Source organism: Apium graveolens, chromosome 3 (genome assembly GCF_009905375.1).
Source record: "Apium graveolens cultivar Ventura chromosome 3, ASM990537v1, whole genome shotgun sequence".
NCBI lineage: Eukaryota > Viridiplantae > Streptophyta > Magnoliopsida > Apiales > Apiaceae > Apium > Apium graveolens.
Window position 1 is genome coordinate 297,065,517 of NC_133649.1, and position 72,089 is coordinate 297,137,605.

Genomic DNA, 72,089 nt, shown 5'->3' on the forward strand with positions numbered 1-72,089 from the left:
TTTTGCTGAGGTGTTCTTGGAGCTGAGAACTCATGCATGATTCCATTTTCTTCACAGAACAGCCTCATTGATAAATTCTTGAACTCAGTTCCATTGTCACTCCTGATATTCCTAACCTTCAGGTCAGGATGATTATTGACTTGCCTGATGTGATTGATAATGATTTCACTTGCTTCATTCTTTGATCCAAGAAAATAGACCCATGAAAACTTTGAGAAATCATCTACAATCACTAAGCAATATCTTTTTCTTGCAATTGACAATACATTGACTGGTCCAAACAAATCCATATGTAGCAGCTGTAATGGTTCATCAATTGTTGTTTCAAGCTTCTTTTTGAATGATGCTTTCCTTTGTTTGCCTTTCTGACAAGCATCACACAAACCATCCCTTGAGAATTCAACAAGAGGAATTCCTCTTACTAGGTCCTTTTTGACTAGATCATTCATTGTCTTGAAATTCAAATGGGATAGCTTCTTGTGCCATAGCCAACTCTCAACTGAACTTGCTTTGCTGAAGAGACAAGTAATAGATTCTGCATTTGCAGAGTTGAAGTCAGCTAAGTACACATTTCCTTTTCTAACTCCAGTTAGAACCACTTTGTTGTCTTTCTTACTAGTGACAACACAGGCTTCAGAATTGAAGGAAACTGTATTCCCTTTATCACATAGTTGACTGATGCTCAGTAAGTTATGTTTGAGACCATCAACTAATGCAACTTCATCAATGATGACATTCCTTGTTGAAATCAAGCCATATCCCATAGTAAACCCTTTGCTGTCATCTCCAAAGGTTATGCTAGGGCCAGCTCTTTCCTTAAACTCTGTGAGCAGGGAGAAATCTCCTGTCATGTGTCTTGAACAGCCACTGTCCAAGTACCATAGATTTCTTCTATTTCCCTGCACACCATAAAATCAATCAATTTGATTTTGGTACCCAAGTTTCCTTGGGTCCATTCTTGTTAGCCTTTCTCCTAGACTTCATTCCTCCTGCATCTCTAGACTTAGGTAACTTTGAGTCAACCTTGGTCTTAGGATGTAGTTGGTTGAGGTGTAGGGTTAGTCACAGAATCATTTAGCACATTTGGAATATGATAAGGCATGGATTGTGCATACATGTTATTCCACATAGGCATATTGTATGGCATTTGAGGCATACTAAATGCAGCAAGATAAGGATTGTTAAAATATGGCATGTTTGCAAAATGTGCATAAGGATTCTGTTGAGACATAGTAGGCATAGCATGTAGAGATGATGCAGACATGTTAGGCATGGAAGAGGGTACAGTTATGGGGGTTTTCTTAATAGATTTGCAATTAGCAGATAGATGATTAACACTACTACAATGCACACAGCTTTTTCTAGGAGCATACCTATCAGGTGTGTAATTGTTATGTTTGTTAACACCTACCTTCCCATTTCTGTTAGATTTTCTTTTAGTTTCCTTTTTATCCTCAACCATCTTGAGCCTATTATTTAACTGTTCTAAGGTCATGTGCCCTATATTCACCTTACTGACATCTTTGGATGTGCTTGCTTCTTCTTTAACAAAGTTCTTGGAAGTTGAACCAAACTTTTTGTTGAGTTTCTTTAGATTTTCACTAATAGAAACATCTGCCTGTTTTAATTGAGGAACCTTCAACTGGATGCTCATTTTCTTCCTTCAACGGATAACCTTCATCATCCGTTGATTCCACATCCGTTGACAGCCCATCAATTAATTCCAGTTTCTTTTTGTTTTTATCCCAGGCAGTTTCACAGAATGATTCAATTCCTTGGACCTTGGCAATTTGAGCACTAACATCCCTAGATGTTTTCCAGGCTTTAATCACCTCTTGCTCTCTCTTTAATTGATTAGAAAGTATTTCTACTTTCTTAATAGATTCAGCTAGTTCATTCTCAACAGATATACAATGCAGCTTGGTTTTCTCTAGGTCAATCAACTTATCTTCTAACATAGCATTTCTATTACTTAAAAACAGATTGTTCTCTTTAATCCTACTATTTTCTTTAGCAAGAGATTTAAGAGACACACGCAAATGATACAATTCAGTAGACATGTCATTAAAAGCATCATTGCACTCTTCTTTAGTAAGTTGTGTTACATCAGTAGTGATTACCTGAGTTGTTACCTGATTGCTTGATGAACTAACTTCATTTTCCTCAGAATCAGCCATGAGAGCTAAGTTGACATACTCCACATCTTCATTCTCTTCCTCTCCATCAGCTGCCCAATCTTTTTCTTGAGTAATGAAAGCCCTTTCCTTTTGCTTGAGCAGATCAAAATATTTCTTCTTGTAATCTACTTGGTCAAATTTCTTCTTTTCAGAGGTTGGCTTTCTGCACTCACTTGCAAAGTGTCCACTTATACCACAATTGAAACACTTGAACTTTGATTTGTCCACCATGTTCTTATGAGGTTTAGTGGCTCTAGTGTTTTTCTTAAACTTCATCTTTGCAAATCTCCTGGACAGAAATGCAAGATGCTCATCAACACTATCAGAGTCATCTTGACTGGAGTTGTCTTCATTCTCAGCAACTTGCTCTTTTCCTTTGCTTGATTCCTGATATCTTGTACCATCTTTGGAGTTTGATGTAGATCTCACAGTTTCTTGTCTGCATTCCCTCTCATTTTCAGCTACCAATGCAACTGAACTTCCTTTCTTTCTCCCCTTCTCCAATACCTCATCCTGTTCCAACTCTAGTTCATAAGTCTTCAAGATTCCATATAATCTTTCAAGAGTGAAGTCCTTATAATCCTGAGAGTTTCTTAAGGAGACAGTCATGGGTTTCCATTCCTTTGGCAAGGATCTTAAGAATTTAAGATTTGAATCCTTCACCTGGTACACTCTACCATACAGCTTCAATCCATTCAACAGCTTTTGGAATCTGTTAAATGTGTCATTTAAAGATTCATTTTCTTCAAAATGAAAATACTCATACTGTTGAATGAGAAGCTGCATCTTGTTCTCTTTTACTTGTTCTGTACCTTCACACAGCAGCTGAACTGTGTCCCAAACCTCTTTGGCAGTTGAGCAATTTATCACATTATCAAACATATCCTTGTCAAGACCATTAAACAAAATGTTCATAGCCTTCTTATCCTTGTGGACTTCTTCTGTGTCTTCCATTGTCCATTCTGCTCTAGGTTTTGGAATGGATTGACCAACAGCAATTGTGGCCGTAGCAACTGTGGCTACTTTGTGGGGAATGTGAGGACCATTCTCAATACAGTTTACATAACCTTCATCTTGGGAGAGTAGATGAAGGTGCATTTTCACCTTCCAGTGGTGATAACTGTCTCTGTCAAGAACTGGGATTTTTACTCCAATATCCTTCTTACTCATCTTTGTTAGATTCCAAGATCTTTAAACTCTTTGTTTGTCAAGAGCCTGCTCTGATACCAATTGTTATTTCTAGAGAACTAACAATGAGATTTACAGAAGGGGGGTTGAATGTAAATCTCAAAACTTTTTCAAGTTTTGAGCAGTTTATAAAGACTGTGTGTTCAAGATGAACAAGTGTGTGAATTGCTTTAAGCTGATACAGACAGATATATATTCAAACACAAATGTAAAGAACACAATAAACCTTTAAAAACTTTTCTGGTGGATTTGTTGTTCCACCAGAGATGGTATTTCAGAAATTCTGTGATCTAAGAATTTGATCACAGCTGCATCCTAGTACAAACTAGATAATTTTTCTCTCAAGATTTTTCTAAACAGCTCTGGAAAAATTCTTATCTAATTACTAGCTACTACTTGGTTTATATATTACCAAGTTTACAAGTGAAGACAAGGATATAATAAAATAATAAAGTAAGATCTCCACTTGTTTCTTCTCCAGTTCACTCCAGTACTTTGTTGACTTAATGTCTCTTTATACTAGAGTAGAACGGCTGCTTTTTCTGATGTTCCTGAAATTAGGCTGCCACATTTCAGTTATCTCTGTTCACCCACGTGCCTCTGTTTGTAGGTACAACTACCACTTATCAACGGTTAATCAACAGAACATCCGTTGAAGCTTTCATCCGTTGATGCACTCATCCGTTGAAGGATGTTATCCGTTGAAGCTTTAGAGACATCCGTTGAAGCTTAGCTTCTCATCCGTTGAAGGTCTTTAAGTCATCCGTTGATACCACTTCATTTATACAAAATTACAAGGCATGAAATATTTACAATTGGCCTTCCTATCTGCATATCTTCTAGTAGTCAACATGACTCATAGTTTCTCTCAACTTCTAAGAATTACATCTTAAATACAGAGACTGAAATATGCTACAACACTAGACTTATTTCTAAGTAAAGCTACACCATCAACGGATAGCCAAAGTGGTCTTATCCGTTGAGGCTACAGACACTGAATTTCTACTTAAGTGTTTTGTTAAACATATCATCAAACTAATGCACATATATTCCTAACAGTTTTGTGTCTTGTGATTTTGCATATCTGCTTTTGTGAGTTAATAAAATTAACGAAATACATCACTTTCTAAATTTTTCGGATATAATTGATTTAATTCGAATTATTAAATTAACTTAATTAATTCGAATTTTCTTAATATTACTCTTAAAATTCTGAAAGTGTGTGTTTTATTACATTTTTTTTAGATGGCTCTCGATTTCCAAATTGTAGCACATAATCTTGTTGGTTATTTTAATCCAGATAAATGTGATGTGGAAAAATTTAAGTCATGGATTAGATTTTTAAATGACCATTCGATTGTTAGCTCTGCTATTAAATCAAATGTGATTTTGAATGTTGATCTGCTCAGACTGATTTGCACAACATCTACTGTGTCCGATGATTTTAAATCTTTTTCATTCACCGTGGCAAACACACAGTATGTTGTTGATGAAACAGTCGTCAATCGAGCGTTAAATTTTCCATTGGACAATTTCAGTAATTTGCCCTCTGAAAATGATATTTCAAACTTTTTCCATGCTATTCACTATCAGGGGGTGATTAATTTAACCAAGTTATCTAAATCCAATTTGGTTTCTGAATGGGATATTTTCTTCGATACACTTTCTAAAGTGTTTTCCAACTGCACTAAATCCAACTTTCACAACATCACTTCCACTCTGCAGTATATTGGTCTTGCGGTTGTTTTCAATCAAAGGATCAATTTTGGCAAACTACTTTTACCCATTCTTCTGAGACGTCTCACTATTGCTTTACGTGATCATTCTACAAATCGTAGGGTCTCGTGCTACTACGCTCGTTTTCTCATGCTCATAGCAGAACTTCTTCTGTCACCTGAGCATAAAGCTCTTTTTGCTAACTCTTCAGTAACCGAACCCCCTCCAGTAAGCAAAAAGATTTACACTCGCTAAGACACAACTTTCAAATTCATGCAAGTTCCCGTACTTGTATCTGCTTTAATGGCCACTTATATTCCTTTACCTATCTTCAATCTTCCCGGTCATGAACAGCAAGATCAACCTCCAGTGGTTCAAACCACCCAGGCTCAAACATCAGATGATCTTCCTCTACAGGTAATAATTCCTCAAACTCAAACTATTCCTCCTTCTGTTGAAAGACCCCCAGTGGTTGATAGGACTGACCATGAAGTTGTAGAACCACAGCTTCAATCCCAGGTCATAGAGCCAAACACAGAGTTACAACCTATCTCAACCTCTCCCCCACTGTCTAAAATGTTGCCTAGAAGGTTAGTAGGAAATAGTATGTTGTTGGATGTGAATGAACCCTCAGCTCTGCCTCCTCCCAAGAAAAGAAGAATATTTACCGAGGTATCTGAAAGCCCATCCTTGTCCTCCCAACAGGACATGGACTTTGAAATGACCACTGAACAGTTACTAGAAATATTCTCTCAACATGATGAATCTATTGAAATTCGCCATAGGGCCATGGCATCCTGTACTGAGTCAAGCACAATTCCATTACTCACAATGGAAGCATACAGGCCAGTAGATGATACTCAGGACACGGAGCGAGGAGTGCACATTGAGTCGGTTACAGTGTCTGCCATAGTTACGGCAGAAGAGCAGTCACATGCTTCTGAGGGAAAATCTGACTCTCAGCCACCTTTAATAGAGTCATTTTCTCCCCTCCCAGATCCAACACCTCTGGCTCCCTCATGGGATTCTCCACTCGCAGATTTATTTGGAGAAAGTGGAGGGCAATTCGGTCAATCTATCCCTGAAGCAATTCAGACATCTATTTCACATGAAAAGATAGGTTTGACTGAGGATCGGGACTCGCGAATTCCCATTGCACCACCACTGGCCTCTCTTGAAGAGGCTAGGGTGATTTTAAATGCAGGTACAGAAGATCAGCATCAGGAAGACTCCTCACGAGCAATTATATTGAGAGATACACAAGCACGTGAGTTGAGTGAATTAAACAGGAGAGATATTCATGTGAGCGCACACACAGACACAAACACTGAAAATCTGTTAGCTCAAATTGCTGATCTCAAGGAACAACTTGCAAAAAGTCAGGCTGAAGCTAAATCATTCAAAGCACAAGTGGTTGAACGGTCTTCTTCTTCCACCTCTGTCAATAATCAGCTGGCTCTCATCAGGACTGAAATATCAGATTTGAAGACATCTGTTGTACCAAAGCTTAACTCAATCCAGGCATCTCCAACGTTATCAGCTGACGACATTTCAAACTTCTGCTCTCTACATACAAGAATGACTTCTCTTGAAGACTTGGTTGAAATGAATCATTCACTAGATTCTTCCAGATTTCTGAAGATAGAGACGGGTATGGAACATCTGAATGAAGGGATGAAGCACTTGTACTTCATGATAAAAAATTCTCACCGCCCTAATGAAGAACAAAGGACTTTCTTTGAAGGGCCGTCTGGTGGAGGCTCATGCTCTGGAGGTGATGGAGGTCATGGAGGATCTAAGGGAAAGTTTGTAGAGGATTCCTCAACTAAGGGGGAGAAGAAAGGGAGAAGTGAAAAGGGAAAAAAAAAGATTCATCTGCTGGAGGCACAGGAAAGCCTGATGATATCTACTATAGTGGAGAACAGGATGACTTTGATATTTGTGACGTTCCCACTGAACCAGTCTTGGGAGATAAAGATGGTTTCTTTGAAGCTGAGGAGGAAAGTGATTTTGGAGAATGGGAAGAGGAAGCTCCAGTGGATCCTCTGTTTGAGAAAGAGTTTCAGCAGCAGCAGTCAGAGTTGAAAAGAAAAGAAGCTGAACTCAAAAAGGTATCCCAGATCATTGACATGAGGAAAGACATACAAAGAACAGAAACTCTTCAAAAGCAACGTCTTCATGACATTAAAACTCAAGAAAGGAGAAGAGATGTCAGACTGAAGATTGGTGAAAAATGGGATGAAGCTAGGAGAGTACTTGATATGCCTCAGCTGAGCACAAACAATGATAGGCAGTTTCTACATCTTCTGGACAAGCTGGAGATCTCTAATCCAAACAATGACATGTACATGAATGCTATAAAGACTGAAGTCTCAAGGATCACAGCTGCCTTTGACAGATCTCTAAATGAAATGAGCATATTTGTATATTGTCAGAGCGAAGGATCTTTCAAGGTATCACTTCATCTGTTTGAGAATCGTTCTTTGTCAGAGATTTGGGTTCTTCTCAACAAAGTCAAAAGAAGCTCAGAATTGAATGAAGTTCTTCGAGAAAGGCTCAAAGAGTTTGCCAGCAGGGCTAGTCCTCAAGTGGTCTACAATCCTCATCAGGTAAGATTTTTTAAGTCTGACTGTCTTCAAATCTGCCAGCTCGATTCACAATCTCTTAAAGACTACTCAGCTAAGCATCTTGTCTGGATGGAACATCACTTAAGAACTGCTGGATATTCATCCATGTTGAAAACTCAAGCAGCTGATCTGATTCAAGCTTATTGTGAAAAGAATATTAAAAGGTACAATCAACTCAAGAATAAGCTAAAGACAGTTGGAGTTCAACCAGTCATGCCAGACAGCTTCACTTCAGAAAAGGATCGTGCCTTTGACAAGGAGTTGCTTCAAGATTTGGAAGAAGGTGAAGATTTGGAAGAAGGTGAATTCGGAAGGGAAGACAACTGAATTCAATTAGCTCAAAACTCAATGTAATATGATTAGAGCTTTATGAACCAAGATAGACTAATGTAGTTATATGTTCAGACTAGAGGAACATCTATCTTGTATTCACTTGTAAATTTCTTTTGGAATCTGGAAAATGTTAAATATAATCCAGAACTTTTCTGCTATTTACTTTGCATTACTGTTTATATCTTTTTCTTATTTGTTAGTTGAGTTATCCTCTAGGTATTTGTTGTTATTGTCTAACAAACAAATAGGGGGAGATTGAAAGGCATATGTCATAGCCTATTTGTTTATTCGAGGATTTAACAAGTAAATAGTGGTCCTATCGTTAGAGAGATCTCCCAGAGTAACATATGTCAAAGAATTAAGTAACATTGTTCTTCTACAGACTTGATGACTTAATTCACTGGAAGAAGCTCAAGAAATTGATCAAGCCTCAGTGATATAAATCAAGATTGTGGATTTAATCAAGTGACAGAGATCTCGTCAGGGTATCAATTAATTACAAAGATTTAGTCTGAAGAAAATCAAGAGTATCAAGGTCAAGGCATGAAGAAACGTCACGGAAGTTAGTCACTCATGAACCAGACAGTACATCGAGTGTCAGCATTAAAGTGGTGGAATTGATCCATAATTGACAGTGACTTTCAGAGGATTTTCAGAAGAAGGGTTGTTGTTCAAGAGTAGTATTAATTCGCTATTAATTAATTAAGTCGTATAATTTAATTAAGAAAATAAATTAAATCTGCAAAGATAAATTTATTGATTAATTGAATTAATTGATTAATTGATTAATTAATTCTGAATTAATATTATGTATTTTCAGAATTGATTTTGAATTAATATTCTATATTAATTCAACAAGTCTATCTTTTGTATTAGCAAGACAATCGGTATGACTATTGTCATACCGAAAGTCATGCCAGTTCATTTGATTGTCTTGCCAGTTCAAATAAATTGTCTTGCCAGTTCAAATGGATTGTCTTGCCGAAAGTCTTTCCAGTTCACATGAATTGTCTTGCCGAAAGTCTTTCTGGATCAATTGGAGTGTTTTGTTTACTTAACAACAACAGTTGATTTTACAAGAAAGCATTGAATATAGCCAACTACTCAAGAACACAGAAAGAAAAATAGAAGGCAGTGAACTTATTATTCTCAACTGCAATATCTCAGGACATTCATTTCTAGTATTTATTGTTAAATCTTAACCACTAGAAATCCTTTTCTTGTTCTTGTGTAACTATCTAGCGGATCGAAATCCCTAGAACTTAATCTCAAATCGCTTTTAGCATTTGATCTTTTTATTGCAAAAATAGAAAAAGTTCATGTCGAATTTATTCTAAATTTGTGATAATTGATTTGAGATTAATCACTTGTAAACGATACCGTTGTTGTAACACCTTTCAAGTTTAATAATAATTTTATTTAACTTAAATTTTGTTTCACTTTTTTATTCCGCATTTTATTCAATTAAACGGTATTGTTTGTATTCAACCCCCCTTCTACAAACATATTGAGACCTAACAGATCTTGTTAATCATATAATATAATTTATAATTAATAAACAAACCTAATACAAATAGATATAATACATGCTATATAAAATAGTAATATCTATGTTAAAAAAATATTTGAATCAAATACATTTCTATTACTCGCGTTTTGTTTTAAATAACCAAAACTAATGCAAAACCCCTTGACTTATATTTAAAAAATAGTGCTAACTGTGAATAAACTTTTTTGCCATAAAATAAAAAACAAAACAAATGATTACTTTGGTTGGAAATATAACTTTTTAAAAAATTAAACATACATGAATGTATAAGATACACAACACAATAACAATTATACCTTAGATTAATAATAAGTAAGATTCAGTTTTCGAGAACCTGATTTTTTTTATAATTAATCAGTTAAATACGTTTAATCACCACTTAATCGAAAAATATAAAATCATTAGGAATTTATTTATTTTTTGGTAAAAAAATACTTAATTGTAAAAAATAATTGATCAATTAATGCGAAATAATATTTCACTTTGAATTTAAATATTTTATTACGGGAATATATAAGATACAGAACTCAATAAAATTTAATATTTTAACTTTTACTATTGTTTCGCTTCAAAGTCTAAGAAAGAAGATTGAATGATAAATATAATTGTGATTCTTTTGGGAACTAATTTATTTTCTTCAAAGAATGAATAGTCATAACCATTCAATACAAACTGAGAAAAAGTAAAAAAATTATGGGTACGAGCGGCATACAAATATTATAGTCTTTCGTGCAAAAGAAACCATTAAATAATAAAAATGAGCAAATTATTTTTTATTATAAGCAGAAACAAATTATTCCTTAAAAATGACAAAATCATCGAGCAACAATCATCAAGGCACCTCCAAATATCCATTCTGAATCAAACTACATATGGAAGATTAAACAGAAGATTAAAGTTATATTCAGATATAGAACAACCATAACTATTAAAAATCACTAATTCACTTAAACAAAGATTATTTGTTTTAAAGAAATTCTGTATTATACCTTTGCCTGAAGAAGTACACATCGGGATGAGCAATATTAACAAAAATCTGGGTCGAGGGCAGGCTACTAATTTGAACGTTATCTGATATTGAAGACGAAGATATGAATATTAACACAATCTTGTGATGAACCTTATTACAATAAAAGATGTGTTTATTATAAAAAACAATAGTGCCTCTGAAAATTTTAACATTGGTCGATGCTAAAATAACAACTTTTGAATGGAGCTCTGCATACAATGTCTGGATATTCTCCGGAAAAGGTAGCTAGACACGATGACGGCTACCACTGCATCGGAATTTTTAAAAAAGTTTAAATTTTAGTAAATGCTAATATAAATCATTAAACCACCAATCTTGTCAAAATGCAACACTCAGCAAAATTGTATGCAAAGTTTACAAGCTATCGATATATAAATTTAAGTAAAAGAAACTAATTATCTCCCATCTGTCACATTGGAAACATATAACCTCTTTTTCATCATATTTAGTCAATATTTTAGACGGCTCCTTCAAATCCTCCACTACTCCAATTAAGGCTGAGCAAAACCGAACCGCAACCGAAAAATCGAACCGAACCGTGCTAATTCGGTTCGGTTCGGTCCTAAATTTTTCAGAAATCCGGTCTATTCGGTCCGGACCAAATAGACCGAATTAAAATTCGGTTCGGTTCGGTTCTTTTCACAAATATTTCGGTCCGGACCGAATAGACCAAATCATAAATACTATAATTTTGTATTATGTATATTTTACATATATCTTAAAAATTATAATCAAAATTTTTAATTTGTAATTATATTTATGGAGTATTAGAACTCTACATATCACATTACTTTAATTATATTTTAAAATTTATAATTTGTGATTTAATTTATAATGCAATTTTATTTTTGAAAAAAATTTCGGTCTATTCGGTCCAGAACCGGATCGAACCGAATTATTTCGGTTCGGTCCGGTCCATAATATAAATTCGGTCCGGTTCTGTCCAAAAAAAAATTACTATTCGGTTTTTCGGTCTATTCGGTTCGGTCCGGTTTTGGACCGAACCGACCGAATGCTCAGCCCTAACTCCAATACAAAGTTTCCAATAAATATATTTCACATTTGGTATTTAGTTTATAATGTATATTATATATTTTAAAAAATTAAATGATTTATTAATTCCGTGTACTTTCATTCCATTTCGTTATGTGTTGTGTACCTATACTGGAAAGCCAAACCTGACACTAATTATATTCGTATTTTTCATGTTCATGTACCAAATTTTTTAATCCAAATATTAATTATTGGTGTCGTTTCGTACCGTGTTCACGTGTCGTATACCAGTACGTGCTCAAGTTTGTAAATATCATTCATCTCTAGAGTATTTCCACCCACAATCCAACTTATAAAGGTCCGCAACAAAATATGGACATCATTGTATATTCGTAAATTGGTAATTTAAAACCGATCCTTAAAAGTCGAATATTAGATCATTAAAATATAAGATGAATATTTAAGTGCTCAGCTCTTAATTATATTTTTTATATATAATAAGCGCGACAAGTCATAATACAATTCTAAATAAAATATACTTAGAAATTGAAATTCTTAATTTTTTTTTTATTATATGCTATTATTGAAAAATATGATACAATGATCTCGTCTAAAATATCTACTCCATGTCTCGGTCAAGCGACGTCGGGTCGGGCTGAGGAGAAAATAGGGAGACGAGAATTAGGTATTTAATTCCTAATAATTGTTACATCTAGGAGCCGGAAGGGGAAGAGCAAAGCTACATCTTTCCCGATTCTTCTTTCTCTTTGATGGTTAGTCTCTCTCTCTCCCCCCCTCTCTCTAGTTAGTACATCTTGTATGTTTCACCTGTTGTAGGAATTTTTTGTTTGTTTATATATGATGCATCTAGTCTGCAGATTAAGTTAATCTATTGTGAATTGTGATAGCTAAAGTGTAGCCATGTTAATCTGTACATGTGTATTTGATATATCTTTTATTATTGGTTTATTATTATCTTAGTTTTGGGATTGTAGACACTCTTTTACCATGAATGAGACGTATATTACCAGAATGAGTAAGTATAATCAAAGTGAGTTTGATTTAGAAGTATTAATAATGAGCTGTTTATTATTGGTCCTTTTTATTAAATTGATTTTTACTTTTAGTTAGGTGTAAGTTTTGTTTCTTTTTATTTGCCGTGAGATATGTCTAAATGGTTAATTAATGGAAAGTGACAAATATATTTTCAGGCACCTAAAGGGATTTACCATGAATGAGACACATATTACCAGAATGAGTATTGGTCCTTTTTATTAAATTTATTTTCACTTTTAGTTAGGTATAAGTACTGTTTCTTTTTATGTGCTGTTAGATATGTCTAAAATGATTAATTAATGGGAAGTGACAAATATATTTTCAGGCGCCTAAAGGGATTCCTCTGATGGAGGTGTTCAACATGGTATATTTAGGTGCTAAAAACGTACAAGCTATGGACCAACATGGATTTATCACATTGATTTCTGATAAAGGTTCTCAATTTCTTTATAGCATACGTGAAGAACATGTTGATGCAACTCAGCCTGCAATTCGCTTTAAGGATGACATTTGTGTCACAGTTAATGGACCAACCTGTTATTTCAAAAATCTTCGAATGGAGTTCGATCTCTTTTCTCATGCCTACAAAGACACTCTTAACATACGTTGGATGCCCGAAGATTATGAAGATTGTTGTGATACTGAAGCTCTTTTAGAACATCTTCCTGAGGTGGATCTACTAGAAAAACGTGTACAATCCCGTGATGGCACCAGAGAGATCTCGATTTTGATGGGGTTGTTTCTTAATGCTACGGTAGCCAATGTGAAGGTTAAGTTGTTAGGCAACTTTGTTGGTTTGGATGTTTATGGAGTAGTAGCTGCTAGTAACAGCAAAGTGGACGATTGCAAGGGTACAAGTGTGCTTTTTGCTAGGAAGGCTAACAGAGAGATTAGTTTAGGAGCTGATGGTCTCATTCCGTTGTCCCAATCCCGTGTTGCTGTGCCATTGAATTCTGTGCTCTCCGTTGAAATTTCTCTACATGTTAATGGGGAGTGTTACAGAGCCAGTGTTCCCGTAAGGGCTAAATACTCCGGGACTTCTCATGAGAAAGATTCTGAATCCGTTTTCGAAGTAAGTGTGGAGTGGGATGCTAACAGAGAATCGGTATATTCCGAATATGACCATGCATATGCCGGTTTCTAATTATTATTAGTTTGTTATGTATTAAATAAAGATTGTGTGTTTGGCCTTCTAATTTAAACTTTGTTTAACCTATTAATGCAACTGTTTGCATTAGATATTTTTGTTTTATCTTGAAATTTTGTCACTGTTAAGATGTTTTCTATATTATCTTATACTCCCTCCGTCCCTCCGTTTACATTTGGGTTGGGCACGGAGTTTAAGAAAAATGATAAAATAGTGGATGAAAGTTAAAAAAGTGAGTAAAGTAGTGGGATCGATTAATATTATATGTATAAAGTAGGTATAGTAGAGAGAATTAGTGGATGTAGTTACTTTTTATATTATAAAAACTTTACTATCTTTGGAAAATTTTGAAATGTAAACAATTGAAAAGGACATCCCAAAAAGGAAAGTGTAAACAAATGGGAGGGACAGAGGGAGTATGTTTTTCCGAGGGTTATTCTGTTCCGGCTAATGTGTACCATACAAACCTTAAGCCAAAAAAAAATATATTTTTGGAAATGCAAATTGTAAGCTCAAAATATTTGATTCCGGACTAGCAAGAGTTGCTTTCAATGTTTGTATTCTGGACGATATGCAAATTTTACATATCGTAATTTTGTTATATTTCTGAAGCTTGATGTTCTCTGAAATGAAGTTTATTTCTTAATTGCATCATTTCTCTCGAAGGTTGGTAGCTTTTATTATTTACCTAACATGCTTGGAGAGTGGAGCATGGTTTTATGGATATGTAACGTTATCTTGTCTTGGTTAAGACAAACAACTGTGATCTATGTTCTTAGGCCAACACATATCAGTTTGTTTTGTTTAATTTGATAAAATTATTACAGTCCACTAAAAATCAAGGCGTTTTTTGTGGTGTATCACTGCATATCTACGGAGGCTAATGTGTGTAATAAACTTAACATAAACTGTTTTTAGCATCCAATGAACAAACGAAATTTCATAGAAATATGTTGGCTATAATTTTTTTTCCTATTTTAACCCCCAAGTCTGTAAATATCAATAATTTCCGGGCTCTGCCACTAGTGGGGAGGATAAAAATATACTACATGTATAGTTCTTACATTGATCTGACATGCAATAATTGGTGGCAATCTGGATAATGCAAGTTGCTGAAACATAAGAAAAAAGAATTGCCTTCACAGAAGAATCTCTAACACAAGTTTTCCACCATACCATGTTGAAATTTTTTTCTGCAAACCCAAAACATGGATGTTCTTCAGCCATGTCTGTGTATGAAATTTTAAAACCCTGGTGTACACGCTTGTAGTCCAGACATGGCAGTCCTACAGATTTGGCTGCTATGCAGTGATAGTCACCAAGTTCCTCTTTGTGAGCTATTGATGTGCCAGTAACATCCAGTGATAAACTGTAACTTTGTCGGTATAGACATTTTGAGAATGATATTGCAGCCTTTCGAATCCTGGTCCTGGAATCACGTTGTACGGAAAGATTAGTGCATCAACAGTTCAATATTGTTACATGAGAACCAACTCCCTATATGACCAGCACCCTTCTCTATTTCAAAATATCAAAGATATTGTTAAGACATGCTATGTCATAGTTGTTGGAAAATATGGGTATAAGTCCCATATTGGTAAGTCATATTTTTTAGCATTATGACTAAAAGATGTGTGAGATATGATGATATTCTCTTAATAATGGAAATTATTATTTTCCATTAGAATTTGGCTCAAATATTATGGCATAAATTAATTTGATTTTGTTTCAGATTAATTGATATGGTGTATGTCTTGATATATTCAATCTGATTCTGTTTCAGATTATTTATGGAATAAAGTAGCTTGCAAGTATTACACCGATTCCATAATTAATGATATTTAATTATGGAAAAGAGTAGCGCACAAGTCTATCTACACCTATATAAACACCTCTAAGGCGTTAGGGTTAGACACACCAAAAACATATTCGTCTCTAAACACAAATCTCTCTCTCTCGGTGATAGTTTCGTGCCCGTTCAAGCTCGCTGAAGGTGCTCGTTATCCGTAACGCCGCCGCTACCTCGTTTTATCCTGGGAGGCTATCGACTCGCACATACGGTGAGAGGCGAAATAGCTTTAAGGAGACAGTTTCAACTGGACTCGAGGATCTCTCTTCTGTTTATATCTTTTCTTCCTCCGTTTGATTTCGTTTACTCACACACACACTTGTTTGATTATTTGTATTAATCGCAGATTGTTTTCACAATCTTAAAGCTATTTATTTTATATACATCTGTGACTGATACATCTGTATCTGCTTGTTTTGTTGAGTAACAGATCGATGGAGAACCAAACTGTGAACGATTCGATGAACATGACGGCTGATCCCAACGCACAGATCACTGGATCTGATGGGGTTCACCAGCAGCCGATTAACCCTAACGCACGGATCGTACGATCTGATGGGGGTCAAACGCCTGTTGGACATGTGCCTTCGGGACATGTGCCTTCGGGACATGTGCCTGTGGGACACACTGTCATTGGACAGTTTAGTGTTCCTCTTGGACAGATATCGGCAGGATTCACTCCTCCGATCATACCTGCGGTGCCTACTGGTGTGCATACACCTGTAGTACAGACGCACGTACCATCTGTTCCACTCGTGGTGCCTGCTGCACCTGTTATGCCAACTGTGCCTGCTGCACATGCTGAAAAACCTGAGAAGTTCAACGGAACGAACTTCAAACGTTGGCAACAAAAGATGCACTTTTATCTGACCACGTTGCATATGGATCGCTTCCTTAAGGAAGAACCACCGTTGCTCACTGCTGAGAGTAACATGCAGACTGTGTATGCTGCTGATGCTTGGAAGCACTCCGACTACATCTGTCGGAACTATGTGTTAAATTGTTTGTCTGACTCGTTGTATAACGTATACAGCGCAAAGCCAACATCTAAGGTCTTATGGGAGTCACTTGACCATAAGTATAAAACCGAGGACGCTGGGGCAAAGAAGTGGATTGTTGGCCGCTTTCTTGATTATAAGATGGCAGACTCTAAGACTGTGGTCAGTCAGGTGCAGGAACTGCAGGTGATCATTCATGACATTCATGCTGAGGGAATGGTCATAAGTGAGTCTTTCCAAGTTGCTGCTGTTATTGAAAAGCTTCCACCTGGATGGAAAGATTTCAAGAACTACCTTAAGCACAAGCGAAAGGAGATGTCTATGGAGGATCTTATTGTTAGACTTCGTATTGAAGAAGACAACAGGGGTCCGAGAAGAAAGTTAACGTTGCCACTGAGAAGGCAAACATGGTGGAGCATGCTCAAAGCTCCAAGCCCAAGAAGGCTAATTCTGGTAAAGGGGCAAAGCTGGCACCCAAGAGAGGGATTTCGAAGTCGAAATTTCAAGGGAAGTGCTACAACTGTGATAAAGTTGGTCATAGGTCTTCTGACTGCAAGAAGCCCAAGAAGCCCAACAAGAAGAAAGAAGCAAACATGGTAGAGAATATCTCCAAGGAGATGGGTGACATAGACCTCTGTGCTACGGTCTCTGAAGTGAACCTGGTCGGTTCTAATCCACGTGAATGGTGGATTGATACTGGTGCTACTAGGCATGTTTGCTCAGACAAGGCGGTTTTCTCTAGCCTCAAAGCTTCCGATGCTGGTGAGAAACTCTACATGGGGAATTCAGCAACTTCTACCATTGAGGGTGAAGGCACGGTGATCCTGAAGATGACCTCTGGGAAGAATCTGACTTTGAAGAATGTACTTTATGTGCCTGATATTCGCAAGAACCTTGTGTCTGGTTCTCTGTTGAATAAGCATGGCTTTCGCATTGTAATAGAGTCAGATAAAGTTATTTTGTCTAAGAGTGGTATGTTTGTAGGCAAGGGTTATTTAACTGATGGGCTTTTTAAGCTCAATGTAATGTCCGTTAAGGACGATAATGAAATGAAGAATTCTTCTGCTTACTTGCTTGAGTCTCCTAATTTATGGCATGCTAGATTAGGACATGTAAATTATGAAACTTTACGACGTTTAAGTGCAAAAGAATACATACCTAAACTTACTATCGATCCAAAACATAAGTGTGAGACTTGTGTTGAGGCAAAATTAACGAGATCATCATTTAAACGTGTGGAAAGGAACACCAAAGTGCTAGACCTAATACATAGCGACATATGTGATTTAAAATTCGCTCCAACAAGAGGAGGAAACAAGTATTTTATTACATTCATTGATGATTGTACAAAATACTGCTATGTATATTTGTTGAAAAGCAAAGACGAAGCTATAGATAAATTTAAAATCTATAAGGAAGAAGTTGAGACACAACAAACTGAGAAAATCAAAACGATACGAAGTGATCGTGGAGGTGAATATGTTGAACCGTTTGGGGAATTCTGTTCACAACATGGTATAATCCATGAGGTCACTGCACCATACTCCCCTCAGTCAAATGGTGTGGCTGAAAGGAAGAATCGCACTCTGAAAGAGATGATGAATGCGATGTTGTTAAGCTCTGGGCTCCCACAATCGATGTGGGGAGAAGCCATCTTAAGCGCAAATAATATTTTAAATATTACGATGCGCAAGAATAAGGATGTAAGTCCTTATGAAATGTGGAAGAAAAAGAAACCAAGTTACCAACACCTGAAAGTGTGGGGGTGCCTTGCAAAGGTACTGATCCCTACACCGAAGAAGGTGAAGATAGGTCCTAAGACTGTGAATTGTGTCTTCATCGGATATCCTCCACACAGCACTGCATATCGGTTTCTTGTTCATGAATCCAAGATTCCTGATATTCAAAAGAATACCATTATGGAATCAAGAAATGCCTCATTTTTTGAGACGATGTTTCCCTGTAATCCAGGAAACCAACAACCTACGACGTCTAAACGATCTCATGAGTCTGTAGATGACGATAATGAGAGTGACGAAAGTGAAGACAAAAATGTGGGGGTAGTGAGAAGGAGCAAAAGACAACGAACGGAGAAATCCTATGGGTCTGATTTTATGACCTATTTGCTCGAATAAGGTGACCCAAAAACTTATAAGGAGGCGGTTACCTCACCTGATGGACCTATGTGGAAAGAGGCCATCAAGAATGAAGTTGATTCAATTATGCAAAATCATACTTGGGAATTAGTGGACTTGCCAACTGGTTGCAAACCATTAGGTAGCAAGTGGGTTTTCAAGAAGAAGTTGAAAACTGATGGCACTATTGATAAGTATAAGGCCAGACTTGTAATTAAAGGATACAAGCAACAAAAAGGCCTTGATTACTTTGATACATATTCTCCTGTAACGAGAATAACGTCCATAAGGATGATGTTTGCTATTGCTGCAATGCGTAATCTAACTGTACATCAAATGGATGTGAAAACAGCTTTCCTAAATGGAGACATAGATGAAGAAATCTATATGGAACAACCTGAAGGGTTTGTTGTCCCAGGACAAGAAAGGAAAGTGTGTAGATTGGTGAAATCATTGTATGGTTTGAAACAAGCGCCTATGAAATGGCATGAAAAATTTGATGAGGTCGTGCTGGCCAATGGTTTCAAAATCAATGAATGTGATAGCTGTGCCTATTACAAGGATAACGAGAACAGCTATGTCAAGGAGAATGACAATGGCTATGTCATGATGACACTATATGTAGATGATCTACTTATTGCTGGAAGCAATGATAAAGTTATCAAATCTACAAAGGACATGTTGAAATCAAGGTTCGACATGAAAGATATGGGACTAGCAAATGTAATTCTGGGAATTCAAATTTCTAGAACATCAGAGGGTCTCGCATTAAGTCAACCACATTATGTTGACAAGATCCTTGAGAAGTTTCTTAAGGATGACTTTGAGAAAGCTAGGACACCTGTAGATATGACTTTGCACCTATCCAAGAACAAAGGTGTAGCTGTTTCCCAATTGGAATACTCGAGGATAATTGGTAGTCTGATGTACCTCATGAGTTGTACAAGACCAGACATTGCATACTCAATTAGCAAGTTGAGTAGGTTTACGAGTAATCCGGGAGCTGATCACTGGAAAGCGATTATAAGGGTACTAAGGTACTTGAGGGGAACTCGAGACTATGGACTGCACTATGGCAGATACCCAGCAGTATTAGAAGGATATACTGACGCAAATTGGATATCTAGCAAGAAAGCACTTAAGTCTACGAGTGGCTATGTGTTTACATTAGCTGGAGCGGCAATATCATGGAAATCCTCAAAACAAACGGTGATAACTCATTCCACGATGTAAGCTGAGTTTGTGGCACTAGATAAATGCGCCGAAGAGGCTGAATATCTACGTCAGTTTCTGGAGGATATTCCAAGATGGCCAAAGCCTGTAACTGCAATAGGGATTCACTGTGATAGTCAATCCGCTATTGGCAGAGCACAGAGCACGATGTATAATGGAAAGTCTCGTCATATACGACGACGACACAGTTCCATTAGACAATTGATCTCAACCGGAATTATCACTATTGACTATATACCGTCAAAGGATAATATCGCGGATCCACTAACCAAAGGGTTATCAAGAGAAGTGGTTGAGAAATCATCGAGAGGGATGGGCCTTAAGCCTATTGCTTAACGGCATCATGGTGGACACCCAACCATTGTTGACTGGAGATCCCAAGAACTTGGTTCAATGGGACAACTAAATCATGATGACCAAATCACTGTGGGGGTAACCCCTGGCCTGTTCCTATGATGAGGAAACAGTGAGACCCGTAAGGTACGAGGTTAAGCTTTGAGCCTTTAATGATCTTTGATGAATACGTGGAGCTCAGGAGTGAACGCATGGAATTCAGTTGAGTAAACGCGGGTTACTCTATAAGATAAAGATCACCTATGTGGGAGAGAAGTGGGGCCGCTTCAAAGGAGAATTGCGAGGCACAATTCTTTAGAAACTTCTCCAGAACCAGGACGATGTTCCATGGCCAAAATGGACATACTCATGAGAGCTGAACGAGTCAGAAACGATATAGTGATAAGTATATCATCGTTTACATAAACGGTCGAACAGTTCAAGGACAAGCACGTCTACTGTCTACCAGTAAAGTCGGTATGCTTACTCGAGCGAAGGTTCAAGGAGCATTCTCTACCTATCGTATGCTATATCTGATCGAAGAAACTATCACCAAGTCAAACTCCGTGTCTGTCTTTCTGTCTGTCTGGTGTGTGCTACTAAGATTACCAATCTCACCCATGTGGGGGATTGTTGGAAAATATGGGTATAAGTCCCATATTGGTAAGTCATATTTTTTAGCATTATGACTAAAAGATGTGTGAGATATGATGATATTCTCTTAATAATGGAAATTATTATTTTCCATTAGAATTTGGCTCAAATATTATGGCATAAATTAATTTGATTTTGTTTCAGATTAATTGATATGGTGTATGTCTTGATATATTCAATCTGATTCTGTTTCAGATTATTTATGGAATAAAGTAGCTTGCAAGTATTACACCGATTCCATAATTAATGATATTTAATTATGGAAAAGAGTAGCGCACAAGTCTATCTACACCTATATAAACACCTCTAAGGCGTTAGGGTTAGACACACCAAAAACATATTCGTCTCTAAACACAAATCTCTCTCTCTCGGTGATAGTTTCGTGCCCGTTCAAGCTCGCTGAAGGTGCTCGTTATCCGTAACGCCGCCGCTACCTCGTTTTATCCTGGGAGGCTATCGACTCGCACATACGGTGAGAGGCGAAATAGCTTTAAGGAGACAGTTTCAACTGGACTCGAGGATCTCTCTTCTGTTTATATCTTTTCTTCCTCCGTTTGATTTCGTTTACTCACACACACACTTGTTTGATTATTTGTATTAATCGCAGATTGTTTTCACAATAGTCACATAGCATTAGCGAGCATCACCAGCTAAATTAAAATTGAGCTAAATAATAATCATACACAGCACTGAGACATTTGAACAATAAAAAATGATATAACTATCTCATCTTGAATAAATGGAAAGATGTCTCCACACTTATCTTAGAACTTAGATCCCCTCTCAGGATTTAGAATAGGTATATTTTACATATCATAAATCAGCAAAATATATAAGAATAAGATGAGGATTCCCTTCATTATAATCTAAGGCGTAATAATGACTGGTGAGATGCCATCATTTTTTTAAGGATTCTTATGCTCATAAAACTCAAATATCTGCTCTGATAGAAGTTATTTTGCAACCAATGCTCAATATTCAAGACATATTGACACATGAGAAGTGGAAACTTCGTTCCCTTATCTAACATCCTGACCGGAAATTACAGTCCAGGATCAAATACTAACTGTCAAAAATTCTTTTGCAATCCAAAAATAACTAGCACAATAACAATTTTTTTAGCACAGTACACAAAGAGGAGGTTGAACATGTATCGGGGCTCCAACACTTTCAACCCATTCACCATTTCATAAACAATCTAGACTCAAATACATTGTAATAGTGTGCCGCCTTCATACGCAATCAGGATTAGTTTTGGTAGTTTACGTAATAAAATTTTAAATTACAAGGTCCTCTTTTCGTACCGTTTGTTACTATAAAATTCATATGATTTATAGTGCAGGTGGAATTAGAAAAAGAAAAAAAAGGAGCAGTCAAAGGTGTTGAGAATAATTCAAAATTATTTGAATTGTTTTCTTGAATATTTGTTGATTAGTTTGTTAGGTGTTTTTCAAATAATTAGTTTGTTAGGTGTTTTAGGAGTTTTAGTTTTTTTAGTATATAAAACCACACGTTGGTTATCAGAAATTAGATAGAAGTATGTATCTCATTTTATTCACTACTTCTCTATATTTTTCTCTCTTTTTTTTATTAGTCTAAATACCAACAGTGGTATCATGAGCCTTATTGATCTTAAGGGTCTGTGATATAACATAGCCATGTCTTCAAATCAAACACCAAATCTTTCTACTCCATTTTTTAGTGGTGAAAATTATCAAGTATGGGCTATTAAAATGAAAACTCAATTGAAAGGTTTGGGTTTATGGACATGGGTGGAAAGTGAGAGGGAGATACAACCTCTTACAGACAATCCTATTCTAAATCAAATCAAACTTCACGAAAATGAGTCAAGTAAGGGTCCAAGGGCTTTATCAATTATCCATACGGCCGTGTCAAAATCGATTTTCACAAGAATTATGACTTGTGAAACAGGAAAAGAGGCTTGGGATAAGCTAAAAGAATTGTATGAGCGCAACGCAAGAATAAAGAGGATGCAAGTTTTAAATCTCAAAAGGGATTTTGAGACTTTAGCCATGAAAGAAAAAGACACTATACAAGATTATTATGATAATTTGATGGGTGTTGTTAACAAAATGCGGCTGATGAGAGAAGATGTACCTGATAGCAAAATTGTAGAGAAGCTGTTTGTGAGTTTGCCTGAAAGGTTTGAGTCAAAACTTTCATCTCTTGAAGTTTCAAAAGATATAAGTGAACTATCTTTATCCGAGCTAATTAATTCTCTGCAAGCTCAAGAACAAAGAAGAGCGATGAGAAACAAGGAAACTGAAAATGCGGTTTAAGGAGCTTTTTTGAAAAAAACTCAAAAGCAAAAAATAAAATTTACTCAATGTGGTCATTGTAAGAAGAATGGACATGAAGAAAAAGATTGTTGGAACAAGGAAAGACCTAAATGCTTTAAATGCAAGAGGTTTGGACATGTGCAAAAGTATTGTAGAGTCAAGACGGAAGAAAGTGTCAATAAGACACAAGTATTTGATGAAGAACTATTTTGATATTGGAGAGAAGTGCTCCAATGTGTACGTTGGTGAGAGTGCATCAACATGAAACTGTGGAGAGAAGGGCTCCCAAATGAAACTGTAGAGAAAAGTGCTCCAACAGCAATGGTGATGGTGGGAAGTACAACATCATCGAATTAATTTTTAGAATTTTGAATTATGAGGGAGTGTTGAGAATAATTCAAAATTATTTGAATTGTTTTCTTGAATATTTGTTGATTAGTTTGTTAGGTGTTTTTCAAATAATTAGTAGATAAGATAAGTTCTAGTTTTTATGAGTTTTATTTTTTTTAGTGTATAAAACCACACGTTGGTTATCAGAAATTAGATAGAAGTATGTATCTCATTTTATTCACTACTTCTCTATATTTTTCTCTCTTTCTTTTATTAGTCTAAACACCGACAAAAGGCAAGTGCAAGTGGGAGATGTTACACACGAAGTTTGCAGATTTCACTTACATTTTCTGAAGCACCTACATTGGCCTCTGTATCAATATCATACAAAGAGATAGACAATTACGGATGCTCTAGTTTATTTATAAAGGAGTAGAAAAAACCAATAATATAGGTTCCAAGTGCAATTATAATAACTATTTGTTTTCCCTGGTGCTTCCTACCTCTTTTAGATCTCTATATCATCCTTGTAATATGATTCACGGTTTCGGGTCTAGTGGGTAAGTCAGATTCACCATCTCCTGGTGTACAAAAAGGTACCAATATGAGCACTAAAGTGTAGTACTATAATAAACATCCATACTCATTATCAACGTTTTAGAGCATACATATTTGATCATCATCACTCGAATTATCAGCGTCAGCATTGGAGTTTTTTCTTTTGTCAATTACAACTAGAGCTGGCCAAATGGGCGGGTTTGAACCGCTCATTCGGGACCGGCTCGTACGGAAACCGTAAAATATTCGGCCCGATTCGGGCCGGTTCAAACCCGCACAACCCGCCAAAAGAAGTGAACCGAATACGAATTTAGTTCTAAAAAACCGGGACCGACACTAACCCGCACGAGCCCGCACAGGAGCCGCACGCACTATGCAGACCGCACAGGCCCGCGGGTTAGTGCCTATAAGCTGGAAAATCAGGTACTACAAAAACATGTGCAAACATGATTCATGCAATATAAAATGCCAAGTAAAAAATGGAAGACCATACACAAACTGGATGCAAAATTACCCAAATGTAATTTTATTTAAAGTTTTAATATTATTTGATTTGTAATTTTTTAATGTTTGATGTGGTTTATTCCGTTTTTTTAGAGAGGAGTCCTCTCATATCATTTGTAATTTTTTTAAATTAATAAAATTTATAAAAGGTACCGTCCTCTTTTTAACCAAAAAGTTAAAATAATAAAATTAACTGATTACAATTATAATATTTCGAATAAATTATGTGACATAATAGAAAATAATGTTACATTTTATTAATTATTTTTTAATAAACATTAAATTTCGAATTTTATATAGTAAAAAATATTTATTATACAATTTCAATACATGAATTTAAATTAGAATACAATTCGAATATTAGCATTGAAAATTAAAATACAATAGCACCATTTTAAACAAACAGAGTCTGACACAACATGACACAACTCCACTCAAATTATGCAACACTGAACCGCGTGCCAGCCCGTGCCAGCCCGCGTGCCAGCCCGTGAACCGCCTGACACGCACACAAACTCAGTGCCAAATCCGGGTTACCTTCTGACAGCTCAAACCAGCCCGGCCCGATTCGTTCGCCTTCTAGTGCCGGTTCAGTGTTGATATTTCTCGGTCCCAGCCCGCTACAAACCCGGCCCGGCACGCACGACCCGCACGGATGGCCACCTCTAATTACAACATACGGCCTACTCCCCATAAAAATAAAAATAAGAGTGAATTTTTGTTCTACGTCTCCGAGCTATATTTCCCCGTCTAATTCTGTTCATTGAATAAATGAAACTTTGACTAATAACTAATAGATTTCCTATTTTCCAAGTCGATCCGATCCATTCGTTCGTAGGCCCTGTCTTACGTCCAAGTCTAATATTAGATCATTTTTATTTCATATACTAAGTCAATGACGTATCAATTTGTTTAGATAAAATCTATAAAATAAAAAATGGCAAACTACGATAAATGAAGGTGGCATTACCCAAAATAAAGATTTAACAAAATGAAATTCGTATGAAAAAGACCTATTACTTTTTCACAAAAAAACAAAAGTATTTTAAAATATATCCATTACCAAACCAAAAAGATAATTTTCCAAAATACTATATATATAATCTTTTATCATATAAATCTATTAGTTCTGAAATTAATAAGCCTTCATATATTATTTATGGATCACCATCAGAATTAAAAAACAACCAAAAATTTACTTTTAATTACAACAATTATAAACAAAATTTATTTGAAAGCCTGGAGGAAAAGAACAGGTTAATAATGAAATAAAAAATTCATATAATTTTAACTATTATGAACCTGCTTTTCTCTCTCTTGAGTTTGACCTAGCCAGTTCAATATGCAGAAAATGTCCAGTTTCAGGGTCAAATTTCACACCCTGCAAAGATAAACATAATCTAAAATTTAATATCATTAAAATCTCTTTACCTAAAGAGAACCAATGCATTGGAGCTCAAATATTTATGAAACAATCATATAATGAGAATCAAGGTAAAGGGATGAAAAGGCTAGCCCTTACAAACTGGATTTTCCTTGCTGCAATTATTTCTCTCGACATGAGAACATAAAAAAATCCACTAAAATATCTTTATTACATTGCACCTCAGTCCTCCGCCGTCCCTGGTACACATTGATCGTCCTACTTGGGTTAAGGTTAACACATGAGAGCGAGCATTAAGTATGACTGGTGCCGACTAAGTCTGTCCTTGGTAGTATCTACCTATGTTCCTACTCTTTTTGTTCTATTTTTAAATTCACCTTTCCGATTCATCCTATGCTCCAAATATGTCTTCATCGACTTGATCAATTCTTTCTAATTCACTCTAAGTGTATACAAATACCCTAGATCCGCATTGCAGCCTCGCAACTTTTTGCACGTCCTATCTCTCATTATCATATGTTTCTAAAGAGAAAGATTTTCCGTACACCATACATATATTTCAACTGACCCACATTTGAATAAGAGGAATGGCCAAATATCCCTAGCTGTGGATGAAGTAGATGAAGTTCCACTGAAGGAATTTTACTCTATCAGATACAATTTATATTATGAATGGGTTGAGCTCAGCACATGAATCAGATTACAGCTTAGCAACTCTAAAAATCAGAAAACACACTCCCATAAATTTATTGGTTGAAGAGATTTATGTGATATGAACAATATAGTATGTTAATTTGTTGAATTTACTAAATTATTTAAATTTTTAAATGTATTTTACTGTTATTACCCTAACAGCTTTCATAGAAATGTAATAAATTAGTTTAATGTCATTAAAAAAAGTATGGATTATTAAAAATAAGACTTCTATAAAGATGATGTATTAGTCGCACACGAAAATTCACTTCCTAATTACATTTAATTTGACAGCTTCAAACCAATCTGAAAATTAGGATTTTATGGATCCAATAACCAATTATAATTTTCTAGAACACGGAAGCTCAAAGTTATGCGGGTTTATTATTTATATTATTAAAAACAAAGCTTAGAAACTCTTTTGTGCTAGGCTACTTATAATTTCCTACTAATTACTTATATGTACCTTATTTTATTCGGTAATAAGATTTTTTGAAAGGATTCTTGGAGTGGAATACCATATTAAGAAAACCCGTTGAGTAGGTTAATTTCAAATGGAATAGTCGTAAGGATTTCAGAAAGTCGACTTCAACATAGAAAAGGAAATACTTACTTAAAACTAACATGAAATCAGGATTAGAGGCATTAGAAAACAGAACTATAATACTGAAGAGGAAGTACACAAAAAATATATATTAAAATTGAAGATAAAAGCAACTATGTAAATTACCAGCACTAACATACATAAAAAGTCTTGGAATGAAAGATGTTTAAAGGTATTATTTCATCTGCATGTCACTAGGTGGATATCAGTTTATAATGTGTTTGATTGTCTTTCTTTATATTCTGCACAATTTTCTTTTAATTTTCTTTTAATTATTTAAATTAGTTTAATCTTCTTCACATCATTATTTTATTTATATCCTTATTTTTTATTACTTAACTGTTAAATATTCAGAAAATAATATACCATCTGCAAAATGCTTCGCGGGCATGAGTTCATATTGGATTTGCTTTCAGTATTTTAACACTTCGGTTACCTTGGTTGGGTCGGTAATCCCAACACCCATCAAATCTTCATATTTTCCGGTGGCTGCATTATATCCATACTTCTGGTTTTCCCAGGGAAGTATCTAGATTGCACAACTTTGTTTAAAATGAAAAGTACTACATCACAAAGCAACTAAATAAAAAACAAAAGTAAAACCAAATGGTTTCAATTACCTTTTCACTGACAACACTTCCATTAACACCAGCATTTTTGGCAATTAACTTGAGAGGATAGCTTAAAGCTCTTTTCACTATATCCGCCCCAACCTGCAAGTCACATCTAAGTGTTACTTCTCAAATACTTAGCCAGCGGTTGCCCGTAAAGTACCCAATAAAGTTCTCATCACTTTTGAAGGTGGGGAAAATGAAATAAACTGTTAGAGGAAGCTCCCTTCCAGGATCTTATATTGAATAATATAAGATCCTTGGAAAGGGCCTTCCTCTAACATAAACTTTATCAAATTCTTTACATGAAGTTAACACAGCTGCAAAGGGCATCGATTATAACGTGATCCTGAAAAAAATATTTATACATCCGAGTATTGTCAGATGACGAAACGAAAAAAACTACCTTTTCCTCATCATTCTCAAGACTGTCCTTAATGGCATAAACTTCTGCAGTTAGCCTTAAAAGAGTACAACTGCCACCAACAACAATACCTTCCTCAACACCTGCCTGAGAAATGTTTGGATAGATGCCCTGTTAGCCTCCCTATTTTGAAGCAACCATGTTGACAGTATATCCTTTTTTATCCAGAGATATATGAAAACCTTTGTTGCGTTAAGAGCATCTTCTACTCTAAGCTTTCTATCCTTTAACTCCGTTTCAGTTTGTGCTCCAACCACACATAAAGTGATTTGAAACAACTATAAATAAATTTCCTGTGTCACTCATTAATAAGCTTAAGTGAAGTAAATTTATATTAAACATGCCTGAATGACAGAACAGCTCCGGAGAGCCTTGCAATTCTTTTATTAACTTTTCCTTTTCATTAATATTGCTCTGCAGCCTGCATTATCGAGAACAAGTAATCAGGATTATAGTGAAGCTGTGAACTTAATGTTAGTGTATACTGAAAATATTTATTTGAAGTATGTACATTTATTTTTGGCCAGTTTATTTGAGAATCATTTGAATGTTTACATGTTGTCTAATATTATATATTGTGAACAATCTAGTATCAAATGGGATACAGAATATTAGATTGTTAAATACGGTTATATAATATAATAAGGTTCACAGCACAGGTGGTGTTGGACAATCCACTGGTATGGCTGTAGTATTATTTAGATTAGTTTATATTGACTAATAAATAATACTAGTATACTTTATATATATTGAACATGATCAAATTTAGAATTGTTCCCTTAATACTGATTAAGAAGGAGAACTAAGATTCTATGTTATTATTAATGCTTAGATTCTTAATCCGGAAATAGTAATTGACACGTGTATATTATTTACATGCTTTGATTTATATATGAAATAATTCTTTTGAATTATATCATTATATTTTGGGTGATGGAATTATATACATGGTGGATATTATTTATTGAAGGAATCCATGTCCTGATAATATTCGGGTTAATGATGTCCCCTTGAAAGCTCAAAAAGATTTAATTATGTGAAACCCTGCAGGTGGAATTTATTCTGGCATAATTAAATAAAGGTTGAGTGGATGATCAAGGATAAAAGATATTAATTAAATAAATTATCAGTAATTTATTTAATTAATAGACATATGATATTTTAAACATGGGGAATTTAATAAGCAAATAATATTGAAACCGAATTAATTAAATTACGGTATTAGGAAAGGTAGTGCAAATATTAATTCTTTAGTGGATTGAATTAATATTTAATTACATTGGGCTAGGCTCAAGATGTAATTAGAAGGCCCGACCTAATTATCCATGGTCCCTATTGTAGCCTATATATATTCTTATTCTCTTCTTGCTTGGAATTGTGTGAAAACATATTGTAGCCACCAAGGAGCAAGAAGAGAGGATAACTTGAGAAGACGGAGGCCACACTTCGCTCAAGGGAATTTGGGAATACAATAGAAGAGCGTGGAATCAACCATTAACAAGGTAATCCTCTTTTCGTAATCTTTATCGTAAAACGTAGTAACACCCTAAGTCCGTGGTTCCCGACACTTAAAACATTCAAAAGGAGGGGTTACTAACCTCAATGTAGTTTCTAATTTGAGATACACGCTTACTAACTGCTTCTTGCATACTTCCATCCCCGACAATTGTGGTTGCATCCTTTGTCAGAACAACCTTGGCCGCTTGAACCAGTACATCTTTGTCAGTTTTGTCTAAAGTAAGTCCGACTTCTTCTCTAATCACAGTCCCTACAAATGACAAAGGTTACAAAAAGAAACATGAGCATATGAGAAGTGTGCAATACCCAAGCTTGGTAGATACTGAATGCAAATGGTAGGATGGGGGAGAGAGAGGGAGAGAGAGAGACCTCCGGTAAGATTGGAAATGTCAACAAGATACTGACTCTTTCTTTCCCCAAATACAGGAGCTTTGAGTGCAGCAATCTCAAGGCCCCTCTAAGTTTGTTCACAACAAGATTCGCTGGAGCTTCTTTCTCAATATCTTTCCACAAAATTTAAAATGGGGTAGCTACCTCTAATGGCATCTTCTAAGACATTTACAAGATCCCTTGCATTTGCCACTTTCTTGTCAACTACTAGTAGCTGCAAAATAACTTTTCCTAAACACTCTAATCGTTTACATATATTCAATCACTTAAAATTTATTAGAACACAAACAAGGAATGACTCACCTTGCAGTTCTCATATTCAACAGTCATCTTTTCAATATTAGTCACAAAGTACGGTGAAATATAACCTCGATCAAACTGGATTCCTTCAACTATATAAACTGTTATCAGCACTTATCCCCTCTTTCAGGGTCACCACACCTTTTCGACCCACTTTACTCATTGCTTCTGATATCATATTTCCTATTTCCTATTTATTTCCACAATTAACTGCAGCTACATCTGCCAATTCACTATCTACAACAAGAAATTTCATTATGACAAGCACTCTCTTCTTTGAAAGTAACAAACCATCATCAGGACAGTCATCAGTTGTATTCTGCATGCTTGAAAGAAGATATCCATCTAACACATGCTTGTCTTCAATATCTGGTGATGCAAGCCTGGATGACACTATATCACCAGTTTCAGTATTTCTTGGATCCACATTTCCGGTAACATTAGGATCCTCCTCAACACTTGATGTTAATTCTTCAATTGCAACATTAGGGGCTACATGCTGGTCAGTTATAGAATTATTTTTCCCTTTTTCCTTTTCCTTCTCCCTTATTCTCTCCTCTCTTCGGAGTTTTTTTCCTTTTCCTTTAATCTTCTCCTTTGCACCTCAAGGTTTGCACCAATATACCCATCTCCCATGTGTTTCAAAGTCGTTCTTTTTTGCCCCTGAAGTACTGAAAACGTACCTTTTTAACCTTGGACAGATGGGTATATTGGTGCAAACCTTGAGGTTCAAAAGCTCACTAAGCCTTTCTTAAAAGTATTACTAAATGGAATTCTTGGTACATAGTACTACTACTAAAAGACAACACATCCTAGGAAAAAACGGTTACAAATTTGCACCAAACATTCCTCTCACCAACTAATACATTCTCCTAGACAACTTTAAAGACCTGTATCCTATTACATGCAGTATATAAACCCTCCCAAATCCATGTGAAGGCATCAACATATTCAACCTTATAATTAAACAGATCACAGAAACAAGTACACACAGATTCAGGAAAAAGAAACCAGCAAGACAACGGATACAGTAGCAGGTCACGTGTTACTTCAGCTTGCCTTTGATAGTACATTTTCAATGTCCCATATGAAAATTGAGAGAAGGCCATGCCATCGCAACTGCAGCAGCGCGCTGCACAAGCCAAAAGATGCACGTGGTACAGCATGCTTTCAGCACAGGAATGTTGCCTTTTCTAAGAAACAGTCATGGATTGATTGCTCCATATCTGTAGCTGCACCAAAGAGCTCTCCACAATCTCTAATTACCTGTGATTTTTCGGGTACAAACAAAGGAGATTATGGATTTTTATTACTTACAGATAGAAGAACATGTAGAATTTCATTAGGTAGATGATAAAATCTCTTCAATTTTAGTTTCCATAGAATTAGAGAGTACTTCTGTAAATTTACTTCTTAACAAAGTACTCGGACTCCTGTATGGACTAATCATGGCATAAAAGAACTACTTTTATTATCATCCATTGACGTACAATTTGATGCAAATGCAATTAATGTTGGGTATTAGCCACATTGTTATGGACACAGCTCGACATGAAAAATTCACTGTTTTTTGTCAACCTCAAGATGCACTGATGCTTAGCTTCAAAATCCTAAACTATAGTCAGTTCGTTTAATGATAATTGAAAAACACCATTTAACTAAAAGACAATAGTAAGTTCATGTCAACACACAGTACATGCCTTTTCTTCAGCATTGCAAGTCCAGGTTCAGATCTTACATTTACGTATTTAGGTTAATGTGCCTATATAACTTGGTAACAAGGTGGTTGTGTGTCAGTCTACAACATGCACAATAAACTTAATTTTCTTTGCTCTTGGCTGAATTGACTTTGTTAAACTTTATTTTTCTTCTTTGAGCATCAAATAAGAATCAAAAGACTAAGAGCAAACTAATGTCTTTAGAGTTACAAGGAAATATGTATTTAGGAAGAAACGGTTATCACTTATCACTTTGCACCATCCATTTCCTTTGCCAACTAACACTTTCTCCTAAACAACTACACTATCCTTTAATTCTATTACATTAAGTAGATAAATCCCGTTGTTCATGCAAAGACATCAAGATATTCATACTTAAACTCAAGTATTGTAAAACCAACTGACGGCTATGCCACACAATGACATAGATAAACATCAGATAATAATTTTAGGAATTCTGCTCAATCATATTTACATGGAAAACATAATAACATGTTAAAAATACACAGTGTCATGTTAAAAAAAGGTAGCTAATCAGGGTCTGATACAAATCTCGAGAGAAGGCCATACCATCACAACTGCAGCTGTGTGCTGCACAAAGTCCAAATCTGCGCTTTGTCAGGGAGGTGTATAGTAAAAAGAAATAAACCAGTTAAATAAATAGCAGAAACAATACAGTTTAGGAAGTCAAAAGTAGCTAGCAGCTGTTTTTTAAAGCATATATTGCTGATGCTCCTTAATAGAGCAGGACTGTAGGGAGTGAGTAAAGTATCTCTTTCACTTCCGTCTCCTCCGTTGGCTTAATTTACAAATTCGGGCAAAATTGTGTTTATATTTATAATCCCAATGATACCTCATTTTATCATTTCGTCTAAACTCCTGAACTCATATACTCCATTTTCCCAAATTTACAGTAGTAAAATGGTCATTTCTGAACATACTGTTACAGATACAGAAGTAACAGAATGAAATAAGTGCGTGTCATTATGATGTTTATCGATATCCAAAATCCTACCCTATCAGTTGACAGTACGTCTAAACATAAGTAGTCAACAAACGATCACTGCTGTACTTAAGAAGGAAATCAAAATACTGGAGGTCACGTATGAAGATTCAAAATGATTTTGTGACTTCTAGACTATCAGGACAAAATAATGTAGTGGTATAGCAGACCGTTATTGGTTTACAAATTTAGTAACTAAGAGTGTGTACTTAAAAACATAAATTAAAGATTTAATGTTGTATAGTCATACCAACCCATCTTATATAGCCATGATACCAAAACAATAAAAATTCTAAAAATTGAGATCTCTATTAACTTAAATGTAACAGTTTATGTCTTCAACTGCCTACGTTATGTTTTACTATTACTATATATAAGATTATAGAGCATCCAACATCTAAACATGATACAGATACAACCGTCTTAGTATAATCTTTTAGTGTCTTTGTTTTTCATCATTTATCCAACAATAAGTAGGCAAAATGTGGTTGCCAAGAAGAATACAATATCTACAAGTGCTTTAGTAGAAGGAAATGCAGTACTTCATGGCTACTACAACATGAGGACTAATTATAACATCATTTTTAGTGCATACCATTAATGTTTTTGACTTAAATAAAAACTAAAGTAAGAACATTTTTTCACTTCTATTTAATAATTATCACAGTAAAGATTCAAGGTTCTATACTCAAGCCAACATAACCCAAGCTCTATGGCCTACAGCTACAGGATACTCCATCTCTCTTGGTAACAAGAAGTCAAGGGTTCACGCCTAAGAGGAGGCATGTGCGTGCTACTGTTTAAACTTTTTTAAATCAAACAGAAACCTATCTTATAAATAAATATAAATCTAAAACAGTTACTACCACAAAAGAGACTCTTGTTAACTTCAATGAACATAATTTGTCACTACCAAAGAACTATATTCCATAGGAATAGTCACTGCTCACTACTTTAGGCATGATAATACCGTTAGAGATGCCTTAAAACTGCAGTTAAATTTTGAAACAAGGATACAGCTCAAAGACATTTCTCTTGCCAAGTAGCACTTCAACATGGATTACCTCCCTGTCCCTTGTCCAATTAAGTGCACTATCTCGTAAATAGTATGTGATTTGTGCATAAATTGTATATATAATCCTGTAAGTAGAGAAATTGTTTTCATTAAAAACACTCAAAGAACTTGTAAAAGTCTTAAAATTTTAAGACACTTACCATAAAAATGAATCTTTTAAAGAATACTTTTCATATAGAGAAGCTGAAAAATAATATCTACAAAGATAAACAAGAAGTAGACAAATCAATTTATGTCATTTTTCTTGCACTAAAGGAGGAAAATCTGTTTAACATTGAACATATAAAACAGTAGACAAAATATTTCACAATCAACATTACAAACAAACAAGTTAATTTTGTAGAACAACAGTTTATGCCCACATGTGACTAGTGAGTCTTCTTCTCTGAACACTAAGAGTGCTAGACCGACTCTTTATATTATTGGATTATTAGCAACTACAAGCATCAAAACCAAGGTAATAAAACAGACCACATGCACAGAAATGAAGAACTAAGCTTGTCATTAACTTAGGAATATAAACTACAACGGCACAAGATACATTGATCCAAACACACGATAACTAAGTAAAGCAAGAATTTTCCTCATAGATTAAATCACACTTAGTCAATCATGTCTGAAACTATATAATGAAATTCGTTAGACATTGGAATTTTACTACATTAGAGATTAGACGAAACATCCCGCTTCCAGCATCCCAAACAAACACGTTTCTACTGAAGGACAACGGTTTATGTCTACCTGTGAGCAGTGGAATCTACTATGGAAATCAAAATCATTGGAATACTAGTCACCCTAAGCAAGTAAGCATACAATGGTAAAAAAGATAAAAAAACAAATTAGGCAGAAGAATCAAGGACAGCTAAAAACCTAGGTACATTAACTGCTAAAAACCTGGGTACATTAACTGCTAAAAACAACAACACAAACAACATAAAGTACCTTGGTGCAAACATAGATAACGAACTGCCACAGAGCATTCTCCTCCTAGATTAATTCACATTTCATTCTTTCAGTCCAACTCAGCCATTTCTCTTACAATATAAAAACCCTTCAATGCCTGCACATTTTTGCAAGCTATATACTTCCAATCTAACACTCAAATAAACTCCACAACCCCAGAAATACGTTTTCAGAAGGAAATTAAATATTAAGAAAACAAAGGATGCCGCATCAGGTCAGATGATAAATCAATATGTCAATGATAGTAGCTTATCAATGTCTGAAACAGATATTGAGAGAAGGTCATACCATCGCCATTGTGGATGCGCACTACACAAATCAAAAGCTTCACATACAGCTTGATTTCAACATGGGAATGTCGTCCGAAAGAAACAGTCGTACAGTAATTGCTCAGTATCCATATCTTCTTCCAAAATCCTTACAAATGATTCGCTTGCGAGAGCAAGTCAGGTAGGAGTATAGTGGACAGATATGAAACAATCAAATAGATAACACAAATTAGAAATTTGAGAAAATATAGAGCAGCTTTTAGTTGTTCTCAAAGCAAATAATGCTAATGCTTTTGTTTGGAACAATCATGTAAGGAGTATGTACAGTACTTTCTTCTACTTCCATATCCGCTGTTTAGCTTAATGTATAGAGTTCTACTGCACATTGTGTATGAATATTATTCACAATTACACTCTTTTCCTAATGAGTTGTCTGATCTCCTGCACTCGGATGCTATATTTCTAACATTCTCTGATGAATTTATTTTAAAGCTATTATATGTATAGCTATTTCATTTACATATGCTATCTACTCAAAATGATTATTAGAAACTTTGATAAAACACATAAGATAGACTATGGATGCAGATCCCTGAATGTGGCAAGGCAATTAAAACTCTCTGGTAAACTAGATTCGAGTCCACCCTCTTTTCCCAAGTTAAATGTCAAGTCATTCATTAATCAAAATAAAGAGAATATCTAACCATGTTTACAACTACTATTTCTTTCTTAAGTAAGATATCACCAGCCTTTCCGTTACATTATTCTTTGTTTCATAGGAAAGTTTGTTAATAATATCACCATCAACTTTCTTCTAGTTTCCTCATTCTTTATCATGTACATAGCCAGTAATTTAAAGTATTTATTTTAACTCTGTAAAAACCCAACTAGATAATAGTAATATTTGTTACCGTACTCCATGAAATTTTGTGTGCTGAACATATAACGTAAGAGGGGTTGGTGGTTTCAACATAATTTTATTAATATTGACCAACGAAACATTTTACATTTCAAATCAATGATGCTAGTAAGTAAAGTATTAACAAAGTATAAGGACATGATAAAGTAGATGTCACATACCACAAATTTAGAGATATTACATTAATTCAGTAAGCTAAGATCCTTAAACTTTTTGGCATCCCAACTTCGGAAACAAAGCTCCAATTTTATCCCCAACATCACTTTAAATTAAGTACTCCAAACAACAATTAAGCAAAAATTGGTTGGGTTGGAGTATTCAATTCTAAAGGACGTCAGGGAAAAATATCATGACTACTACCACATGAGGCCAACGTATAAAACATCACTTCTAGAGCATAACGTTATTGGTTTTCACATCATAACAAATAAACGAAAAGAGCATCATTTTAATTCATTTTAGTAACAATGACTAAATGTCGTGTATGCTAACCAACACATCTCATAAATAAATACGAGTCCAAAACATTTACAGTCTACCAAAAATGAGATTTAAGAACTTTATCTCCTGGGGACAATCACTACTCCAAGCGTGATAATATAGTTAGAGATGCATTAAAAAAAGTTACTATTTTGTAACCTAGTACCACTTGAAACAATTTTTAAAACATTACGAAAATCTCTCTTGCCAACTAACACTTTTTCGTGGACTATTTCACAGTCCTTTGTCCAATTACATGCACTATATAATCTATGCCGCAGCTTTACATTTTTCACCAATGCATCTTTGCCTCTTTGGGAGAACCATACCATTATTAAATAAAGGTGCATTCTGCACAAGCAACAAGGTGCACGGCCCACTGAATGTTTTCATCATAGATATATTACATTTCCTAAAAAACTGTCATGGAATGATTGTACCAACTTATACATTCTCCAAGGCAACTTTAAAGACCTGTACCCTATTAGTTGCAGTATATAACCCTCCCAAATCCATGTGAAGGCATCAACATTTCAACCTTATAATCAACCACATTACAGAAACAAGTAGATACAGATTCAGGAAAAAGAAACCAGCAAGACAATGCATCAGTATCAGGTCACGTGTCGCATTGTTATAGACACAACTCAATATATAAATATGAAAATTTAATCACCTTTTTTGTCAATCTCAACAAGCTCTGACGCATAGCTTCGTATTCCTAATTTATAGTCTGAACAATTAATGATAATTGGGAAATACCAATCAACTAAAAGATAATAGTAGGTTCATGTCAATACACAGTACATGCCTTTTCTTCAGCTTTGCAAATCCATATTCAGATCCTATTCTAAATAGGACATTTTCAGGATTTTTGTAGTTGGTAGTACAATTCAAAAACCAGAGCATCTACGTATAATGTGCCTATATAACTTGGTAATGAGGTGGTTACGACATATCAGAACACAACATGCAAGAAAATTTATTGTGCTTGTTTGTTTTTGATAAACTGACTTTGTTAAACTTTATTTTTTCATCTTTGAGAATCAAAAGACTAAGAGTCAATTTAAATAACTATATGAATGTAGTTAGAGCTACAAGGAAATAGTTTAGTCTTTTTTTTTGTCTTTATCCAGGCAGGGCAGGCCAGTTATTTATCATCTGGATTATTTCATACCCCACCACCCTCCCTTTTCTACAACAGCATGCAAGCTTGCTATGAAATGAATATATATATATATATATATGCAAACCAGATTTTTATTGGCTAATACTAAATAGAAATAATAATTTTGGCAAGGAAATATGGTTATATAATATGGTTAAAAAAAGTTGCTAGGCATAGTGCACTACATGCCAAAGAATTTTTTTAGAAGTTTCAGTACCAAAAACAGAAAAGACAACCAAAAGCTAGTTGGTAGGGCTACAATAAAGTTGCCAAGTCTTCTTTCTTGTCTTCCACCCCAGGCCAGTAAAAATCAATAATCTAAAAAAGACATTTTTTAAGTTTTAATTTCATAGTTTGCAAGTTTGTAATAAATAAAAATATGAATATTACTACGTAAATTACGTAGCAACTTCAAAAGAAGACAAACCTGCATTTTAGTTCAGAATTGAAGAAATCAGATTAGGTACATTTTACGAAGCTTGATTGGGTTCCAGCATCATCTATGAAGGTTGAAGATTGAGAAACTTACGAATACTATAACTCTAAAAGCATATCATTCTGCACTCAAAGGAATGATATCAGTGGAGTAGAGTGTTTCAGTGCAGTAACAAAACGATCATTTAAGAACATACTTTAATAGACTGTTGCAGATACATATCAATGAAGTGCAGGGCATTTTGTTGTTAATTTAAGATACTGTTATTGGTTTTACATATTTATTTTTAAGAGTGTGTACTTTCAAATGTAAATTACACCTCCAATGTTGCATAGTCATACCCACCCATCGCATAAGGAACCATAAATCCAAAACAAAAAAAAATTCTTAAAAAAAGGGATGATTTGTTAACTTATATATAACAGTTGATGTCTTTAAGTGCAACCTTTTGTTTTGATCCCATAGGAGATGTAACTAGTGAGGCACTTGAAAATAAAGTTAGAGATGCCTAGATGGAATGTTGTTATTTCAAACATAGTACCAGATCAATTCCTTGAAACATAATACTACAAAAAAGACAACAATTTTGAGGAATAGATGGTTAGCACTTTGCACCATACATTTGCCTTTCAAACTAACACTTTCTCCTAGACAAATACACTATCCTTTTAATTCTATTATATGCAATACATAAACCCCATTATTCAAGCAAAGGCATCAACATGATCAGACTTGAACTCAAGTATCGTAAAAACCAGTTGACAGCTATGCCATGCAATGACATAAATCTACATCAGATATTAATTTTAGGAATATCACTCAATCATCTCTACATTGAAAACGTAGTAGTAATACAGTTTCAAAAATACACAGTGTCGTGTTATCTTTCTTGTACTGGAGGAAAATTTTAAAACATCTTAGCAAATAAAAAAGAAAAACATTACTTTCAACATCATAAACAGAGAAGTCTATATTGTAGGACAACAGGTTACGTCTATATGTGAGTAGTGGAATCTTCTAAAAACACTTATTCTGTTAAAGTCTCTCCAGGCATCAGATCTAAGGTAAATAAACAGATCTCAAGCATAACAAATTAAGAGAAATACGAAAGAGAAGAGAAGGAATCAGCTTAGCCTAATCAAGCCAAACCACTCAATTTATAATATTTGAATACATAGAGAGTATATTAAGCTTATAACAAAAAGCAGTTCCCTAGAAAAAAATGAAACACGCTTTTCGTAAACCTAGTATCATATACTACTAAACATAACAACACAAGTACCTAGGTCGAAACGATAAATAACTAACTGAACTAGGCATTTTCCTCCTATGTCAAATCACACTCAAGTCACTCATTCCAGCTAAAGAATATATAAACCCTTTGAAAGCATGCATGCATTTCAGGCTATTTAGTTTATTTGTAACAGTTAGCTAAACCACAAACATTGTAACTGGAAGAGAAGTATAGATTAAGAAAACAATGAATGTAACATCAGGTCGTATGCTGAATCAATATGTCTATGATAGTAGCTTATCAATATCTGATACAGATATCGAGAGAAGGCCATACCATCGCAACTGCAGCTGTGCGCTGCACAAGTCAAAAGCTGCACCCACCACTTGTTTCCAACATGGGAATTTTTGCATTTCCAAAGCAGTCATGGAGTGATTGCTCTGAATCCATAACTTCTTTTAAAAAGGCTTTATACATGCTTCACTTATCTGCGCTTTGTCAGGTAAGTGTAGAGCAAAAAGAAATGAACTAGTTGTATATATAGCAGAAATAACACGGTTTAGGAACTCAAAAGTTGCTAGCAGCTGCTTCTTAAGGCATAAAATGATGATGCTCTTTAAGGGAAGAGTAGTGTAAGGAGTGAGTACAGTCTCTCTTTCACCTCCATCTCCTCAATTTAACTTAATGTATAAATTCGTGTGCACATTGTGTTTATATATTATCCCAAATATACAGATAACTTTTTAATTTACAGTAGTAAAACAGTCATATCAGAACATACTATAACAGATATGAATCAATGAAATACAATAGGTGCATGTGATTTTTTTTTGTTAATCGATATCCAAAACCCTATCAATTGACAGTACAACTAAACAATAAGTAGTCAACAAACGATTTATGTTGCAGTTCAAGAAGGAAATGCAAAATACTGGAGATGAGATCACGTACGAAGAATTCAATGACATTTTAAAGCATTACAACCGTACAAAAATCAGGACAAAACAACTACAGTTGTATAGCAAACCGTTACTGCTTTACAAATTTAGTAACTAAGAGTGTGTACTTTAAAAACATAAAATACAGATTTAATGTTGTGTAGACATACCTACCCATCTCATTTATGTCCATGAATCCAAAACAATGAAAATTCTAAAAAAAGAGATCCATCCTTAACTTATACATAACAGTTTATGTCTTTAAGTGCACCATTCTGTTTTACTCTTACACTAAAAATTTGATTCCATAGGATATGTCACCAGTGGGACGCTTGACAATTTCGTTGGAGATGCCTAAATACAAAGTTGTTATTTCAAATATAGTATTAGATCAATTCCTTGGGAAACATAATACTAGCAAAAGACAGCAATTTTAAGGAAGAAGCAGCTACCGCTTTGCACCATACCTTTTCCTTGCCAACTAACAGTTTCTCCTAGAAAATTACACTATCCTTTATATGACGTGCAGTATATAAACCACCTTTTATCATGCAGCGACATTAAACTATTCAGTCTTAAACTCAAGTATTGTAAAACCAGTTGACGACTATGCCCCAGACAATTATTTTTGGAATTCCGCTCAATCAAATTTACAAGGAAAACATAATAATACAGTGTTAAGAATACACAGTGTCTTTTCATCACAGGTACTGGAGAAGGAAATTTGGTAGACATCTTAGCAAGTAAAATAGACAAACATATCACTTTCAACATCACAAACAGAGAAGTCTACACTTTAGGACGACAGTTTATGTCCAGATGTCAGTAGTGGAATCTCCTACTAAAACTAAGAATTCTGCTATTACCGTTCAAGTCATATATTGGTTTATGTCCACATGTTTTGTGTCATATAAATCATCTCATATAATTACCGAATCTAGTAGATTTTTCTGTCCTCACTCCTCTCAGTACTACAAATTTGAACACAAATCTTATATTGGTTCAATTTCTAACAAATAGGAACAAAAAGAACCTCACTTGGTTGTTATCTACAATCCAAGAAAAATTAAACATGCAAGTAAACATAGACTTACAGTGTGACATTCTCAGTGGTGCCCCAACTCTCCATTTTCGCTACTAAAGCATTTGGAAATGGAGGTGTGTTTTATTTTATTTTTTCAAAATGGCCGTAAAGGTTTTTAATAACTCAAAATAACTCACTGATTGTGATTTAATATAAAAACAATATTCATCATCAAATTGGAGGCTGCCCTCTATATGACTAGGCAGAATTCAAAAAAACGGATGATGGTCCAATTAGAAGCTTTTCAGGAGGAGAGAAGAGAAAGCAAGGCATACACCTGTACATTAGCCATTCAATGAAATCCTCTTCTTTCAATCTTAGGAGAGATTGTCGAGTCTCGTCTCCTAGCACTGACCAAAAATCAACAAATGTGTCAACAGAGAGCCTGGAAATATGTAGTGCACTCACATCCCATGCCCTCTTCAATAACTAGTCATATCTTGACCTATCCATCCTTGACCTCCACCAACACAAGCATCTGGATCAAGCAGCTCCCTTTCTCTTTCTCTTGCTCAGGCACTGTCGAAGACCTGATTTAAAAAAGTATCGACAAGTCAAAAAGTATATGATTAAGAGGAAGACATTTGATAAACAAAAACAGATAGGTAATTATAATTTGGAGCCCTTTCAGGGATTTTGAATACAAATAGCAATCCAAAAGGGTAAGTGTGCCATATCTAGACGTGGTCAGACCTCCCCAAGGATGGACAGACGATCTTGCAAATCATCTTGCAACACATTGGAAACGCTCAAATCACCATCGCTTTTACTTTTCAAAGTCACAACTCTATTACAAGGGAGAGGTACAAGAGCTCCATCCTGCAGCAAAGACTTCCCATACAAGACAATATGTAAAAACCCTGCGAGAAGCAAACCATTACATCTTGAACAGTACATATTATTGCGTGTTTGCTCAAAGAGGGTTTGCTTATCATTTTTCAAGAGCCTGAAGCGACAGCTCAGTCCAAAACTACAGCACAAAATGTACCCCTAATCAGTTTTACAGCACATAATTTGATGTACTAGTCAGAAATTGTAAATAAAAATTCTGATTCAATTCTAACTCTAGAAGTATGAAAATTTAAGCATAAGAAACTGATTCTGCAAAACTGTTTTATTGGAAAATGTTTCGTTTGCTTTGCACGGTCGGCTCTTGCCATTTCTTCAGACTTCTTATGCACTTTCTCGTGAAATCCCCTACCGCATATAAATCATGTCACATAATTACCAAATCTAGCAGATTTTTCTGTCCCCACTCCCTAGTACTACAAACTTTGAACACAAATCTTACTTGTTTTCAGCAACAATGTTACATTATTGGTTCAAATTCTAACAAAAGAACTCACTTGCTTGTTATCTACAATCCAAAACAAAAATTAAACATGCAAGTAAATATAGACGTACAATTTGACACTCTCAGTAGTGCCGCAACTCTCCGTTTCCACTACTAAAACATTTGTAAATGGAGGTGTATCTATATTTTTTTTCTAAATGGTCGTAAAAGTTTTTAATAATTCAAACTAACACACTGATTATGATTTAATATAAAAACAATAGTCATCATCAAATTTTAACATCTTACTCAGTGCTAAGTTTGTCAGGATGAACATTGTACTCCTTGGAAAAGACAAAAGGGACAATTCCTTGTAAATGCACAGGACAGATGTAAGGGAAGCTCCTGAACTACGACACTGCAAGGGCAGTACAAAACAGTAGATGTGTTTGGGCTCGGAGGGTAAAATGCCAGCAAGCTATTAATAAACTGTTCAAGATGTAATAGATTGTTAAAGAACAGTACTTAGCTGCTATTAATCTTGCAAATAAATTGTCACTTCCTCTCTAATTACATGAGACTGTCTTTTTTCTTTTTCCCTATAGCTCCTTCGACTCTTTCCTTTGCTCTACTACCAAGTCAGTCAACTACACACTCTATCTTCTTAGCCAGAATCTATATAAAAAGAAAACATCCAATGTAACATTCAGTTGTTAACAGGGTAATGAAATTTCAAAAGGGTTACCTGTTTTTGACAGCAGCCAGAAGAGGGGTTCAGTTTCACACCATCACCAAGATGTAGTAAACTAATGTAACGGGAAGAGCTATCGGCATTTCAAATTTAACCCTGAAACTAAATCATTTATAGAGCATTAATATCCGAGATAACGGTTTTTCATAAATCAAAATAACGCACTGAATGTGAACTAATATAAGCACAATATTCATCATCAAATTTTAACATCTTATCCGGTGTTAAGTTTGTCGGGATGGACATTGTACTCCTTGCCAAAGACAAAAGGTACAATTCCTTGAGGAGAGGCTGCCTAAAAATGCACACAGACCAAATGTAAGTAAAGTTACTGAACTAGTATACAGCGAGGGCATAGCGTTACAATAACTTGAAAAAAGTAGGTTTGAGCACTGCTTACCTTACCTGAACAATGGAAACATATAGCAAAACTCCTTTCAAAATCAAACCAGCCATGATAGAAGAATCAGCCACGACTGCAGGAGGTGTGAGGAATCTAATATCCATTTTTTTATATTTTCATTGGATGTATAACATCACTAGAACTAACCGGAACTGACCAAGACTCAACATTGCCATCCCAAGACCAGTATCAGAAAGTATGGGTATCGATATTTCAATAATAGCAGGGATTTTGACATCCCATCTTACAAACAGAAATTCAAGAAATTGTTTATATACTAAACTAAAGCATCATAGTGGCAGACCAATAATTTAATAACAATTCAAAAACTTTCATACTTGTATGAGACCACAGACGGGGGAGGCTGAAAAGGCCAGACAAGTAGCAAATATAACAGAGACAAGAAAAGACCAAGACATTTTAACAGATAAAGATTGACAAACGAAAAAGATATACAAGCTCAATACTTTAAAATATCATAAAAATAAAAAAACTTGAACAAAATATGCAGGAAACATGATTGAAGCATGATCATAAATAAGTGCATTTGATTCAAACAATCGAACCAAAATAATAATGTAAATAAAAGGGTCATATCCCTAGAAATTGGTTACTTAATTACAAAGAAAAGGGTCAAATCCCCATAAATTGGTTACGAGTATTCAAGAGCTCCTGATTCTGGGATATATAATTAATTTTGGATGCTTCCCCGAGATTGTATCCGACTTCCATTACTTGAGCTTCGGTTGTATCTCTTAACAGGAAATCTCTACTATGTTGAATGAGACACGTGCACATGGAATACAGCGTGTGAACATGTATTGCACCTCCACCAATTTCAATCATAACCTCGAATCTTGGGACACCCTCGGCTTCCCTTTGAAGAAGGTTGGAGGCTATACCCCAACCGTGCTGCATAATTATAAGCCGCGAAGGAGTGGTAACACCTTCCCCTTGGTTGACCGAAAAATGTTCAATATGATCCAGTAAAGTAAAGATCCTAAGGGCTTCACATATAATCTGTGTGAAGAAAAGCACAAGCTCTGCAACCAAGAAGATGTTCTGATGCAAATTCGCATTGAAGATCGATCTAGAATAGCGCAATAGATTTGCTTGGCCTAGTTCGAGTTGCGCCCTAGTCTTGTTGGCCAAGGGCTCGAGACACTTGTAAGAAGTAAGCACATCTTCAATATCAGCAGTGCTATCCTCGTGGAAACCTAATCGGTCTAAGGCTTGAAACACAAGAGCACCCTCCTTACTCGACTCAAAACCGAGTACATAAAAATGTTCTTTGATTGCGTACCCAACCGTGTAGAGGTCGTGTGCTTGCAAAATTAGATATGATGTATTGTCACCTTCAATAAGAGGTACAAACATCAAAGTAACAGCAGCTCTTTTTTTTCCTCCTCGTGTGTCAGGGAGAAACTTCCTTCCTTTCAAAACTCTCAGAACTTGATTTCCATTCAATTGACGAGGGTTGGTGATCAAGTCTGTAGTTTTGGTGTAGAATTCATTCAAAGTATCAGATTTCATTTCATCATTGAGGACAATAGGAGGAAGGATGAACATCTGTTAAAAGGAGGGAAAAAAATTGACTTACAAGTTGTTATATATACCACTAATAATAATAATAATAATAATAATAATAATAATAATAATAATGCAAGGTCAAAAACTAAAAACCAGGCACAACCCTAATTTCCCTAATATTATTCACATGAAAAAAGAAAGAAACTTTAAAAATTCCTAAAAAAGAAAATCCAGAAATTAAGATTTAAGGAATAAATGGGGAACTGCTATTTTAAGTGTAACAACCCTTAAATAAGGCTAACAACACATATTAAGAATCCACAGGGTTTAAGGAATAAATGGGGAACTGTAACAACCCTTAAACAAGGCTAACAACACATATTAAGAATCCACGGGATTTAAGGAATAAATAGGAAGATTTTTTTTTATTATTTTTTTTAAATTATTATTAGTCTTAATAACGGACCTAAATTAAGATAAAAATAGGAACACACTTAATGATTCGTAAGGTACTGTAATGTTAACTAATTAATTAAAAGAAAATCCTAAAAAAAGGCACATTATTCAGATCCAGGGGGGGTGTATGTAAGGAATAAATGGGAATTTTTTTAATTATTCTTAATTAAGGAATCTTAATTCTTAATTAAGGAATCTTAATTAAGATTAGACAGCTAATAAGAAAACGTAGTAGTTAATTATTACCCATAAAACACATACATACATACATGCACATGTACCAACAAACCTTTTCCTCTTTGGGTGGTGTAATTTTGATCTTCTTCTTTTTCGTCTTAGGAAGATTGAGCCCTAAATTCTGAAACTTTTCATCATCTTCATTTCCCCAAACTTGTGATTCCCCAGCATATTCACCATAAGCACCACCATCAGCATATTGTTCCAAGCCATCATCTTTTTCTTCTCTTAGCACCCAATCCAGGCCTTCAGTAGTTTCATCTTCATCGAAGCCTGGGTACTCATTCCACTCATTCCAATCAGTTGACATGTTTTCTAATAAAACCCTAACTCAACTGAGCTTGTAATGCAAAATGATTGTTACTTTACTTGCCTTACATCAACCTGTCTTGTTTTCCATTTTACTTTTCACCATTTTACCTTTTCTTATCTACCGTAATACTCACTTGGACGCTAAAATTTAAAATTTAAAAACTTAAAACATAACTTGGCCTCATGTTTTGCAGGGATAAAACGGTAAATTTCTAAAATTTCTTTTTCCGTTTTTTACTTCTTTTTTTTCAAGGATAAAAAGACAAATTAATATATATATATATCAAATCACATTGTTTATATAAATATTCACCATTATATTCCCCATAAGTGTTTTACATATTTATTAAAAATTAAAGCTAAATAATAATTATTCTCCTTGTACACATAGACATGTCAACTGTCATTACTGATATGCGAAAAATCCTTCAAACGGCCGGGTTTTTTTATTAAAAAAAAAAAAAAAATTGGAATCTATATTCATCATCAAAATAACGGTTTTTCATAAATCAAAATAACGCGCACTGAATGTTAACTAATATAAGCACAATATTCATCATCAAATTTTAACATCTTATCCGGTGTTAAGTTTGTCGGGATGGACATTGTACTCCTTGCCAAAGACAAAAGGGACAATTCCTTGAGGAGAGGCTGCCTAAAAATGCACACAGACCAAATGTAAGTAAAGCTACTGAACTAGGATACTGCGAGGGCATAGCGTTACAATAACTTGAAAAAAGTAGGTTTGAGCACTGCTTACCTTACCTGAACAATGGAAACATATAGAAAAACTCCTTTCAAAATCAAACCAGCCATGATAGAAGAATCAGCCATGACTGCAGGAGGTGTAAGGAATCTAATATCCTTTCTTTTATATTTTCATTGGATGTATAACATCACTAGAACTAACCGGAACTGACCAAGACTCAACATTGTCATTCCAAGACCAGTATCAGAAAGTATGGCTATCGATATTTGCAATAATAGCAGGGATTTTGACATCCCATCTTACAAATAGAAATTCAAGAAATTGTTTATATACTAAAGCACAATAGTTGCAGACGTATAATTTAATAACAATTCAAAAACTTTCATACTTGTATGAGACCACAGACGGGGGAGGCTGAAAAGGCCAGACAAGTAGCAAATATAACAGAGACAAGAAAAGACTAAGACATTTTAACGGATAAAGATTGACAAACGAAAAAGATATACAAGCCCAATAATTTAAGATATCATAAAAATAAAAAAACTTGAACAAAATATGCAGGAAACATGATTGAAGCATGATCATAAATAAGTGCATCTGATTCAAAGAATCGAACCAAAATAATAATGTAAATAACAGATCAGTAGTACGCACCTCATATTGGAAGCTTGTATCTGCTCCACAAAACCAACTAGTGTAGCGAGGTTCTTTTCGTATGCGCTTCAGCTCCTTCAATTCTTTGAACTCTCGAATAACATTATCTCGTATATTTGGTTAAAAAAAAAGAGAAATGAAAAACGGGAGTCTATTTTGCATTTGCTTGTTTGCATTTCTATTTTATGTTTAACCTTCTGTCCCCAGAACTATGTTATGTTATTTAGTATTTGTTGCACATTTAAACCACTTCAGTTACTGGTACTACATAATGAGACGAGGACATCTAGTTTAATCTTACTTCAAATTCCAGTATCAGTCTGTTGCTAGATACTGTTGTTGCTTGGATAAAAATATTAACTAAGTGTACCATCTAGTTAAATATGAAATTCAACTTTACGCTCATGTCACATGTGATTTCATCCTAGCACATAATCTTAAGAAAAGAACTAAAAGTTAAATATAAAAATTACTCCTCTGTTCTGTTCGGGAATAAAGTGAACTTCCAGTTGACCACTTTACATACTGATTTAAAACATCATAATTGCCCAAATACATTTCACAGTAAAATAGTCTTGTAATCTGAGTATTTGGAACAAAAGACATGAACTTAGTCAGATCAAACAGTCTTAATACTAGACAAATAAAATCAAGTAAACAACATTTCAAGTATCTAAAACATTTCCCCATCTAATCCAATCTCGTGTCTGCTATGCCACTCCGCCACATGCTCACTCTTTTCAAGCCTTCAACGTTCAACTGTTTTTACAAACAAGTTATCAAATCTTAGCGACAACAGGAGCTGAACCAATACACCAATACAAACACAGAACAGGTTGAATCACATTCAAAATTATGCTTAAATCTTTTTCTAGAACATGTAATAAATATGAGGGAAACAGAATGAAGCATTTTTCACACATCTATTACATTCACTCTTCACATCTTTAGGTTATTTGATATAATGTATTGACTCTATAGAACCGTAGACTGCACAAAAACCAATATTGTTTATCTTCTAAATTTTACTAATTTGTTGCGGTGATCTCATACAGAGTAATAAAGATGGATTTTGATGACATTTATGTGTCGCTCCCAAGATCTATATCAGACAAGTTTGGAAAGGACTACTTTATCTGCGCACCTTCAACTTTACTAAATCAAGTGATCTATTTTTCTCTCTGAATAGATGTAACCCCAAAAATATCAATATAATGTTAATACCTGTATTGCGAGAAAAGACTAAGTGACTAAGGGTTCCTACAATATATTATATTAATCAGGTTTTGATAACATGGTGAACAATCGAATGATAAGGACCTGAAAGTTGAAACTGGGAATTAGGAAAATCTGAACAGAGATCAATAGTCTTAGATTTTACTCTTTCAACAACCTAGATAAGCTCCGGAAAAACTAATTTCATTTAACCACTCAAAATCCATACATCCAGTTTGGAAAAAGAGAGGAACATACATTAAGATTCAAGAAAGTTGCACACAAATACAAAATAAATTAACAACCAACCAAATATATTAAATATACTCAATATAAATCTAACCAGGGTACTCGTCAATAAGAAGTCCATTATGAACAAGAAATTTCGAACTGATGATATTAAATACTGCCCAAGCTGCCTCCATCCTAACATCCATCCTCACATCATCAGACACAAAATCATAACTGCACCCCCCAAGAGATTTAATCGTCTCCCATATAGCATCTATCTGTAATTTACGGTCAAGATATTAGATAGTTGCAAAGATGCAATATATCAACTTAAGTAAGATGCACAACATGATCCAAAAACCAACCTTGAACGGTATTCTCTTGGCAGCTAAGTTTGAAATTATCTGTAAAGCTTCCTTTTGAAAATTCTCAAAAGAATATAACATTCCCTTAAGACAGTTCCAAAATCGAGGAACTTCAATTAAAGACTGAAAAAATAAAGTCACAATAAATAATAAGCATGTATCATCAAGAACACTGCAGTGGCCGACGCATCTTTTAAACTTACATATAAGACGATATTTCATACTCCTCAACTAGTACAATGCATATTTAAACAATAGCTTTTATTTTAAAGATTACTGAGAGAACTGCAAACATGCTTTGCAAAATAAACTGGTACGACCGAAGATAATGCAAAAAACATTTTAATTTTTCAAAGCTTTTTTGAACTTTAACAATGATTCATTACGTGTAATATCTATTGCTTGAACATACCAGCATCTGGTCATCATCTCCCCATCTCATAATATTACCAACTACTCCAAGGGCAGAACCAGCAAGCATCTGGTCTAGATTTACCTTTCTCGACACACTTGCTCTAATTCCAAGTCGACACTCAGGACCCGGCGTATCGTGAAAACTGTACCACCAGTAAACAGTGTGAATAAAAATTAAAATTCAATTTGGCAACAAGAGAAAAGTACCAAATCCACTTACGAGATATAAACAACAAGTCTTTGCTGAAGCTTCTGCCAAACATTTTCTTCAAGTACCACACACCTTCCATAAGAAAGATATGACAGAGCGTAGCATGAGAATATGTGGACCATCCGATACTGATACGGCCACTTGAGACAGATGCTCTCTAAAATGGTAACAATGTTTGCTACCTGAGTTGATTTAAAATAAAAAGAATAGAGTTACTATAACCAGTTGTCCTGAAAAAACATACAAACATACAGAAGAGTGAACAAACAAATAACCTTTTCGGAGGAAAGGCAAGGAAAACTACTGTGTCCACGGCAGATTGTTACCAAAAACTTGGCTAAGTGTTCCATACCCCAATACACCTCTAAATGATTGCTAAGAGCTTCATGTGCAGCATCTAGAACACCCAAATCGATGATTACTTTTATACAATCGGGGAAATCATAAGTTACACGTGTCAACGCAATCACAGCCTACACATTTAGGTGGATAGTATCTCAAGTTAGACATGCAAAACGAATATATGGAATGCAACAAACTAAATTAGTAAAACATTACCGAAACTGCTAATCCATTCTCGGGATGATGCATAAACTTTATAAGTATCGGAAACAATTCCATCTGCATTTGTTCTCCCCATATACTCAACTTTGCCCGCGAGAGAATAGAAATAATTGGCCGCTGAAAAAAAGTGCTTACACACATAAGTGCCCTTTAATATGAATTAAAAGAATAAAAAGAAGTGCACAATGCATTAACAACAAACCTGAATGTCATTCCTCTTGTTTATGTTATAATCAGTGTTGTTCAGGATTTTAATAAGGAACTGAACTACACCAACATTTATACGACAAGCTGCCCTGGGGTCTGCTTGATAAAATTTAACAAAATTTAACAAAATTCCATTAATATGCCATGTTTCATCATGCATTGAAAAAAAAAAAAATTACCTGCACAAATGAACTCTTCGAAACTGCATATGTCCACCAACAGCTCCTCTAAGTTTTTGAAATTCACAATCTTGCGAAAATGCTTATCAAAAGCGTCTTGCTGAAATTTAGTAGTAACATAAGATGTCTTATAAAAAAATTTACACCGCAGGAAGTTGCATAGAATTAGAAGTTAGAAAACTGTGAGAACTTAAAACAAACATGTAATATGTTGATTTTATTAACTGCCAAAAACAAACACAAATATGATTACAAACACATATAAGTATGAATTAGGATGTGTATGTGTATACAAACCCATGTTTTGATGAAATGCAGCTGACTAAGAACAAGACGAGAAAAATGCACATCTAAAAAACCCGAGTGATTTATAAATGTGTCTTTTGAGCGACTCCTCAACATGTGGCTGCAATCATCCCTATCATCTCTATCCTTATAGAATCTACATAAGACAACAAAATTGTCAATTGCATAACCAACTAAGCATTGCACGATCATGAGAAACAAACCACTAACTAACTTGTACAGAATCCTAGAATTGTACATATATAATAATAGGGATTAGTGATAACAAACCCAGAATCATCAATTTCCGCGAGGAAGACACTTTTCGCGAGTAAGAGACATGCCATATCCATGAGCTTTTTGATCATAAGAAAGTGTGCTGCCTAAAAAGAAAGAGAATAAAAGATAAATAACTCCATTTTATGAGCTGCGAGAGGTAGTTTAAATGCACAATTACAAATCACAATATTTGTTTCCTACAAGGCACAAAATACAAAGAATATTAATAAATGTTCTTGAAAAGAAATATACTTGCTCTGTCAATAGAAAATACAACATCGAACTGCATGAAAAACTATGACCTAGAAACTCTCAAATGTCAAATCTATGATACACAAAAGTATCAATCAAGCAGCAACCCATCTTTTAAAGACTATGCAAAATGGAATAGAACAGAAAAGAATGAAATCAACCTGAATGAGATTAACCACAACAAAAGGGTCATTTGGGTGCCACGGCCATAATAAACGAAGATCTTGAGGTTTATTTTCACAGTAAGCAACAACAATGGATAAGATGTGCTTGCTGATGCCAGGAATACCGAAAACAAATAGCTTCTTTTCAGGATTTTTCTCTTTTTCTTTCAAATAACGAGCCTTCATTAATGGGGACTCCGAAACCGCCTTCTCCGTTATCGGAAAATCTGTGTGATCTTTGATACTTTTGTATATGATTTTTGCTTCTGTCATCTTTCCCAGAAGAGACCACTGTATTCCAATAAAAAACAGGAAAATGAGTTTAAGTAAAAATCAGCAGGACTCTTGTTGGGCCAAGTAACTAGGATTCTAAAAAAAATAGAGTGAGCAACCAAGGATCTATACACACAAATAAAAAGCATTCGACTTCGACAAACCCTAACAAGTTAACAATATCAATTACATACAAGGACGAATCATCTTTTACAAGAATTAAAGGGGATAATACATACGCAAGCACAAGCAAATATAATTATTACAAGCTATGAAAAAACAAACAAAGCATGCAATGTATCAGTGCGAACTTTACGAGTTTAGGTCAAAATCAGCAATTTGAATACAAAAGGCCGCAATTTGAATACATAAGTTTTAAATTGAATTAAAATAATGAGAATTAGATTAATTTGGAGACGAACCTGGAAAATATCGATGTTAGGGTTTCAACGTTCTAATTATTGGGGAGGGGGATTTTATAGATATTTAGATAGAGATAGGTGTTAGTTTAGGTGTGTTTATAAAAAGAGGAGGGTTTGTTCAGAGTTTTCTTTTACGCTGTGTGACAGAAACTTTTTTTGGAGAAAAAAGAAAAAAATGTAAAAAATACATTTCGTCCTCAGCTTGTTTCCGGAAAGAAAGTAAAAGAAAACTGCAGATTTTAAATAATAATCCAATTAATAATTATATACAAATTTTTTGAATAATATTTTATGAAATAACTCATAACTAAATTCTAGTCACGAGTCCCTTCTTTATTTTTCTAACATATAAGTTATTAGTTATTATATTATCAAGCTCCCTGTAAATATTAATATTAATCAAACTAACAAAATAATTGTTAAATTAAACTATTTTGAAATTTTTTACTACAAATATGTATTATACTTTTTAATTTAAAAATATGTATTATAGTGTTGAAAATTTATAAGTTACATAAGTTAAGTTAGTAATATATTGGTTGTTTACTCCCTACTTTTTTTTAACTTTCTAAGTAAACTTACAAAATTGTTAATGAGTCATATAAAGTTAAAAATAATAAAAATATAAAATGTTTTTGTAAATGATAGATCCAAGCGGGCGGTTAGGTGTTTAACGTATTTTTCACTTTTATAGGTTTAGATTGTTTTCCACACTTTTTATATTTGTAGTTGTAATTTAGAAAACACGGGAAAACGGTGTTTTCTATTTTTTCAGTTTTTTGTTTTGAAAAATTTATATTTGAACATGTTTTTCCAATTTTCTTAGAAAATTTTTCTGGAAAACAGTTGAAGTAAACAAACCCTACCCTCTAGTTTCCAGTTTTTGGATCGGAAAAAGGTTGTGTAATTTTCGCGTGACTAAATCGGAAAATGCTATTTAATTTATCGAGCAAAAATATGATTAAAAGATAAAATTACTCTCCTAATTGCATATATATCCTTTTTTAAAAAATTAATATGAGGACAACTAGTGTTTTCAGATATTTCAGCTCTGGATATTTTTTAAATATTAGTCTAGTTATTACTCCAAACTACCGTAAAAACCGATTCCTCCACCGAAATTATTTCTCAAATAAAATTTTGTATATACATAAATAATTTATTATTTGAAAATGTTAAAATATGTTTTTTTGCTTCATTTAATATTTTTATAGTAATTTTGTAACAACGGATTTGGTTTTCATGAACCAAATTTTTTTACTTTATTTTATTTAATAAAATTTGAATAAGAATCTATATGATAAAATGTATTTAATAATTTTAAATTTGTAAAGAAACATCGATACGTTTTTTATTGCAATTTGATCACTACTAATATTTTTTTGTAAATTTATGAGTTAACCCTCCTATATTTTTTATAATCTTAGATCTTGATTAACTCAAGAACTCGATTATATATATCGGGTTCATTGTATATTGATTAAGAATATCTTATAACTAACTGGAAAATTATTAATTATTGAAGATCAAAATTTTAATTTATTTTAATCAAATTTATTACATTCATTGTTCTTTTATAAATTTTTGTATTTTATTTTATTATGTAATTAAAGAGTAATAATTTTTGAATTGACTATCATATATATGTTCATAAAATCTTGTTATGCACACATATTGTTTTTATTCTAATTAAATTGTTTTTTGCATTTTTAAATTTACAAAAAGAGTGTAGGATATTTAACCGATAAAAATATATTTTGCATTTGCCAAATCTTATTTTTTTTTTAAATTTCGCCATAGTTATTAACGTCTATGATGTACATTGACAGTTAGATATACCAAAGTTAATAAAAGAAGACATGTAGTTTTAGCTAGTGTAACTATGAAAAATATTGATAAGACATAGACCTGACGAATATATATAATGTAAACAATAGTTATTATATATTTTAATCATAATTTTTAATCATAATTTTCGTAATTTAGAAATAAATAATTTATAAAATAATATTACAAACTACATGATGTTATTTTTATTAGATCTAATTTTCATATTTTATTTTATGTATTTTTAGATATTTAGTGCAATGAAATATAACATAGAGAAGGGTGATTGTGTTTCTTTAGATTTTAATTAACTTGGAAAGTGTTTGGCTTATAATTGAACAAAACATATATGAACTTATAGATATAAATTGTTTAAATATAAGCAAATAAACAAATTATCAAAAATTCACTTAATTTTATTAATCAAATCTGTTTGCTACAAATTTGTGTTTTTAAAAATAAGAACTCGGCTACAAATCTTGAGAGTAATACAAGATATTTTCTAGATATGTATGATAACTTCTAAACTAAGCACATGTGCATGCTTTATAGACCAACAACACGGGTTTACAAAACTTTCACTAAAATGTACAAACACGGTTTCTAAAGTTATCTTGTCTATTTTAATTTCTGGTGTTAGTAAATCGTGCAGAATCTTGTAGGTTTGTGACCATCCTTTGTACAGTGAATCTTGACCCTTGATCTTGTATTTTTTAAATTTCTTTTGTAGACATTCCAATTCAGTGATAGAATTGTTTATTGACTGATAATCTTGAATCTTCCACTTGTCTGCATTCTGAATTATGAGATATGTTCTCGATGTCTCTTTTGTTCTGTAGAGACGTGACATATTGATAAGTAAAATGACTTATCGATATCTTGAGTTCTTTACATGTGTTAATGACTTGTCGAGGTCTCCAGTTCTCGATATGTAGAATAGCTTGTCAACTTCTCCAGTTCTATACATAAGCTTTTGATTTGTCGACATCTTGAGTTCTTTACATGAAGATTTTGACATGTCGATATCTCTAGATCTCTACATGAGAAAATACCTTGTCGATATCTCCAGTTCTCTATATAGACTTTATGACTTGTCGATATCTGAGATTTCTACATGCAAATTAACTTATCGATATCTCATGTGACTTCTCGACAAGCCATTTTGGACTTCTCGACATACTCTCGATATCCTTTAATATGTGACTTGACGATATTTGGCTTAGAATATTTTTCTTAAAACAGCTTTATTCATATCCAAGCTTCTATACTTCTTTATGAGACATGATCAGGATTTGATCTTCTTCTAGAGTTTATTATTTAGCTTGAAGACTGTTCACAGAAAAATCTTCCAGTCTAATATACTACACATTTTTACAAACTCAAAAAATACAATTACAGAATACATTATTAGATTATCATACAACTAATTGTTAGGGCTGTCAGTATGACTTAGTCTTGTTATATACAGGCATGTCTTGCACAACAATCACCCCCAATTTGTGAGAAGATTATTTGTCACAAATTCATGCCTGATAACAAAACTAACCCCAAGCTAAAATCAAATACAATTAGACTGACAAATTTACAAAGTTCAACTTTATACATCTTGTAGTTACAATCAATATTGAATTACATGACTTATCTAAATTTCTCATAACCAGTTTCCCTTCTAGTTAGGTACTTGAGCTTGACTAAAACTTTAATTTCTTCAATAATCTCAGTTCCCCTTAGAGTTTCCACCAGTCTGAGTCAATCGGCTAATGAGTAACTGTCAAGCAAATGAATCTTGTATCTTGCAAATTTATGAGTTCTTATATTAAGAAAGTGTTCATTTTCATATAATCTACTCAGCCCCCTTACCTTTTAGTTCATTAGACATTTGCTCAAATATCTAAAACTCCTGAGCATATTTTCTTTCATTTTCATCCCTTTCAGCCATTTCCCTTGCCTGCCTTATGTTTCTCTTTCTCAATCTCTCAGTCAGCTCTCTAAAATCTGAAGGAGGGAATATAACTCAGTTCACGTGCTCTGAAATAAAGCCAAGAGTTGTCTGTGGGTCGAATGTTTATTGGGCTCTGGCTCATCTTTAATTATTTGTTGGCATACTTGGGTTATTTGTGGGGACTCTTTCACAAGTTATCAAAGAAGAATGATTATCAATTTATTTACATTGAATAAATTGAGATTATGTAAAGTGTTTATTTAGAAATATTAATATTTTAATTTTAAACTAAAAATTAACAATTTAATAAAAACATATCAGAATTAGAACTTTAACACTTTAAGTAGCGAATATTATTAGATATTGCATAAATTTATTTTATAACTTGTTTTCGTGTCATATATAAAATTATTGAGTCTAATTACAAATTTGAGCATTTCTCAACGCATAATTTCGAAATATAAGGTATTTGAAATTTCTTTTGTCTTCTTCGAGAAATTGTTCAATAAAGGAGACGAAAGAAATTCAAATACCTTGTCTCCTTTATACAAATAGCCATATAACATATGACCGATAAAATTCTTACTGTGTCAAGTATGTAGGCTTATAAATAAATTAAGTGCAAAAATCGAAGCGCGGTTGGGAATAAATATATGAACAAATATATTATAACTTTAAGAAAATGTTAAATGAAGCAACTTTGGTGAATATAATTAATTATTACGTAAAAAAAAATTTTGTTTTTAAGTAGTTAATTGTTAATATTGTTTATTAGTTATTCCATTGAAGTAAAAAAAAAGTCTCACTTTTGTTGTTTTGCAATTTATGAGTCCAATTGGCTTAGACTTAAATTTTAAACATCTGATCTAAAATTGCTTAATAATCACACATTAATCTTGCAAGAAACCGGATACATCAAGAAAATCAACACTTGCATTTTATCCTGTCAAAATGAACGTCTCCATTTAACAAAAATTCATAAATAACTCCACAACCACTGATACACTAAAGAGCTAAATGGATAATCACTAACTACCTATGTGAAAAAAATGTAAAATATATAAATTCTAGTTAATTTAAAAATAAGAGGCAAGAAAATAAAATTCATATACTTTAAATATTTTGACAGACCAGATAGAACCTCAAGTTTGGTTGTATTGTAGCAACACCAAAGTAAAGTATTCCAAATTTGAAAGTCAACAAATGACATAATATGTCCAACTGATCCATAGATGCATCTCTGTAATGGGATCATTTACCGGCAACATCTTCGTAATATATCTCTTCAATGTCATTGTAGCGAAGAGAGACCAAAACTATATGAGATAGAGTGGTGCAATTTTTCAAGTATTCCTGAAATAATAAGTTATAATGATTGTAAAATATGACTTAGCAGAAACACTATTTTTCACTGGATTAGGTCAATGAATGTACAGTGGTGAACATATAACAGCAGGCTCAGTTGTTGCCATAAAAAATGACATAGTTATCATTTAAACCACGATGCAACCTTACTCTATCTACACCCGTTGCCAATCCCCTAGGTATTGCCATCACGCTGCAGAACAAGAGCTCGTGTGAAACCTTTTATTTATGGCATAACCGCGGTAAAACATAAAAAAATATTATGGTCGCCTAACATGGGGTTGTAGGTACGATAAACTCGGCCAAAATATGACACCCGAAGGGCCCGACACGCACAATCCTATCAGCGTTCAATTTATTTTCTTTCATCGCATAAATGAAGTGTAATTCTCACAGCATATCATTCTCACCAATTTGTTCTCCATTTTCACGCACCAAGAATAAAATGGTATCAAAGTATTTAGGAAAAAAATAGTATCAAACTGTGTGGAAAATTATGGGGTTTGAATTAAAGAGAAAAACGAAGGTCTAAATATAGGGTGACCATTTTTACGTAACCTTAAATTTGTAGGCAAGGTCAACCACGGCAGAAAATTATTCTTCGGTTGTTGACAAAAAAAATAAATCAGTAATATGGTGTTTGAAGTATTTGCCATTATTAGATCATGAATTTTAACCCCCGGAAAACCTAGCTTGTGCATCTATAGTAACAAAAATGCTCATTTGGAGCACAATCTGAATAATTCGATAAAAATGGAGAGCAACAGAATGTAAACAGATCAACATGAAATAAAACTTTTTACTTTAACTTGGAGGTGTACATGCCACAGGAGCATAACACTCACTGATTATAATACAAAAACTAAAATAGTCAAAATCGGAGCTTCTAATAAATATGACATCCCATTTAGTTCAAGCATTTCAGCAAGTTCTTTATTTCCTTGTCGTTAATAAGGTAGAGTAAGACGATTTACCATGCAAGAATAAACAAATGGTTTGAGTCAGCGACAACAATCTACATGTCACACACAAAGATTGAAACCAACTCGAAAATAGTGAAGGTCGGCTCAACAAAGCATCAATTCAAAGGTGTAGACACCCAAAGGATTAGCTCAGAATGGATATCAAGTAATTTGTTATCTTTATTAATTATTAGAAAATGAATAATTGGGTTATCAATGGGACGAAAATATTTTCCCTATATAGGATATCCTACTTAGGCCATCAATTGCACTCACACATTGATTTGAGGGGAAAATTATGTATGTCTCGTGTCTTGACAAAAACTTATGTCTCTTGTATTGTCTACATTGTTACTTGTGTGTTTCATCTATACTCAGACATGGTTGAAGGGGGCATAACACACAAAAGAAGAAGTGATTGTTATGGTCACCTAACATTAAACGGAGGGAGCACAACACTTGTGTAGTTGTTTCTTTCTATGTGCGTTTGTGTGCATATTTGTATGCGCCACTTTCATATTCTATCCTCAGATAAGTAAAACCTAAGCAATTTATATGCATTACATCTATTTTTTAAAAGAAATGTATAAAAATTGTATTACACAAAAATAAACATCAAATAAAGAACCTTGGATTACAACTAAAAATGCTCAGATCACAAACAAAGAAGCTTGGATGATAGATGCAGAAATCCGCCCCCTTCCAATTTATTAGACAATGTTATAGACTGGTTATTGACTTTTTGGCGATTGATTAACCCACGTTAAAGTTTGTTCATATTATTTATTTCTACATTCAAATCCCGTTCACGTTCATTATCACAACTTTATGTTTACATTGCTATTACAGTTAGCCTATTACTTTAGAATAAGAGAAAATGCAATAAACTAAGACTAAAAGAAAATGCCAATAATAATAAAATATAAGACCGGATACCTGGGCAGGAGGTAAAGATGACACCCAATATGATGCATGCGTCGGAAGAAGGCCTAGTGTATTGAGCTGCAACATCAAATGCAATATGAAAAAGAGATGTAGTTAAAAAAAAACCACTAACAAATATATGATAAAAATAATTTTCTTATAGGACGAATGAGATCAATTCTACTATCCTTGTAAGGTTCAAAAACTGAAAAAGAAGGTTCAAAGACAACCTGCAGAAGCTGATAACTTAAGGGTATAGAAAACAAATGCTAAAACTTGAGTAACTATTTACCCAAGACACTTTAAACCATCAATGTGAGGTTACTAACAGACAAGTAGGAAATATCTGATGGTATTTGATTACAGTATACCTGCCACCAATTCTTTTGATTAAATTTTATTATATTAGTATTTATTTAGAATACAACTGTGGTATATATATAACTTGTAATAACAATGGAGTCGAAGGTGTAGATTCAAACCTTTGTTAGTGTAGGTGCCCTAGAGGCAATACATTATTGTTATGGATAAAAAACTAAGATTATTATTTGCTGTATTTATCACTAAGGAACGTGAGCTTCAAGGCTCGATTTGACTGCTCTTGTGTTTCGTGACTCAATCTGCCTTAACAAGATGCCTACGTACCTTGCTGACTGCCAAGGATCAAGTCAAAAAACGTAGTTCTGATTTGTGGGGTGAGGCCCCTTATATAGATGTGGGAGTCCTTGAATTGGACTTGGTATAGGAGACTTGGTGGACAAGTCTCTGAATTAGGATAGACTTAGGAGTCCTAGAAAGTAGGAAGCTGATTCCTTATCCTATGAGGTCCCTTGGAGGCCAATCTACAAGGATTTACATCCCCACTAGGACTTATCTTAATAGCTGTTTTCTCCCTTATTAATTAATTATGAATTTAATTAATATTCAGGGTTTTGGGCCTTCTTTGTTCCATCAGGCCTGATCTGGTCCATCAGGCCTGATCAATGTGGTAACCTTTCTGGTCTGAATATCATACATCTTCTTATTGGGCCTAGCAGCCCACACCTTATTCAATCAATACAATATTTAATTATACAATCAGGATTTATTTATCCCTATCATTTGCCCCCCAACTTTTGGGAAACATTGATTAGGTTTCGTAGAAGTTAAGTCTATTCATTCCCTTACAGGGTTTCGTTTTTGCGTAAAGTGTGGAGCGACCTACACGTTTACAAAGATTTTTCCTTTTATTCAGGATTTATCTTAATTTCCAGGAATTTTTCCCTTAATTCCGAGATTTTTCCCTAATTTTCTGGATTTTCCCTTAAATTCTGGGATTTACCCTTAATTTCTGGATTTTCCCCTAATTTTCTGGATTTTCTCCTTAATTTCTGGGATTTATCCTTAATTTCTGGATTTTCCCCTTAATTTCTAGATTTTTCCCTTAATTTATGGGATTTATCCTCATTTTCTGGATTTATTCCTTATTTCTGAAAATATTTCAAAAATATTTTAAGGAATTTCCTCAATTTCTGTAATTTTTCAGGAATTTTTCTTTCTTTTTCTTCCCTCTTTTTCCTTTTTTTCTTTCTTTTCTCTCTTTTTTTTATACAGATTTCGACCAAGAATCCTATTCGACCAGGATCCTGGTCGAATTAACCTTCATTCAGCCCTGGTCGAAGGCTTTTCGAGGAGGATGTGTTCGAGCAAGAATCCTGGTCGAAATTCGGCCAGGATTTTTTCCTGTATATTTTTTTTTTGTATTTCGAGCATGATTTTTTTCGACTAGGGTTTTCTTCCCTTTCGGTCAGGATTCCTGTTTTTGACCGAATTAACCATCTTTTGTTGCCCAGGTCGATGAAAATTCGGGCAGGGATCGTTCGACCAGGATTTCATCTTGTTTCCTGGTCGACAGGGTCAAGAAACAAGGTCAAACATTATTCTGGCATTTTGGTCGAAGAACAATCATTTTCGACCAAGAATTTTGGTCAGAATTCCTTTCTTGACCGAATTAGCTTCTTTTTTCAGTCCTGGTCGAGGGAAATTCGACCTCAGACCATTCGACCAGGATTTCTTCGTGTTTTCTGGTCGACGGGGTCAAGAATATATACATATATTTTTTGTATATGCTTGGATTTAGGCCCTTAATTCTGGGCTAAAACTTGGGCCCATTTTAACTGGGCTTATTTTCTTATTGGGCCTATTTTTCACAGGCCTTTCATTTGGGCCCTTAGTTCTGGGCCTTCCACCCCTTTTTCTTAAAAACCATGTGGGCCTCAAACAGGGCTTTTTGTTTTTGAGCCTTGGTAATGGGCCTTGGTCTTTATTATTGAATCAGGCTGGGCTTTTTAAACACTTGGGCCCTTAACTGGGCTTGCTTTTTTCTAAAATTGGGCCCTTTTTCTGAGCTGGGCTTTTACTTTCTAAGCCCAAATTTCAAATTCTTCTAGGGTTTTTCTGGATTCTTCCAGAATCTTCAAAAAACTCAATTTTTTTCTCTTGAATTTTCCAGGAATTTCCTGGATAATTCCAGAACCTTCTTATTTTTGGGCCTGAATGGGCTTTTCTAGGCCCAATTTCCCCCTTTTTCCTCCTATATAAAGGTGGGAGGAGTGCGGTTTCATTCACACTCTTCACTCTTCATTTCATTCATTTCTAAAATACTCCAACTTCCTCCCCTCTCAACTTTCCTCCTTTAGTTTCCAACCTCCTTCCTTTCAAAGTTTCCAGGCTTTTCCAACTTTACTAATGGCTGACAAGAGTTCCGAGAGGGCGGCCAAGATAGCCTCGGCTTCAAAACGAGGTAAGGATATCGAGATCCGTTCTTCGTATATGTCTTTAATCGATATGATTAACACTAGGGGGATGAATATCCCTCTACTGCACATCTCGATTCTTTTAATCATTGTAACACTTGGCACAACATTGATTTCGATAAACTAAATGCACGTTATAATGTCCTTCCTCCTCTTAGATTAGTTCCAGTCTCTGGTGGTGACCGTACTTGCCACTGGAAACCCGACACTCTCTTTATTTATACAGATGCCCTTAATGCTGGGCTTAGGTTTCCTTTCTATCCTTTCATTCCTCATCTTTTAGCTGATTTACAAATCAACCCGTGTCAGCTTCCTCCAAACGCTTGGAGGAACATTTTATGTTTTATGGTCTGCTGCCTTAGGGAGGGTTTTCCCCTTTCTGTAGCTGTTTTTAGGAAGGTCTTTCAGTGCTATAATAGCTCTTCCAGTATTTGTGGTTGGGTCTATGTTAAGCAAAGGCCCAAAAGTAAACATATCTTTAACAGCGCCTCCATTCCCGATAACAACCAAAATTGGAGGAATAGTTTCGTTGGGTTACGTTGGGAGAATGGTGACTGGGGCACACTCTTCCGATCTTCCTCGGGAAGGTCAGTGATGTTAGCCTCAAATCCATTCACTTAACTTTTGAGGAAACTATTATTTATAATGGGCTTACTCAGGATGACGGCACTACTACCAGCTGGACTCTCTTGGAGGAGTTCTCCCTCATTCACGTGGGACTATCCTCTGTTTCTCAACAGGGTATTTTTCTTCCCTTCTCAACTTTATTTCATTTCATGCATTATTAACACCACTTATTTTGTTTTTTGCCTTGTTTTGCAGCTGCTAAGGAGATGAACGAGGACAATGTTCCTCCCGTTGAGGAGACTGCTAGGATGAAAAAAGCTCGCCTTGCAGGCCTGGACACCCGAGGGAAGGCCACGGAGCCTAGCTTCTTGAGAAAACACAAGGAGCCTATGGGGGAGGCTTCAACTGAGGGAGCTGAGGGCCACAACGCTCCTATCACTGCTGTTGTTCTTGCTGCTACTGCTACAGGCGCCTTCCAGCCTCTCTGGGGATTCCGCCGAGGGGATACCGTGGTTGGATCCACGAAGCATGCTTGGGATTGGTCTTACCATGGCGTGACTCCCAAGGATTTTACTGACGTGGTGGCCACCCCTGACCTTGAGAGGATAAAGCTCATGGGAGCTCAGTCTCTGGCTTCGGTATGCCTCCTCCCTTTTTTTTTATCTCTCTTACTTGTAGCATTCTCTTGCCTTATATTTTGTTAATTACTTTATTTCAGTCTAACGCCTACTTTCAAGGCGCTGTGAGGCAAGCCGAGTCATGGAAGCGGGCTTCCGATAAGGCTGACAATGCCCTCAGGAGGCAACAGAAGAAGTATGCTACTCTGGAGAAGAAGTTCAAACGTAAGGAGGAAGAACTCGGGGAGTCTAACGCCGAGCTGGTGGTACTTCGGGCGGAGAAGGACAAAGCTATAGATAACTACCTGGACTCGGAGGAGTTTGCCCAGTCCATGGGGATTAGGGATGACTCAGTCTTTCCCGGGTTTTTTAGGACTGGTTGGGACACGACCCTTGGGACCGTGAACGAGGCTTGTCCTGATATTAACCCGGCGGATTATGTCTGCCCTGATGACGAGGCTTTGCTACAGAGGTTTCGTACCCGAGTAGTTATCTCGGATCATGTTCCTCAGGATCCGCTCCTTCCTCCTCCCGAGTCTTCTTCTAGGCCTGCTGAGGACGACAGCTCTTCCTCCTCCTCCGAGACGACAGAGACATCTAGCGAGAGCGGAGGGGATGATGATATGGATGCCGAGGGCACCTCAGCTCCTTAGAGCTTTCCCAGCCCTGCGTGGCTTATTTTCTTTATCTTATTTTTAAGACTTTATTTATCAAACTCTTGACTTTGTACGGCCCTTCCCAATTCGGGGCAAGCTTCCCTTTCTGTCCTACCCCAGAAGCTTCTATCTTCCTCAAGACTAGGTCACCTTGTTTAAAGAACCTTTCTTTAACCCTTAGGTTGCAGTAGAATGAAGCCTTCTTCTGATATCCTACTATCTTTGCATGCGCCCCATCTCGCACTTCATCGATTAAGTCCAGAGCCAACCTTTGTCCTTCCTCATTTTCCTCAGCATTGAAAGCCTGAATCCTTGGAGAGAAATGTGATATCTCTACGGGAACTACTGCTTCTGCCCCATATGCCAACAGGAAGGGAGTTGCTCCGGTCGTGACTCTACAGGTAGTCCTATAGGCCCATAACATTGGAAGTATCTCATCCACCCAATTATATCTTGACTTCTCGATCCTCTTCTTTAGTCTATCCAGGATTATTCGATTTGCTACCTCCGCTTGCCCATTGGTTTGCGGGTGAGCCACAGAGGTGAACCGTAACTCAATTTCATTTTCTTCATAGTACTTCTTGAATTCCTCGTTGTTGAATTGTGTTCCGTTGTCGGTGACTAGGATACGGGGAATTCCATACCGGCACATAATATTTTCCCACAGGAATTGTGCAAACTGCTTAGTTGTAATTTTGGCCAAGGGTTTGGCTTCAATCCACTTGGTGAAATAATCAATGGCTACAATCAGAAACTTTCTTTGTGTCGTGGCCATGGGGAAAGGCCCCAGAATATCCATTCCCCACATAGCAAATGGGATGGGCGAGTTGATAGAGGTTAGCATCTCGGGGGGTTGTCTAACAACAGGTGCATGCTTCTGACAGCGATCACACTTCTTCACATATTCTTTGGCATCAGCCATCATTTCTGGCCAATAGAAGCCTAAACGAGTTACCTTATGAGCCAAGGCCCTGCCCCCCAAGTGTTGCCCACAAATACCTTCATGCACTTCTTCAAGAGCCAAGCGTGCCTCATCGGGCCTCAGACACCTTAAGTAAGGAACCACGAAAGATCTTTTGTACAGAATCCCATCTATCAAAGAGTACCTTAGTGCCCGAACAGCTAACTTCTGTGCTTCAATTGCATCATTTGGCAACCAACCAGTTTGAATGTGAGCCTTAATGGGATCAATCCATGACGTCCCCAGGCCTATAGGAGCCACAAGCTTAACATCTATGCTTCGCGTCTTTAAAACACGGAAGTACACACTCCCTGAACTTTCTTCTATCTCGGATGAAGCAAACTTTGATAATGCATCTGCCTTAGCATTTTCCTCCCTTGAAATGTGCTTAACATGGCATTCATTGAATTGTGTCATCACATCTGTAACACCCCCCAGATCCGGGGTCGGGGATCCGGGTTGTCACGGTCTTTCTTTCCACAATATCACTTCACTTAATTAATAACAAATAACCTCATGCTGTGACCCCATACTAACACACACCACAACCCGTTATAGTCTCAGAGATGAAATTGAAATAAGTACAAGTCTTTGAATCCACCATTTAAAAGTTATTACAACCCAAAATGATTGCTTGATAAATTTACAGTTAATTGCCATTATCTGCCACAAGTTATAATTATACATAATTTGATTCTCAAAAGTAGATGGTCTGAACTACAATGGATCTACCTCTGCAGCTATAGCAGCTACAACATCATCGGGAAGACGCGGGACGCTTCCCACGCGCTTGCGCTGGGTCTGCTGGAGTCTGGCCATCTCTCCTAACTGTTGTTGTGTGATGAAGAAATAAAGCAAGAGTGAGCCTTACAGCTCGCAAGATAATATATATAGTGATAACAATAATATAAGTATCTAAATGGATACTTAATAGAATCTCTATCATATGCAAGATAATTACTTACTAGATATAAGTAAAAACAAGGAATGAAGTTACCAATACTTCACCACACTTATATCATTTATAAAGCTACTTGAACTACCCCCGTTCAAAGTATTATAAGTTTTAAGAAAAACATCCCATAGATGAGACCACAAGTTAAGACTTGAATAGATTCAATCTTTGAAATATTATTGAATGAAAAAGTTACGAGATACTTTATTTAGTCCCGATATATATATATATCCACATATATATCTCTTTAAACATTTCCTGGAACCTCTGTTATGTAAAGTATGAACAGAGTTTGAAACATCCAATGAATTTTGGAAAGGAAAAGAATTTTGGCATAAACCAGATATCTTGCTGATCAGGCAAAGATACCAATAAGTAACCTTTTCTACTAGTAGATGGATGAATCCCCCACCGGTCATCACCCTGGCCTCATAAGGACCTTGTGCTGGACCGCCACCCGGCCTCTTACGCGTTGATGGACTGCCACCCAGCCACTTACACAATAATAGACCGTACCCCGGCCTGTCGCTTATGCCGACTCAATTAGATGGGCTTACTTCCCGAACATTGGGCAAGTAATCAATTCATTTACCAAAACTGCAACCTCGTTGCGAATATAAAATACACCACAGAGCCGGATTCCCCAGGTTTTGAGCGAGTATTTAAATCCCCTTAAAAAGGAAGATCTAAAATATAAAAATGAGTTTTGGGATCCGCTCTAACTTTAAAAATCATTTTGAAGACTCGAAAACACTTTATAGAGTGTTTGGAGTAAAGCTGATTTAATGAAGTAAATCAGTCCCCAGAATATTTAGAAAATGACTGAATATTATTATTTAAATAATATTCCCATAAAGAATAATCTTTATCAAAATAATTGAAGTAGAAGTATTAAAACTTATACTTGAAATGAGTATTAAATAACCAAAGATATACTTATATGAAAGTACTATCTTTAATTGAATAATCGAAAATAAGTTTGATTATTGACACCTTATTCTTTAATAAAATAAAGAGTATATCTCAGCAAATAATCGGAGTCATAGATCCTCAAATGAATATTCAAATAATATTCATTAAATAATATAAACTGAGTCATAAGCCCTCGAATGAATATTCAATAATATTCAATAAATAAATAAATAAAAGGAGTCATACGCCTTCGAATAATATTCGAAATAATATTCAATAATAAAATAAAGTTAAAGTTATCGAATAAATCTTATTCGATTAATAGTTTGGAAAACTATAACCATATATATATATAAATATATATATATATATATCCATATCCATATATACAAAAATCTACTCGGGATCCTCGACTCCCGGTTTTAGAAAATATTTTCACCTTTGGGTCCCTATACTAAGGTTTTATGCAAGTTACCGCTATCCTCTAGCATAGGTATTATCAACTGAACCAACAGATATATATTTCAAGAATATGAAACAGGCATGCATATATACCATATCACATGCTACAATATATCACAAGAATTTGCTAAATAACCAATATGCATTTATCGCAAGATCATGCATATACAAATGTATACATCACAACAACAGTATAACGGATAGAATACTTGCCTGAGCGACTTGGGGTGATAAAAGGCTCGGGACGAGTCTGGTAACCTATAAACAACAAGTAAGTTGGAATTAAACCAAAATCACTTGTAAATCTATACTTTAACTAACTTAGACTCTAACGCTTGTTTTGCGCTCACTGATTTGCTTAAGTCACTCGGGTACCCTCGGCTCCACCATTTTTAATAATTTAACCTTTACGAGTTTTAAAGCGATTCCTTCGCGAGTGTCTTACCAACTGCCTAACACACTTACCATAAATGTTTCATACATTAATTAACCCTTTTTGGTCTTTAACCTATGTTTCAAAGTAAGGCGAGGGAAAAAGTTTCGTTCGCGAAACGCCGTTACTTGAAACGGTCGTTTCTCCTAAACCGTGCATCGGAATCGAACGAACTACATATCAAAACGAAGCTCGTAACATGAGCTATCTAATCATGGCAGTGGTCATAATCTAGCAGGGGGTTCTCGGGTCCTAATGCTATGCACAAAAACAGTCCAAAGAAAATCGGACGTTACGACGGCTATGTTTACGCGATTTCCCAATTTTAAACCATTCAAAACCAACCACAAACCAACCTCAAATCCAACATACAACCAACATCCATCCTTATCACATCATAACAACCCCAACCAATTCAATTTAATCATTCATACTTATGCCTAAACTTAACTTTAATCATACTTAAGTTCTTTTAATCAAAACCACAACATTTACCATTCCATTTCACTACCATTCCAAATCCCAAACTCTAAATCACAACAACAAGCTACAATATCATCCTACTAATCAAAATCATCTTATAATACATAGGAATCTAGGGTTTGGAGATGGTATACCTTCCTTGAAGTGGTGGGAGGAGCTAGGAAGCCTTAAGAAGCTTTGAGAAGTCTTAAGAATGCTTGGATCTTCAAGAAAAACAAGAAAAATTTCAAGTTAAAAACTTGAAAACACTATTCATTGTCTTCTTCTTTGATTAAATGAAGAAGATTGAGAAGGAATTAATGGCTTAAACTCATGATATAGTCCTAACTAAGCATGAAGATGATTAGGGAATTATCTTACCAGTTTAGGAGGCTTGGATCTTGAGTTTTGAAATTCTTTGCCTTTAAAATGCTAAAAAGCCGAGAGCTCTCAAGAACAAGCCTTGGTTGCTTTTTGATTTTTGATGAAAATGATTTTACTTGGCTTGGTTGATTGGTTTTTGTGCTTGCTTTAGTCAATTACCTTCTTGCCCTTGAATTTGTGTGGTTCTCATTCAACCACACCTCCTTCCTTCCCATGTCATGCTTATGTCATCCTCATGATGTCATCCTCCCTTCCTTGTCCTCTTTCTATTGGTTGGATGACATCATTCCCACTAATCCCTTTGATTAACTTCCTAATCGTTTGCCTAATGACCGCTGATCTGTTATACGGTTCGCTTAACTTTCGTTCTCGTTTATCGTTTGAAGGATCATACCCGGGATCTTATTACTTAGGTTCCCTTAACCTTTCTCAATACATTATATTCCTTTTTATGATCCTCTATTATAATCCTTTAATTTAAATCCTTTTTATCCTGTTACCTTATACTCAATTCTCTCTGTATCTTGTGGATTTCCGGGAAAAACCAAAGTGTTCGGAATTGGATTCTGACGATCTTTACATACACTTATATACTTCATAGAGTACTAATAATATCCCAGAATATCCATAACAGAACCCCTACATAGTGTGGCATGAAAAGTTTCTTCATTCAGCTAAAACACTATTCACAAGGGTTACAAAAAGTTGAAAATTTTGGGGTTATTACAGTCTCCCCTCCTTAAAAGGATTCCGTCCCGGAATCAAACAGAAAACAAATGGGGGTACTTTTCTAGCATTGTGCTCTCTAGTTCCCAAGTTGATTCTTCCACGTTATGATTCTGCCATAGTACTCTGACTAGCTTGATCACTTTGTTCCGAAGCACCTGCTCCTTCTTATCCATAATCCTTACTGGCTTCTCCACGTAAGTTAGATCTGGCTGCATATCCACCTGCTCGTACTCCACTATGTGTCTGGCATCCCGATGATACCTCCTTAGCATTGACACATGGAACACATTATGAACTTGTTGCAAATTAGGGGGTAGGGCTAGCTCGTAAGCTAACTTTCCAATCCGTCTTAATATCTCAAAAGGTCCAATGTATCTTGGGCTTAGTTTTCCTTTCTTTCCGAACCTCATTAATCCCTTCCAAGGGGATACTTTCAACAGTACTAAGTCCCCTACTTCATATTCCTTGTCCTTTCGAGCTAGGTCTGCATATTTCTTTTGTCTGTCTTGGGCTGCTACAAGTCGCCCTCTGATAAGATCCACTATATCTTTGGTCCTTTGGACCACTTCGGGTCCGAGCATCTTCCGCTCTCCTACTTCATCCCAGTATAAGGGAGATCGACACCTTCTTCCGTACAGGGCCTCATAAGGCGGCATTCCGATGCTAGCATGAAAGCTATTATTATAAGAAAACTCGACCAACGGCAAGTGATCATCCCAACTTCCTTTAAGGTCTATTGCACAGACTCTCAACATATCCTCTAGTGTCTGGATGGTCCTTTCACTCTGTCCATCCGTTTGGGGATGGTACGCGGTACTCATATTTAACTTGGTCCCCGCACATTCCTGAAAGCTCCTCCAAAATCTGGAGTTGAACCTGGGGTCTCGGTCTGATACAATGGACGCTGGGACTCCATGTCGCGTCACTATTTCCTTAAGGAAAATGTCCACCAGTCTATCGACTGTGTATCTCTCATTGATAGGAATGAAATGAGCTGACTTTGTCAGTCGGTCTATAATTACCCAAATGGCGTCGTGATTGGCTTTCGTCCTTGGCAAGCCTACAACAAAATCCATCGCTATCTGTTCCCATTTCCATTCGGGAATCTCCAGGGGTCGCAAAAGTCCACTGGGTCTCTGGTGCTCTGCCTTTACTCTTTGGCAAGTCAAACACTTGTTCACCCATTCTGCTACGTCCCTCTTCATGTTGGGCCACCAGTAATATTCCTTCAAATCCCTATACATCTTGGTACTTCCCGGGTGAATGGAATACCTTGAACTATGGCTTTCATCCAAAATCTCATCTTTAAGTTCTTGAACATTCGGAACCCAAATTCGGTAGGAGTACCTCATTATCCCTTTATCATCTTTCTCAGTATGGATCTCCTCTCCAGTCATTGACTCTCTGCCTTCATTCATTATTTTCTCCTGGCACAATCTGATCTTTTCCAATAACTCTGGCTGCATTGAGATCTCAAAAAGCTTTTCAGTTCCGGTTCCGGTTACCTTTACTTCTATTTCCATTTTCTCAAAATCTCTTATTAATTCTTCCGAAGTCGTTATCATTCTGAGTCTTTCCTTTCTACTAAGGGCATCAGCCACCACATTGGCTTTCCCTGGATGATAGAGAATCTCACAATCATAGTCCTTGATTAGTTCTAACCATCTCCTCTGGCGCATGTTGAGCTCTTTCTGCATAAATATGTACTTGAGGCTCTTATGGTCTGTGAAAATCTCGCACTTCTCTCCATACAAGTAGTGCCTCCAAATTTTTAAAGCAAATACTATTGCCGCGAGCTCAAGGTCATGAGTAGGATATCTAACCTCGTA

The 72,089-nt window shown here is 35.1% G+C and overlaps 3 protein-coding genes and 1 pseudogene across 8 annotated transcripts; 2 read left to right on the forward strand and 2 right to left on the reverse strand.

Annotated features, from left to right (window-relative positions):
- The first annotated feature begins 12,211 nt into the window (after window positions 1–12,211).
- LOC141713705 (uncharacterized) lies at window positions 12,212–13,910 on the forward strand. Of its 3 annotated transcripts, none has more exons than XM_074517243.1 (3): window positions 12,212–12,386; window positions 12,825–12,913; window positions 12,995–13,910. In XM_074517243.1, the coding sequence occupies exon 3, from the start codon at window positions 13,016–13,018 to the stop codon at window positions 13,811–13,813; it is 798 nt and encodes a 265-aa protein (XP_074373344.1). In that variant the 5' UTR covers window positions 12,212–12,386; window positions 12,825–12,913; window positions 12,995–13,015; the 3' UTR covers window positions 13,814–13,910. The 3 variants fall into 3 exon arrangements, with proteins under 3 accessions (XP_074373344.1, XP_074373345.1, XP_074373343.1); XM_074517244.1 differs by having other exon boundaries at window positions 12,825–12,871; XM_074517242.1 differs by lacking the exon at window positions 12,825–12,913.
- Window positions 13,911–22,676: 8,766 nt separating this feature from the next.
- On the forward strand, window positions 22,677–23,318 carry LOC141715250 (uncharacterized). The gene has a single exon (XM_074518724.1). It carries the CDS (start codon window positions 22,677–22,679, stop codon window positions 23,316–23,318), a length of 642 nt encoding a protein of 213 aa, XP_074374825.1.
- Window positions 23,319–25,108: 1,790 nt separating this feature from the next.
- On the reverse strand, window positions 25,109–43,865 carry LOC141713706 (ruBisCO large subunit-binding protein subunit beta, chloroplastic-like; annotated as a pseudogene).
- A 1,017-nt stretch (window positions 43,866–44,882) lies between these two features.
- Window positions 44,883–53,441, reverse strand: LOC141713707 (uncharacterized). Of its 4 annotated transcripts, none has more exons than XM_074517247.1 (15): window positions 53,308–53,441; window positions 52,610–52,903; window positions 52,209–52,300; window positions 51,930–52,074; window positions 51,633–51,732; window positions 51,449–51,549; window positions 51,241–51,363; window positions 50,958–51,155; window positions 50,692–50,864; window positions 50,470–50,614; window positions 50,058–50,180; window positions 49,805–49,970; window positions 48,247–49,005; window positions 46,624–46,844; window positions 44,883–45,917 (listed from the first exon to the last, which is right to left on the reverse strand). In XM_074517247.1, exons 2-13 carry the CDS (start codon window positions 52,883–52,885, stop codon window positions 48,995–48,997), a joined length of 1,653 nt encoding a protein of 550 aa, XP_074373348.1. In that variant the 5' UTR covers window positions 52,886–52,903; window positions 53,308–53,441; the 3' UTR covers window positions 44,883–45,917; window positions 46,624–46,844; window positions 48,247–48,994. The 4 variants fall into 4 exon arrangements, with proteins under 4 accessions (XP_074373348.1, XP_074373347.1, XP_074373346.1 ...); XM_074517246.1 differs by having other exon boundaries at window positions 46,624–47,538; XM_074517245.1 differs by having other exon boundaries at window positions 46,624–49,005.
- Window positions 53,442–72,089: the final 18,648 nt, after the last annotated feature.

Excerpts from the sequence above, each read along its gene's own strand:
- LOC141713707 (XM_074517247.1), bottom strand. The coding sequence starts at position 52,885 with ATGACAGAAGCAAAAATCATATACAAAAGTATCAAAGATCACACAGAT. Across the intron at positions 51,156-51,240 it reads AGAATGGATTAGCAGTTTCG|GCTGTGATTGCGTTGACACG; the intron begins GTAATGTTTTAC and ends CTAAATGTGTAG. Across the intron at positions 50,181-50,469 it reads GAGATGATGACCAGATGCTG|TCTTTAATTGAAGTTCCTCG; the intron begins GTATGTTCAAGC and ends TTATTTTTTCAG.
- LOC141715250 (XM_074518724.1), top strand. The coding sequence starts at position 22,677 with ATGTCTTCAAATCAAACACCAAATCTTTCTACTCCATTTTTTAGTGGT.